This window comes from Astatotilapia calliptera, chromosome 23 (genome assembly GCF_900246225.1).
Source record: "Astatotilapia calliptera chromosome 23, fAstCal1.2, whole genome shotgun sequence".
Lineage (NCBI taxonomy): Eukaryota > Metazoa > Chordata > Actinopteri > Cichliformes > Cichlidae > Astatotilapia > Astatotilapia calliptera.
In genome coordinates, this window is record NC_039323.1 from 30976920 (window position 1) to 31040321 (window position 63402).

Sequence of the window (63402 nt, forward strand, 5' to 3'; positions counted from 1 at the left end):
TTTGTTCAGTATTGAACAGCAGAAATGAGGCTTTCTTTTTGGAAGTAAGTAAAAGAAAAAAAAAACAGCGGCCGACAGCGCTGTAAGAACGGTAGACTTGTGCATAACAAGCAAGCAAAAATGTTCTTGAAGTACAGAGAGAGAGAGAGTGAGAGCTGTGCATGAAGTGTGATTTTTTTCGTGGTGGCAGCAAAACAATCAGAGGGAATTCATGACGATGTTTATGTGAAGTGTAGTTTGGATCTTCTTTTGCTGCTGGTTTACTCAATATTGTTTGGAGAGAGATAAAACCTGCAGCTTCAGAATCAGCGCAAAAAGGGCGTAAACACAAAGCGCGGACCCGCCGAAACATCAGAATTAGCGAGCTGTCGGCTTTCGGCTCGTGTCCGTGCAGTCAGGTGAGAAAGTCACATCTCACTGATTCTGATGCGTCGGCGGGTCCGCGCTTTGTGTTTACATCTTTGTGCTCTCATTTACTGTTTTAGCTGTTTGGTGGTGGTTGAAATTTTGGGAGGTTTAACCTGAGATTCTGGCGTTTTGGCCAAAATAAATTTATATTAAAAAAAATCGATTCAGGATTTTAATGAATCGATATCACGTTATCCAAGCGAGAATCGTTTTAATCGATAAATCAATAATCAAAACCCACCCCTAGTTTTAAGTCACCAAGCACAATGCAAAGTGTTGGATGCAGTAGTGTAATGCACACTGCCACTGGACTCACAGTCCATCTGGTAATCCAATGGATGAGTCTGGGCTTGGTAATCACCAGGAGGACGGTATTTGTATGCCTGCATTGTGCCAAATGTAAAGTTTGTTGAAGGGGGGACTATGGTGTGGGAATGTTTTTCAGAAGTTGAGCTCAGCCCCTTAATTCCAGTAAAAAGGACTCATAATACTTCAGCATACAAAGACAATTTGGACAATTTTATGCTCTAAACTTTGTGGGAACAGTTTGGGGATGGCCCCTTCCTGATCCAACATGACTGCGCACCAGTGTACAAAGCAAGGTCCAAAAATGGTAAATGGCCTGTACTTATATAGCGCTTTACTAGTCCCTAAGGACCCCAAAGCGCTTTACACTATACACAATCATCCACCCATTCACACACACTGGTGATGGCAAGCTACATTGTAGCCACAGCCACCCTGGGGCGCACTGACAGAGGCGAGGCTGCCGGACACTGGCGCCACCGGGCCCTCTGACCACCACCAGTAGGTAACGGGTGAAGTGTCTTGCTCAAGGACACAACGACCGAGACTGTCCGAGCCGGGGCTCGAACCGGCAGCCTTCCGATTACAAGGCGAACGCCTAACTCTTGAGCCACGATCACCCTAGCCATAAAGACATGGATGACGAATTTGGAGTGGAAGAACTTGACTGGCCTACACAGAGCCGTGATGTCTACCTGACAGAACGCCTTGGAGATGAATTAGAGCAGAATCTGTGAGCCAGGCCTTCTCATCCAACTTCAGTGTCTGACTTCAGAAGTGCGCTTCAGGAAGAGTGGTCAAAAATTCTTATAAACACACTGCTAAACCTCATGGAAAGCCTTCCCAGAAAAGTTGAAGCTGTTATAGATACAGCAAGTGGGCCTATGGATTAAGATTAGAATCTCACTCAAGTGGGAAGGCAGATGAGCGAATACCTTTGGCAATATAGTGTATAGTACGAGCATTCAGTGTCCCTCAGTCAGATCCCGAACTCTGCACTCCCTTTCAAAAAACTAAGATGGTAACAGCAAAACCCACTTACAAACTAACTGGTCATCACACACACACACACGAGTGGTATTTTTTCCGATCTTAAGCAAAAAAAAAAAAAGAAGAAGAAGAGGGATTTTTAAAAAAAGAGATGAGTTTGTTTAGATTTCTTTGAAATTCTGTAACTTGCCAAAGTAAACACTGTTTTCTCACATTTTATAGTAAATGGGGAAAAAACATGTTACTTATATTCATAAAAATATTCATACTTTAGTACAAAAATATCAATTACCTTATAATTTATTACTTTATTATTAGAAAACCATGGCACCGTTTTCTTTATAAGTTTTATTTTAGTTGAGATTAATTAGGCATTTTATTCCTTCTAAGGGAGAATTTGTATTCCAACAAAAGATCATATTAGCATAAAAATTCTAATGAGGTTCAGGCTGATTATGGAAGTTAACAGTCTATCTAGCTGGTTTGTGTGTCTGTGCCAAGTTAACTGTGCCTTTGAGCTGAGTCAGTGACTGTCTGGGCCATGAGCCCGAAAACTGTGGCAGTCAACAGCTCACTACTTTACAGCCAATTTACAGGATCATTGTTCAAGACTGCAGGGTGCATGAATTCACTCATCACACATTCCAGGCACACATCCACTGGAAACTGTCCAGATCTTCAGGCATGTTTATGCTTCTTTTTCCATATTGCATCCTTGCCAGTACCTGTTCTTTGTTATATTAACCATTAGGAAGGGATAATTAATGTTTGGCCAAATCTACTCTGTGTGCTCCTACCAGTGTGTCATTGAATTCTTGTCACAACATTTGCAGGTTCTCAATCCTTTACCAAGAATGAACATAAAAAAGAAAAAAGGAAAAGATGTGTGCTGCAGTCTTTGGTTGAGGTGTGAATTGGAATAAGTCATTATCTACAGAAAACACCTTCCCCAAGATGCAGCAAGAAGGGGCTTCAAACGGATACTTTATTGTCACAATCCAGACACAAAATAGGAGAGAGGCGTGCAGGGAAAATCTCCGGGAGGCCGGTTATGACAAGCTGCTTAGGTAACTGCATTAGACAACCAAACATCAAAGCCTTAAATTTTCAAGGAGCCCTGAGATGGCAAGTAATGTACAAATGGATGATTTCTCCATGAGTAAACACACACTGAATAGAACCATGTGGCACAGTGAGGAGAAAAAAACTGCATGCAAGAGAGCATTTGGCAGATTGAACCACTTGGTTCAATATGACGGGAGGTGATGAGATTAATAAAAGAAGAATAGATTTCCAAGACAAACCTGGTGTTATAACACTGCTTGATTGTAACATTAGTCGCCATTTCTAAGAAAATTGTTAAATATTGTGAACCTGTGGTGAAGCATAAAACTAACAAGAACGATTTGCCATATCAGACACGTATGGGGAAAAATGAGCCTGTGGAAAAGTTCTCAAGATGTATGTGTGTGATGTTTCCATGATGAATGGCTAACCTTGTTTCCTAAACGCTGCTCCTGTGCAGCAGCTTCATCACTATGCAGCTCTATCTTCATACATCTAACTCCGAGCCTGATTTATTGGAGGGTAGGGCACAGTCGCCAGACCTTGCATCAAACACCGAGGCGTTTTGTGCACAAGTACAAATGCTTACATAGACTGCACCAGGAAAGATATATTTGTAAGATGGATGAGGGCTGCGCATTTGAATTTCAAAACATTCAAACGGTTGTTTCATGGAATTACAAATCTCCACAGAATGCAGCAGTTGTGCTTTAAATGAATTTGATTTCACACAAACGATGATTGATTAGTTCAATCTTAGTATGCCATGCCAAAGACTGACCTTTCCTTACCTGTTAAATATTCATGCTGTCTTGTTGTCCCTTCAGGATAAACCCGCATCAATAAGATATTTAGTGCAGTATTAATGGAAGGGAGATTTTCAACATTATTCATGAGTCTTTAAAAATGGCTATGATCCACAGTTAAGATGTGTATTACAGCCATCTGGTTAAGATCCAGAATCCCAGAAAGCACTAGTCACCCACGCATAAAGCTAAGTGTGTCCTATCCTGTGGCCGACTGTTTAAAATGCACCATGCATGCAAGGATTTCTTCTAAGGATAACCACAGCCCTAATGTACAATCTAAGAAGATTGTTCTGTAAGCTTTACAAGAGCATATTTGATAAAAAAGAGATGAAACCATTTCAGACAAAGCTTAACGTGAGCCCTAGAATGGGTGCAAGAGGTGCAAGACCAGAGGCCGGGTTATTCTCTTATCTTTGTGGCCAAAGCTCTTTGGCAAAGCAGCCCTCCTGGCATTTAAAACACATGTCTGCGATAACATCATTGGTTCTTTTCTCCCTCCCTCTGGTCTCCAGAGAGAATCTCTGAGCATCTCTAAATGTCACGTTAAGTGCTTCTCTTGTCCTGCACTGACACGAAAACGAGGTGCTCTCTGAATACAAAGAAGGCCCATACTGGATGGCTGCCATAGCTCAAAGGGAGCGACAGTTATCTGCTTTCCTCTTTCCTGCTCTCTCCTTCATTTGTTCAAACTGTCAGAAGTAACATTTAGTCTCTAATAGGGCTACCCAACGGACGACTGAGTCTTCCACTTTTGGTCCTAACTAAATTTGAGTGCTAGATTTCTTTCGTATAGCAAAAGTCATGGCTGCTCGGAAGAGCAGGATTAAAATTCTAGTCAGTGTAACTCAAATTAAAGCAGTCCTCGCCATCATACAGATATATCTAAAAACAGCATGAGCACAAGCTGTCTACTAATCGCTCTGTAACTTAATACTAAGAGGAAGATATAATTAGATTCCCCAGGGAAGATATCAAGAGGACAATGTTGAGGAAGCGATGACTCTTTAACTGCTAATGTTATAACACGATGTTATTTTAGCTGTCTGAAGCTGCACCTGAGCAACTTTGAGACAGAAACACAATGTCTCCCATTTACCTTCTTGTTAATAGCAGCTTTCATTTTGCTGCTTTTCTCATCATTCGTGACTCACAATGGCAAACCTGAGGACAAGGTGGAAAAACACACCTTGAAAATCAGCAATCAAAAGTGTGTTGTCCTCAAAAAGACTTGCACAGCTGTTCTTTTTGAAGCGTGTATTCAGCAAGTATGCAGAGAACTCTCATTTTCCACATTTGTATATTGCATCCTTATCCTCATATACATTTCTGTATAATAAAGTGTATTAAAGTGTATTAAAAACAAAAAACTGAAACATCACATGTAGAAATATGTGATCTTTGAATAAATCACTAGTTGACCTAAATTAAGGCTATCTTTTCAGACGGTCCTACCTGTTTAAAGTTTCACAGGTGGCAATACAAATCAGAGCAAAAAATCAAGGGAAGGCCACAAAAAATAAATAAAAATATTAGCTCAGTTGAAGATTACTGCTACCTCCATAATTCTTAAATGGAAGAAGTTTGAAATAACAAGATGTAGCTCTACCTGAGCTCCACAGCAGAGCGACTACAGAGACAGATATACGAGGCACAAAAGACATAATTGTCCACTTGGAGTTTTTGAAAAATGACCTATAAAATTGTGAGAAACAAGATTCTGTGGTCTGGCTAAACCCAGGTTGATTCAGTCCTCTGAATGACTTCTGGAGGAAAGCGTCCACCACCTGTTGCCTGTGAAATAATGAAATAATAATGATGAAGCATGATGGTGGCATGCTATAGGGATACTTCTGGTCAGGGTAAAGTTGAGTCAGGTCCAGTTAGTTCATTTACATACTGCATTTAAACACAATAGGCTAATGGAAATGAAAAACATAAGGCCTCAAATACGTAGCCTAGCTCAATTTAAATGTCTTGCTAATGTGATAATTCAGTTTTTGATTAAACTGCTAAAATTTGATTAAAAAAACAGAAAAAGTATATTTCTGTTTATTTTATAGCTGATTTTTAGTTGCACCCCTAATCCAGTGATTAAAAAAAGGCAACCTTTTAAATAGATAGGGAGAAATATGGATTTAAACTGTTTTAGATATAACAAGACAAGACTACAGAATGGGTCTGGTTCTTTCTGAATCCACTGATGCTAAAAGTGTAAGGTTTATTACCCAACAAGCAGAGTAAAAACAGCTACCTGAGTACCATTCTGATCATGTCCATCCCTTTATGACCACAGTGTACCATTGTCCAGCTCCCTAACAAAATATTACAAAGCTCAGATTATCTCAGACTGGTTTCTTGAACATGCACTCAAATTGCCTCAAAATCTGAAGCACCTGCATGATGCTATCATGTCAAAAGGTATGCTTCCAGCATGCTGCTGAATCTATGCCACAGAGAATTGAAGCAAACCTGGGATTAGCATTTGACCAATACCGTAAAGTAATCGGGGAGTGTAACGCACCTGTCTAAACAGCACTGAACAGAATTCAATTGATATAAACTTTAAAAGGTGCCTGTGTTTAAATTTGTTTTCTTTTTGGACAGAGCCAGACTTGTTCTTTCCTGGCTTTAACCCTCTCAGGCTCAAATTAAGTTTTGTTGCTAATGCACAAAAGAATACCTTCAGTGGTACTTCTGAGTAAAAAAAAACTCATAAAATATGTATGTGGGGTAATCAGGTTGTTAGCTTATACTTGTTGCAAATCTGCAACGCCTGCCTTGAGAGGGTTAAGCTTGTGGTGCTAGGTGTCAAGAAACTAGCATTTGTTTCCTGAAACATGAATTAATTAGCAGAGACATTCACTTTAAAAAAAAAGCCAGTTTATAGAAATTACTAAGCAAAAAAAAACACATTTTCTTCTTTAACCATCTCTTAAGCAATGCGTTTCACTAAGGGAAGACAGAAGAAGCAACCAACAGTTACAACGAGCAAAACTCATAAAGCACATTAGCACGATGAGGGAGACAACAATCTGGTGGGGAGTAGGTGCTAAAGCTGGTCCTTCAATACTGTGGCTGATGAGTATGTGACAACGGAAGCCCAGGAACACAGAGCCACTCAAACCTTCTACTTCAAGGGGAAGAAGAAGAAGCAGTGGTGTGTGTTCAGAGCAGTTAATTAGGAGACACATTGAAGGAATCTGTCATTTCAGTCAACCTCACCATAAGCTTTCAAGATTGCAGCCATGTGGGGGGAAAGTTTAAAACTAAACATTTATAAATATGTATTCTTGCAATGATGAAAAGGAAATGTGCCCAGCTCGGTAATGCTGCAGGCTCAAGCAGTGTATACTGTGTTACAATAAATTCTGAGTTTTGTTGCACAATCATGAGCACATTCATCATACATTACACTCTCCATATATATTCAATCTCCATTACCTGTGCTCCCTTCTAAAGATTCCCTGCTGCTGTGGCTGATTTGCCCTATAGAGTCCAGGCCTCCTCGCTCAGTGGGAGGATAAGAAAAAAAAGCAGTGCAAACCTCGTCATTTGTCTGCTATATATAATTCTTTAGTGCTGGGGTCATAAAAGACCCCAGCAACATTCATAGGGGACAATAAAAGGAAACGGTGGGATGCTTCTCTCTCTCTCCTCCCCATGGCACTCTTTCATCTCCCCTTCCTACAAGGCTGATTCACCACTGGTGACCCCTGCGGCTGCCTCGTTGAAAATAGACAACAAAGTGTCTGAGATGAAAACTGGTGGGCAGTTGCAGGCTAGATTGCCACTCAGCTTCAAGTTGCCTGGGCAGTGGCAAGATCTCTCTCCCTGAGCTTAGCTGACACATCCATTTGTCTAGCTTGCACTGTATAAGGGAGCAGGCTGGTACTTTCATGCACCCACAGCTGTGAGTATAAAACACAAGACAATGTTTAAGCTGCAAAATGCATCTATCCTGTAGAGTCACATTTAATCGATTAGGCAGTTTAAACTGTAAACTTGTTTTAAATCTGTAATCTAACTATGCATCATAATACAGGTCTGGTTAAGGGTGGAGTTGAGGTTAGGGTTGGACAAATATGGAAGGGAAAGCAGAATCTATTTATCTGACAAATTATCAGCCCTGCTGGTGGAAAATAACATTCAAGATGTTTGTGCTTCACCCTTGGTGAGTGAAAACCTGAGTGTTTTATTAGCAGTAATTAGGCGGTATGTGGCTGCTAACCACCTAGCTAGCATTAGCTGGTAACTTAGCCACCTGTTGTTCAATTATGTTCACTTCTGGCTCCAAGAAACAAAGCAAAAAGGGTCAAAACTTAAATGTTGACAGTTAAAAATTGAAAACCACTGCAAGCTAGCTCTGCCCATGGTTCCAGCCCTTGGGCTATGCATAGCCAGTTGCTTGTTTTACATTGTCTGAAAAGGAAAAAAGCTCCTCTGCACCTTTTCATGAAAATGAATGGCATTGCATTCAGTATTGGCAGGACCGTGCTGCTCTATAGCGCAGGCCAAAAAAGAACTACCGTAACAGTGTTTTTCCATTGATTGTTCTGCAGATTTCATTCAAACGAGTTCTCCTCTGGTATGTATTGCCTCCTGGATACAGTCACATGCATATGTTTCACTAGAGACCACATGTGTGTCAGTTATGTTACCAAACCTATCATCATTATGATCATTTAAATGTAATCAATACATAGTGTGGCACTACTGAGACTATTCTCCACTAAAAACCAGTATTCTTATTGCACTTGGCTGTTGCTGAGACCCATGTTTGTATCTTTACAAACCAGAAATGGTCTGCTGAATTAATAAAGAACCCCAAACATCTTAGTTTGTGGTATTTCACTTGAAAAGTGCTTTATTTAGGAATTTACTTCCTATGGGGATGATAGTTACTTGAACAAATAAAGATCTTGAAGTGAGACACAGGGTAACATCAAAAGGCCAGACAATAAGCCAATAATCCAGAGCTCACAGAAGCAATACTGTACATTAGTTTTAGCTTTGGGGCTATAGAGAAATTCCTATTTTTCAGGGGTAAATTCAGTTTTCTTAGACTGTAGCTCAGGAGGTAGCATAGGTTGTGAAGTAGTCAGCCTCAACCATCAAGGAAGGTCCCAGAACCATCCCATCACATCTGGTAGAGACTGACTATAAATAGGGCCATCAATTTCCCTCCAATTGCCCAGCCAGTACCACTCACTCAACTGAGGGATCTAAAACTCTACACAGATTATCTAAAAACACAAAACCTCTACACACTTCTAACATGCACATTTACACAACTAAATGGCAGTACTAACGAAAGGAAGGATATTAAACAAATCCCTTTAAACCTTAACACAAACAAAAGGAAGCATCTCTCTGGAAAAAGAAACCCCTCCACTTGGTTTGACCTGCTGATGTCATATGTGACATCATCAGGACTTTAAAATGAGGAAATGCCAGGCAGGCATCTAACACACAGGACACATCACTAATAGAAACAGAATAATGTGTACAATGTGCAAAAAAAAAAAAGAAAAGGTAAACACATATGGGACAAATGGAGAGCATTGCAACTGCTCCTCCACTTTGTCACATAGGTAAGCTACTAATTGGAAGGTTGGTTTGATCCCTGGTTGCTCCAGTCTGCATGCCAAATATGCTTGGATATTGGGCAAGCATAGAAAACAAGTGCTTGTATGAATGGCTGAATGAAGCAAATAGTATTGCGCTTTGAGTGCTCAGAGGAGTAGAAAAGGCTATATAAAAACCAGTCCATTTACCATATACTGTCCCTGCCTCCTGTAGACTCATCTGCTGCAGTTTGATTGACTAAAAGGCACGTGACTATTAATGTTTGACAAGTACTTTTCTCAACTCAGGTCAGGTTTTTATTTCTCCTAATTTCTGCTTTATTCAATGAAAATATAAACTTGTGTATTATTTGTTTTCTCAGTCACAGTAGATAATATTTTTGCTTTAGCTTCTTAATGTAAAATCTGTCGTGTTTGTTTGGTGTAATAGGTCTTTAAAATTATACCATGAGCAGTTAGATGGGTTTCCTATAAATTTTTCTTTGTTTGTGCCACCAGGCTGGAATCCGTGGTTGAAATTTGGTTTCATAATTTGGACACCTTTCCGGCTCAAAATCTCTGCAACTGCCTGCCGGTGATCTGTCTGATATGACAGCCTATGACGGCTGGGACAGCTTCAGCTACTGTGTATTAGCTAAAGCACGTTAATGTGACCTCACGTTAATACAGAGTGAGTATCTGTTTTAGACTCCCTGGCTCTGCTGTCCTGTCTGTACTTTTTATTTTTGAATATAATTGCCAGGTTTAATGATCAGTGAAGACCTCAAATGGAGACTCATAAGCAGACAAGGACTGAATAAGAATAGACCTTTTATTGAAGGTGTAACTGAAACCCGAAAGCAAAATAGCAAAGTCCATGAATAAACATAGGAAACTCTAGGGATAATTCCAGGAGCTCAGAAACAACAGTATGATGCAACAAAGACCTGAAACAAAACGAGGGTATAAATACACACAAGGTGATAAGGGCAGAGCGGAAACGCCTTGGAAACTACACGCAGCTAAACTAAATCTGAGACTGAGACATGGGGAAGGAAACTCAAAACACAAGAACACATGTCTATCAAAATACCAAACGAACTAAGTAAACAGGAGGCAGAGTCAACAGAAAGAATGATACCAAAAACACAAAAATGCTGGGTCAAAAAACCAAGACTGTCACAATATGAGCATAATACTCAAACTTTAGGCATGTTCTTTGTGTATGTAGCACGTATGTAAACAGACGATATGACACTTCCTGGCATCTCATGGATAACCCTTTTAACACACCTTTTGCTTTGTTTAGTGCAGAAACCTGTGACCCAAGAGCCACATGAGGCCTTGACCTTGGTAATTTGGGTGAACATCCGTTTGGTGATCATTGTCAGTGTTGGGGAGTAATGGAATACATGTACCGCCGTTACGTATTTAAAATACAAAATATGAGTAACTGTATTCTGTTACAGTTACCATTTAAAAAGGTGGTACTCAGAATATAGTTACTTTGCTGAAATGAAGGGATTACACGGCGGTATTTTCCTGTTTCATATGTTCAGGTATGCCCTCTCTATTTTTGGTTTCCACTTTCCACTAGTTTTCGGCTACGAGCCCGACACGAACCCGACATATTAGCCAGAGGTCCCTTTACTACGGTTCGGAGCCGCGGACCTGTTTTATATACGTCTGAATCAGTTTTCTATACGAGATCGCTGCAAAAAGTGCAGCCTTACCTAATGTCCACCCTACTGTTACTCATTTATATTAAGATTTAAAAATCTAGTTGCTATTGGTATGGCGAGTAACCTTCAGTAAAAGTAATAATTCACACAGCAATAGTACATTCGTGTAGTTGTAAAAAGCATGATAATATAATAGGTAATCAAAAGTATTCAGAATACGTTACTCTCATTGAGTAACTTAATGGAATACGTTACAAAATACATTTTGGGGCATGCGTTCTGTAATCTGTAGTGGAATACATTTTAAAAGTAACCTTCCCAACACTGATCATTGTGTGTAAATTTCACTCAAATCTGACCAATACCCCAGGATGAGGTGTCACAGCTGGGTCTGTCTGTGAACCAGTATCTGTAATTGTGGTTCAAGATATATTATTTGATTTGTTGTTTTTCATAGTTTGGGTTCTCTTTATTATTTTCTGCTTGTGTTGTATTTATCGTTCCTAGTCTTTCGTTTTCTGTCACTGTGCCTTTCCTGTGCTCCTAGCAACCATGATACTAACAGCTGGAAACGTGTCATACAGCTTTGTTTAACAGAAATGAAGGAGAAAATCGTTTGTTCATTTCTTTGTTTGTTTCTACATGAGCTTTGATCATTCTCTGTAAGATTAAGGTCAGCTATTGAACGGTGTATATTTTAAAGTAAAGGCTTTAAAACCAAGTTAGTACAAACGTCACTAATGTCACATACACTAACAGTAATGTTTTAATGTTCTTCGTTATTAAACATTTGCACATAAATAAGTGACATAATATTCAGTATGTCAACAATGGACCATTCAAAATGGTCCATTGTTGTTTTGTTTGTTTGTTTACATGTCTTAAAGCTATTGTACTGTGAGAGCTTTTATGTTTTTTTTTTGTTTTTTTTAAAAAACGGTAATTTCATTCATTTGCTCAGTGGGGGACTGTAGCTCAGGAGGTAGAGCAGGTCATCCACTAATCAGAAGGCTGCTGGTTTACTAGAGCATGAATGTTAGACAGAAAGCACTTAAACAGAGAAAAAAGTGGTTGAATGACATTTTGTATGAAGCACTTTGAATTGCTAAGGTAGAGAAGAAAAGCGCTATATAAGAACTGCCTATTTACTGTTGCAAACAGGTAGAACACAAAGCTCTCTCTTTCAAAGTAGGCCTAAACATGTTAATAGATGTTGTCTTTCTCCACTTTTCACTCATTTTGTTATGTTGGGTTTTTCATGGTATAGCTCATCAATTTGATCCCTCTGTAGTTGAGCTCACTGGCACATCACTCTTGTTCTTGGAAATCAGAGCCAGTACACTTCCCGATTCTTCAGGCATCCTCTTACTCGCAAAGATTACGTTTAAAAAAAAAAAAGAAAGTCCACCACCATCTCTTCTAGACATTCCCATACTTCTACAAGTATGTCATCCTTATCATAGCTGCCCTCACATCATTCTTACTAATCCTTTGCACTTCCGGCTTCAATAACTGTCCTCAATCCATTCTCCTCTTCCTCATTTTCTACATTCATCAGCTCCTCAGAATACTCCTTCCATCTTCTCAACACACTCTTCACTTGTTAGTGCATTTCCATCACTATTCTTAATCACCTTAACCTGTTGCACATCCATTCCAGCTCAATGTCTCTGCCCAGCCAGTCGATCCTTTTCTCCTTCCTTAGTGTCCAGCCTTTCATATGGCTCACTCCCTTTCTTTTGTCTTTCCCACCTCTCTCTTTGCCGTATTGTTAGCCTCCCAGTACTCCTGTCTACATTCTTCCTCTCCTTGACTATTCAGCTTTTTCTTTGCTAACCTCGTCCTTTGAGTACTTTCCTGTTCAAGAATAAAAGTCTAAGTATTTAGACAGTTTCTCTGTCTTTCTGATTTATGAATTCCATACAATCACACCTGGATACAGACAGAAAAACACACAGAAGGTGCCCTTTTATCGTCCAATTATTCTGAATATCAAGATGCTTATCTGAGAGCAGAGATAAAGTAAGCATAAGTGCATGCAGTGTTTCGGTATGCAGAGTGGTCTAAATCCATCTGGTCCTCTGCAGCGGAAGATAAGAATCTCCTTCATGAATAAAGATGTTTGGGCATCCTCTCCTTTCTGTGTTCAATGTGCACTTGTTACAGGAACCATTATTTATAGTCCCACTAAGGCCTGCAGTGGTGAAAGTGAGTCTCATGGGGGAATTGGAAGTGGAGCCATTGCTACCTATAGTAGGAAAGATATACCACCTCACCCCCACAGAACTTCATGCAGGAAATGAACTCATAAATCAAGCAGTAAATTGAGTGTAGGGCTGTGCTTACTCATCTCAAGAGGTCTGCTCCTCTTCCTCCACACACCCCTGCTCCTTTTTTACTGCATGACTAATGCAACACCACAACTTCTCTGCCCCTGCATGTGTGTCTCTCTCTCACACACACTCTGATAAACTCTCATCAAAAAGTGTGGATTTTATTTTCAAGTAAACATTGTAACTCTGGCCTGGAGGCTACAGTGAGTGTAGGAGCATCTGAAATGGTGAGGGGGGAAACAGAAAAGTGAGATTAGCAGGGATTTGGGTCCACGAGCAAGCATCAGCGTCTTGTCCTACACTCTCAGAAATAGGGGTACCAAAGTGTACCAAAAAGGGTACAAATGCTTGTCGCTGGGGGTGTTCCTTTTTGAAGGACATTTCTGTACCCTTTAGGCTTGGTACATTTTTGTACCTTATGAAATTGTACCATCTGAAGTACAATCATGTACTTTCCTAAGACATAAATGTACCTTGAAACTATAGTACAGAAATGTTCCCTTGAAAAGGGTACAATAGGGTACCTATGAGGGTACCCCCCCAGCGACAACCTATTTCGTACCTAAAGAGACAAAAATGTACCCCCAATAGTCCAAAATATTTGGTTATTTAACCATTTATTTTCGATAATACAATCACATCAAAGCATTTAAACAACCACAGAAATACATCCTTGATTACATTCGTATATTGCCATAGGACATGTCAAGAAAAATACATTCATTTAAAAAAAAAAAAAAAAGAAAAAGTAAACAATCACATAAAGACATTAAACACCTGAACACAATGGAAAATGTGCTTGCAATCACGTCACACAGAATACCTCAAGGACACAAACAGCCTATCATCAACTAAATACGTGTCTAGAGCTTGAAAGTCTAATTCATTTCCTGGATTGAACAGGATCCAGTCATTGTCAACTGCCACTTGGTAAGCATGGAAATGACATTCATAAGTGCAAGGAAGTAACAGTTTCCCACACAATACCCAACAAGTATCAACATTCAAAATATACTTGATTTTAAGGAATATAGGTATGGCTTTAGTGTGTACATGGCCAACTACAAAAACATCCTCAAGTTCATATTTGACACTGCTGACAGATATAGCAGACACACACTGAAGCACTTTATCCTGAAAATGCACATCTGTAAAACTTTTGTTCATTTCCAGAGCATTCTGTAAGTTACCTGGCAGAGATGAAAATGGCACACTGACACTTGTGCTGAGTGAATGTTCAAAGTCAACAAGCAACTTATCTGAAGAAAACTCCCAGCACTGTTTCATTTGATGACGATTGTTAAGAGTTGCAGTGATATTTACAAAGTTTTTGCATTTACTCGCTAGATTTTTGAAATATTGATGCTTGCTTTCATATCCCATACACCACAAAGGGCGAAGAGGACCATGCATCAAAATCAGCCTTGGGTAGTGAATAAGGTAGTGACACTTGGGTGGGGGCATATTTAATAGAGTTGGTTAAGTACCCTGGTGACACTTACTGGCAGGGGTTTGTCTCCCTGGTCTCCTATGTTGACAATGCAGTTCTGAAGAAAGACAAGTGTTTTCTTGAAGTATGCAGGGTAGGTCATGTTGAACACGAAGAAGGTGGAGAATGCTGAGATGTAGGCCTCATCCAGCGAGCGGCACGAGCAAACATCCACTCCTTCAACTGTTACAACACAGCGACACTGTCTTAAGAGGGCAGTTGTCCAACTCTTATCCTTCATTCGAATGGTTGGGTATGGACTCGTGGGAGTATTCTGCAGAAGAGGAAGAAAAACATTAGTATACAGTATGTTTAAGCAATATGTGCCAAGTGGATTTTCAACAGATTCCTCAAATTACCTTCTTTATTTGCTGCAAAACAAAACTGTCTATTCTGATAACCTGTAAACATGGCCCCTACTCCAAACAAAAAGCTTCTTGACCAATGACTGTTGTGGTAGTGTTTGATAAGCTGCTAAAGTTTGACATAATATTCAAGGGCAAAAGCAATCACCCCTGATAGTGACAGTACCTGTGAAGAAGAATTTCCCTAAGGGGACAATAAAGGTCTATCTATCTATATAAACACCAGACAAAACCCAAGAGCACAGCAGCACTGTGGATTAACAGCAGTGTTTCCCCTACATTAGCTTAGCTGTGATGCTGAACCGCAGCTGAATTCAGCTCCATGCCAACAAAACACCGAGAATGAAACTTGTGGCCAAAGGCTATGCATCATGCATTTACCTCTCCAAGGATGATGAAATCTTCTATCTTCTCCTTGAAGATGGATGGCAAGAGAAGTGCCCCCTTGAAGTCAATTCCTAGGTCATACAGATGCAAATGCACTTCATTAGATTTTGATAGCATGCAAATTCCCATTAACATGCTCTTCACATGACACTATGGTACATCAATTATCTTTGGAAGAGAGAGCAAATGAATTGTCACAAAATTTACTATTTGTATGAGGTCAAATTAGCACCTGTAATGTCTTCAGCCAGTGCATTCTCTCTTGCCTCCATGTAGACCTTCTTCAGTGGCAAATCCTTGGTCATTTGAAGAACAGCAGTGAAGTTTTTGCTAAAGCGACGACAGATGTTGTCTTGGCAGGGATGCATTAAATCAACCTCATCACACAACTGGAAATGAAAAGAGCAGAATAGACAAAAGAATGACATTTTACATTGAGGATTTAAACTTTTGACATGTTTAAAGACACAGACTGGAGATAAAGGTAAAGTGCTTTAACCCTTGAACAAAAAATTCTAAAGCTAATAAACAGATTGATTAATCAGTTAGTACAGAAAATAATAATAATCAGATTTAGAGACAAAAAAAATCATTAGCTGTTTCCCCAATCATCTTAACAATTCTTGGGTTGCAGACAGTGTCCCTGCACAGAGCTTACAGCTCTCATATTCGAAAATCCCAAATCCCACTAAGTAGGTGAAATGGTACAAATGTGTACTTTCCATTGTTTAAAATCCCTTTGAGCGGGAAACAAGTTAGATGCGACAAATTTTGCTTAGAAAACATTTTTGTTAATAGCTATATTTACATACTAGCATGTTTTGAGAAATTATTGATTTTTTTACATTGTTGTACACGGTTACTGACTATTTATTGATAAAACACTGGAATACGGCGGGCAGACAGACGTTGAACATTCCACCAACAGTCTAAATAGTCCACATTTGTACCTTTCTTTGTTTAAAACTTAGCTAACTGCTAGCATTCACCCATGTTAAAGCTAGCTCTTCGGACTTTTGCTAACTCTACTGTAAAATTACACGTTGTAATTTTTATAAAAACACAAAATCACACCCGACTTACCTCTAAACCTTTGCGCCTCGTCGTCTGACACATCAACGCCTTCTTCCATCAACTTTTTAAGGAGCTCCTCCATCGATAACCCCCTGAGAGTCATTTTCTGTGCCAACGCTAGTCAGCGCGGAGGCGGAGCACTCATCGCTGCTGGCTTTTCAGCCTTTGGGATTAATGCGCGTTGCGAACTTGATACATGGAAATACAACATTGTGGTATTAATGCGCAGTTGTTTAGAAACAGTTATGCTGTCTTGGCGAACTATATTTGTAACTTACAAAATGTAGTCACCGTAACATAAAAATCTGCTTGACATTTTAACTTCCAAAGAACCTCGGTTTAACTTGATGTTGCAAATTCCATAAAAACCTCACAATTAATGAACAATTCTAGGATGTAGTAAAAGCAAAAAAGTAAATGGCCAAACATAACAGTAAAATGATTTCACGTTTTTGAAAGATTTAAAACATTAAAAAATTATAACTGGAACTTAATAAAATGGAAATGGACCAGTTTTTTTTTAACATCATTTGGTTGTGCCTGCATGTCATTGTGTGTTTTTTAAAAAAAATATAATTTAACATAACTTACACAAAGGTAGGTTACAGATATTCTTTGCATCATAGGATAATTTACGTACAGAGGAGAGGACCAACAGATTTGATTATAACATGTAGCTTTTATGAGCACACTCACATCTCATATGAATTTTACAATTAACCAGGCCCATCCAGATTTTCCCATGCTGACCCATTACCACGTTCTGCCACTGTCACTGCAGTACAGGTCAAAATGGTACAGATTTGTACTTTATTTCAAATTGTACCTTTAAAGGGGCATTTCTGGACTTTTAAAGACCAGTATTGTACTTTTAAGGGAACATTTTAAAAAAATGTACCTATAGGTACAAAAATGTTCTTCTCTCGTACCTCTATTTCTGAGAGTGTACAGCTGAACTCCGACACCTCATTGTGATGCTACTGGTGAGAGCTTGCTGTCTTTACCCGGGCAAAGCCTGCAAGGAGACTCTCTCCTGCTTGCCTCAGGCTATCCTGACAGTCACAGGCCCTGTCCGGAGGAATTAAAATCTCTATTTATCAGGACTCGACTGAAGCTGTCCGGGGACTGACTGGGGAAATGGCACACAGCACACAGGCAGCCTATTCCAACAGTGGGACTCAGATGGAGAGTTCAACATGCTGCGATGTGTCCGTGAAGATTGCTTCTTGACAGCACACTCATTACAACTTCATACTTTGTTTCACTCTTTAAGTAAACTGTGCCACTGCCAGCACCAACCTGAATATGAAGCATTCTTTAATCTTATGTCTAAAAGAAACATAGAAAGAATGACTGGCGTTTTTCCCTTGAACACAAACAGTGCGACCTGCATGTGCAAGGACGTGCGTGTGTGCGGGTCCGACCTGCTGAGTTGTTCTTCCTTATTAATGCTCAGACTGTGTCGCCTCTTCTAGCTGCTCTCCATCACAGCAGCAGTGGGCAACATTTACTCTGACAAAGAGGGAAGGAGGGAGGAACCTCCACAGCTGCTCCACAATAGAGTCAAAGCGCCTGCATAAGCACAGATCAGTTCTCTACTGACCTCTGCTGGCGAGACGATGCGGTAAATAGTGTGACCCCTATAATCGAAATGGACTGAAAGATGTTAGAGGTTCAGTTTATTAAAGAATAAGTTTCGATAATACTCTTTAAAATTCCATATAGCTAGAGAATTTTTTATTCGGCATCAATTTTTTATTCAGCATCTCTGCTCTCCCCCATAATACAGCAGGTAGAAACAATAAAAAGTACAGATTCTACCAAACATCACAATATTACAACCCAAATCCAAAAAGCTGGTCTGCTGTGTAAAAATCTAAATAAAAACAGGATTCAGTTATTTTGCAAACACAGTACAACACAGAAAAAAGGTGTTTAAACTGAGAAAATGTAGCATTTAAAAAAGAAGAGAAAGAAGGCCATACTGAATTTGATGGAAGCAACATGTCTCAAATAAAAGTTGCGACACAGACATGTTTACCACTAAGGTCTTCCCTGAAAAACCATGTTGTTTGGATAGGAGTCTATTTCAATAATGGCTGTGTGGCAGGCAAAGTGTGGACCCAAATACAGGAGTCGTGAGACAAGACTTAAACTTAGCTTAAAAGCAGCTTTAATGCCGAAGAGTCTCCTTATTCCTTATACCTTATATATACCTATAACCCTATAACACAAAAACACGAGTAAAGAATGAGGCAGGAATTAACTAACCAAAGAAGGAACAGAGCTGCAGGGAACACATTTTTGAGGATGACTCAGACAATAAATACACTGCAGACAATGAGGGTAAAATAAAACAGGTGGGAAACAGTAGAAACAAATCAGGGATAACGAGTCAGAGAAGGTCAAACTGAACATAATGCAAAAACAAAATAACATTTAGACTAACACAGAGACATTTAAACTTGGCACAGACAAAAAGGTCAACAAACATGAAGACATGATTGACTGAGGAGACGTGGCACAGAAAGACCAGACAGATGATGACTGGGAACTAACAAAACTATACATAACAAATGCTATGCAAATGAAAGGTGTGTGTGTGTGGGGGGGGGGGGGATTATCAAACCAATAACACAAATCTATAAATGTTTAGAACATAAATCCCTTAAAAACAAAGACAAATCATTAACTCACAAAACCAAAAGACTTTGAGTCAAAGACCCAGGGGCCGTGTTATATGTTGCTGTATAACCCATCAGCTGTAAATACCTCACATGTGATGGAGAAATAACAACATTAACGCATCTACGAAGTCTAGTTGAAAAACAACGATCACGAGAAGTTCAAATCCGCTTGAACGTGTGTTTTTATTTTTGTTCCTTCGTCTTCTATGGAACTGAAAAGAAAGGACGAAATAATGTAATAAAGACGCAAACAAAAAAGGCAAAAGGAAACAACCACAAGGTGGAGTCTTTCTGCAAGCCTGGCATGCTGTAGGTTAGAGGATCGGAAAGTTTTCAAAATCTTCACATGCATCTATACATGGTGCTTTTGCGTCCCTGTAGATATGCAGGTGTCTCACAATTTCTTCTAATGTGCTCTCTTTTTGTGTTTTTAAATGTGTTTAAAGTTATTTCCTTCCGCTGAAGTGGGAAGATTCTACACCCCTATTCAGCCCCAAATTGAACAGCTGCTCCCTTCCCCCACTTCTTACTGCGAGATGCGTCAAACTCACGCCGGATAACACCGGAAATAATGTGTTTACTTCGCCAAAGTACAGGTTCGTAGTAATTCTTGGAAAGCTTTGGTATCGAAGCTGGAAATAGACTTTTCAGAGTGACAGATGTGTTTCTACTCGGATCAGTGAATTGGAGTTTCCGCAGTAAAATAAGACATGAACCTGAATTGAATATCGCTAAAAATTAAAAATGTAATTCATAAAAATAAAAGAAAATGACGGCTCAGTCAGAAAAAAAAGCTGAGGTTAAACATATAGCATATGGCTAATGTTTGGGAACATTGTACTACTGCGTTTCTGTAAAATGAAATAAAAAGGTTTAAATTTAGCTTAAACTTTTCTGCATTGGCATTTTATTTTAAAGGCAAACGAGGAAGTGTCGTATTTATTACGTCTGTCTTGACCGTTGTCTTTTCGGAGCAGGCATTTAGGAATGTGGAGACCAGCAGCTACGTCACCCTCAAATCGCCTGGGATCTCGTCGAAAATAAACTTTTTTAAAGGCCACGAATTAAAATCACAATCTTCCAGGTAAGTTATTTTTCATGTGGTAGTCCAATGTCAAACTTAAGATTAAATATTCACAGGTGTTAGTGACGTGTAATAAGGTTTAATATTGACTTAAGAAAAATGTCCGTTACCCAGACAGGCAGGAATGAAGAGATTTCAAAGAGTTGTTCTTTTTTTTTTTTAGCTAGCGGCTATTCTGGTCTCTCTTTTTTTCTAAACCGTAACTTGAAGTATTAAGAAGGACAAGCTCAAGCATGCCTGCTGTTGTTTGACTTGAGATCAAGCAGGGGAATAAAACAAAAGCCTGCCCGAACTTGAAATGACTGTTTAGAGACGTGATGCCGACAGATTAACGGTATTTGCTGTTAGCATGGAAAACGTTTTCCTGAACCTCCCTCGTGCTCCTCCGCAGGTACGTTAGTTCGCCTTTTATTCTGTTTCACACCGTTTAGATGGAGGTGAGTGAGGAGACTTTGTTGTACAGAATAAGCTGATATGTACTGCAGGTTACAGCGCACTGTGAACTGTGTGGACACGTTTTGTTGGTCGCTGTTTAGATAACGTTTCTCCCCAGGGACGCTCGCCGCTGTCTCCAAGGTAACGGGGCGGACGCCTAATCTTGCTTGTCGCTTTGTGCTGCTTTAGCAACGGGGGCGGAACCGGAGAGGAGTGACGGCTCTTTGATCTGTTTCTTCGAGTAAAGGCAAAACCAGTCGAAGATGGTAAGGGCGATTGGCTGTGTGAGGACAGCAGCAGCAACATAGGTAGAAGGAGGCTGAGCAGGAAGTGGTGGAATCTGTGTTCTGCTGTTACCTCGCTGAAGCAGATGCTTCTTGATGTATGTCTTTCTTTCTCTCTCCTAGTGATTGTATTTGATGCTAATGTGACTCCATCCCTTTCTCTCCTCTTTTTTTCAGCCATTTCACGAGGGAGTCTACTACCCGTACACCAGTGACACCCAGGGGACCCACTCGTCAGCTGGGATCCCCTCTCTTCTGAATTCTCCTCTCAGCCAGAACATTGTAAACGGCCACACAGCATCATCTGCACCAGGCATGACTCCGTCCAGCACCACCTCCGCCTTTCTCCCTTTCAAGTTCCGCCCACGCAGAGAAAGCGTGGACTGGCGGCGGATCAATGCAGTGGATGTAGACTTAGTAGTGAGCCAGCTGGATGTGGATGCCCTTCAGGAGCACATCAGCATGGTGACCTTCTGCAGCTTGGAGGGGGAGCGATGCCAGCGGTGCCAGACCCCCGTGGACCCAGCTCTGCTGAAGCTCTTGCGCCTTGCTCAGCTCACGGTGGAGTGGCTCCTCCACTGCCAGGACTTTCTCTCCCTCAATCTGCGTGCGGCGGAGGAGAGGCTGTCGGCCACCGCCAGGGAGCGTGAGCAGCTGCTGGTTCAGCAGAAGAAGCAGGAGGAGAAGGTGAAGGCGCTGACTGCAGAGCTCAAGCAGCGAAAGAAGGTTATTCGCACCCAGCAGTCGCTGCTCGCCCCACGAATCATCAGCAGCCACAAGGTACCGTTGACAGGCTAAACGCTTTCTCTTTGAGGGCTATTGGAGCTGTTTGAATTTAATATATGTGTGGCAGCAGACATCCACCCCCACCCTCTTTTTTCCTCTCCGAAGGCCCAAGTCTGTCATTGTTCCTGAAACCTATTCACATCTTTGGCTTTGTGCATTTCACAACAGGGTTTCACGGGAGAAATGGAAAGCTTTTAGCATGGCCCAAGGAAATTCGCAGCTCTGAAAGCAGTTGTTATGTCCTAACCACAGTCAAGTTCTAATAATCTTTGTTTTCATGCAGGAAAAATCAGATTTAAAGCTGCTGAGCAGATGGTGTCAATTAGTGGCAATTAGTGTATTTTTTTTTAATCTTAAAAGGAAAGCAAACCCATCTGCCATCTCATCGCATGTCTGTGAATGCTGTCCCTGTAGGTTATTTATCACACAAATAAAAAAAAGCTTCCTGTCCTCTTCAGGTGAACAACTAGCTCTGACCTGGCTAGGCTGTTCCCAAGGCAACAGATATAGTGTGTCATGAGAGCATGTGGTTGCTAGGTGTGCGCTAGAAGCTCAGCTAACAGAGCTGGTTCAATTATTGATAGCGAGGCCATGTGCATGTGTCCTTTGAGGACCTTTGCTACTTTGGTGCCATATTTCTACAACATGAACCCACACTGCTGTCTTTGAAGACTAATTTAATTTGACTCCTAATTTTTCAGAGTTACTCCTAACCAGTAATTTGAATGAGTTTTTGCTAACATATGTTTTGACAACATATCTGTAGCAATATTTAGTCCCAGGAACAATCAGAGGCAGTGTTAAATGTAGCGTGTGTGTGAGCTGGTGTGTGGCGATGTCTGCCGCAGGGAAACATGATCATCACTCATGCTATGTGTCTGTTTGGAAACATGAGCCTAAACTCAGGATGCTTCTGTTTGGAGCATGTTTATGTTGCTGGGCTCTGTCTGAATCAAACACATGCTGCATTCATGAACACACAGACAGGTGGTTTGCTCCACTACATTTGTGAAATCTTAGGAATTAGTATCAGTTTGTAAGATCGGTTATCACAGATTCCTCAGTTGCAATTTATGCAAAATGAAACACCTCACATAAAGATGGATATTTTTAAAAATTTTAAGGGTACTGATAATATTCTTACTGATACAGTTCTTTAACTGCTACCTTATTTTGTTACTATTGTAACTTCTTTAAGGAGAAAAAAACAAAAAGTTATAAACTAGCATTTCTTTATTTTATTGTGCAATTACTTGATAAAATAAAGCTGATTCATAAAGCTCTTCCTTAGTAAGAGAAGGTGTAAGTGATTGCTGTTCCTCTGCCAGCAAGGAGGCTGTGGAGAGGGTGTCTGTTCAATGTGCTCTCTCTCCTCCAGAGTCCTAAGTAAGTCCAGTCTCCTGCCAACATCAGCCACTTGGTGTTTTTGTCTGTCAGGCTGATATGTACTGCAGAATAAGTTTTTTGACTGAGCAGATTAGTCCGCAGATAATTGACGTTACAATACACCAACTATATATGCAGCTTGACTACAAAGCTGTCAGGTCTCCAGCTGTTGGTGCCTGTAAGCGTGTGTTATGCAGTCTTAATACACTGCAGCATAAAAGAGAGCACTGTCCACCACAGTGTGGTAAAATAATAGTAGCATTGGTGTGTTTATGATGAGATATTAAAGATTTTTTATTATAAATTTTGAGTTATTACGTAGTGATTTATTTCTGCAGCCAATTTGATTAATGCATTTTTGTGTTCTTTCTTGCTTTTAGTGCCTGCATTGTGAGAAATCGTTCCTCAATGCCTCCTTTCTGCAGAATCACATGCAGCGGAGGCACCCTGATGAGTACGAGAGCAGTAAGTGAAGTTAGGATTGATCTGAAGAACGACATGGAGGAAAAATATGAAGCATGTTGATAACATGCTTACATGCAGTTACAGTGGCTTGCAAAAGTATTCGGCCCCCTTGGACTGTTCCACATTTTGTCACATCATACATGATTCCAAACATTTTTTACAAATAAATAACTGCAAAGTGGGGTGTGCATAATTATTCACCCCCCTGAGTCAATACTTTGTAGAACCACCTTTTGCTGCAATGACAGCTGCCAGTCTTTTAGGGTATGTCTCTACCAGCTTTGCACATCTAGAGACTGAAATCTTTGCCCATTCTTCTTTGCAAAACATCTCCAGCTCAGTCAGATTAGATGGACAGCGTTTGTAAACAGCAGTTTTCAGATCTTGGCCAGATTCTCGATTGGATTTAGATCTGGACTTTGATAAGATAAGATAACCTTTATTAGTCCCACACGTGGGAAATTTGTTTTGTCACAGCAGGAAGTGGACAGTGCAAAAGTTATGAGGCAAAAATTAGAATACAATAAGAATAAATACAGTACACAACTGTACAGAATAGAATAAAATAAAATACTATATACAGTAGAATAAAATAAAATAAATATACAATAAGATAAAAATAGAATACAAATACAAATAATATATACAACTGAGTAAAAATACAACGATGACAGAAAGGATTATTGCACTTAGTATTATTGCATATGTATGGATGTGTGTGCTTGATCAGTTAAAGTCTTTATTATGGAGTCTGACAGCAGTGGGGAGGAAAGACCTGCGAAATCTCTCCGTCCCACACCGTGGGTGCCGCAGTCTCCCACTGAAGGAGCTGCTCAGTGCTGTCACAGTCTGCTGCATGGGGTGGGAGATGTTGTCCATCAGGGATGACAGCTTAGCCGCCATTCTCCTGTCACTCACCACCTCCACTGGGTCCAGAGGGCATCCTAGAACAGAGCTAGCCCTTCGGATCACCCTGTTCAGTCTCTTCCTGTCCCCAGCAGACCACACCATAAAAGATAGCAGAAGCCACAACAGAGTCATAGAAGGTCTTCAGGAGTGGGCCCTCCACTCCAAACGACCTGAGTCTCCGCAGCAGGTACAGCCTGCTCTGCCCTTTCCTGTAGAGGGCGTCTGAGTTATGAGTCCAGTCCAGTCTATTGTTCAGATGAACACCAAGGTACCTGTAGCTGTCCACAGCCTCAATGTCCATACCTTGGATGTTCAGTGGTTGCAGTGGAGAATGCTTGTGCCTGCGGAAGTCTACCACCAGTTCCTTGGTTTTACTGGCGTTGATCTGGAGGTAGTTCAGCTGGCACCAGTCCACAAAGTCTTGGGTCAGACCTCTGTACTCCTTGTCGTCCCCATCAGTGATGAGGCCGACTATTGCAGAGTCATCAGAGAACTTCTGCAGGAAGCACTGGGTGGAATTGTGGGAGAAGTCAGCAGTGTAGATGGTGAAGAGGAACGGAGCCAGAACCGTTCCCTGTGGGGCCCCCGTACTGCAGACGACCCTGTCCGACACACAGCCCTGAGTCCTCCTGACTGGGCCATTCTAACACATGGATATATTTTGTTTTGAACCGTTCCATTGTTGGCCTGGCTTTATGTTTAGGGTCGTTGTCCTGCTGGAAGGTGAACCTCCGCCCCAGTCTCAAGTCTTTTGCAGACTCCAAGAGGTTTTCTTCCAAGACTGCCCTATATTTGGCTCCATCCATCTTCCCATCAACTCTGACCAGCTTCCCTGTCCCTGCTGAAGAGAAGCGGAGCATGATGCTGCCACCACCATATGTGACAGTGGGGATGGTGTGTTCAGAGTGATGTGCAGTGTTAGTTTTCCGCCACACATAGCGTTTTGCATTTTGGTCTCATCTGACCAGAGCACCTTCTTCCACATGTTTGCTGTGTCCCCCACATGGCTTGTGTCAAACTGCAAACAGGACTTTTTAATGGTTTTCTGTTAACAGTGGCTTTCTTCTTGCCACTCTTCCATAAAGGCCATCTTTGTGCAGTGCACGACTAATAGTTGTCCTATGGACAGATTCCCCCACCTGAGCTGTAGATCTCTGCAGCTCGTCCAGAGTCACCATGGGCCTCTTGGCTGCATTTCTGATCAGCCTTGTTCGGCCTGTGAGTTTAGGTGGACGGCCTTTTCTTGGTAGGTTTACAGTTGTGCCATACTCCTTCCATTTCTGAATGATCGCTTGAACAGTGCTCCGTGGGATGTTCAAGGCTTGGGAAATCTTTTTGTAGCCTAAGCCTGCTTTAAATTTCTCAATAACTTTATCCCTGACCTGTCTGGTGTGTTCTTTGGACTTCAAGGTGTTGTTGCTCCCAATATTCTCTTAGACAACCTCTGAGGCCGTCACAGAGCAGCTGTATTTGTACTGACATTAGATTACACACAGGTGCACTCTGTTTAGTCATTAGCACTCATCAGGCAATGTCTATGGGCAACTGACTGCACTCAGACCAAAGGGGGCTGAATAATTACGCACACCCCACTTTGCAGTTATTTATTTGTAAAAAAATTTTGGAATCATGTATGATTTTCGTTCCACTTCTCACGTGTACACCACTTTGTATTGGTCTTTCAAGTGGAATTCCAATAACATTGATTCATGTTTGTGGAAGTAATGTGACAAAATGTGGGAAAGTTCAAGGGGGCCGAATACTTTTACAAGCCACTGGATGTCACTGTCACTTGTCTTTTCAGAGCTGAACTCCCACAGTGAGCAGAAATCTGAGATTAATAGTCTCAAACTGGAGATCAGCAGTCTGAAGGAACAGATTGTTCAGCAACAGCAGGTGTTAGAAGCCAAAATAGCTCAGGTAGGATCACAAAGCAACATCTGAACTTTAATCAGAAAACATTAATCAAATAAAACTGAAAGCTGTGATTTGTAAATTATCTTTGGCCTGGGTTACAATAAAATAATACAATATTTACTATTTGGAAAACTCTTAATAAAAAGAAGAAAAAGGTTCTTCTTACAGGTGTAAGATGTGCAATGTTGTTATGCCAAAAGGGTTCTCAGCTTTGTGAGATACTCATGGAAAAAAGTGTCTTGAAGCCTTTACATGATGTTTTAAGATCTCAGTGTACTTTTTAGCATCAATGGTGCCTTGGCTAAAGTGAAGGTAACACTTTTCTGGGGCACTGACACAATCTTACAGCATGATGGAGCTTGACTTCAATTCAATTCAATTTTATTTATATAGCGCCAAATCACAACAACAGTCGACTCAAGGTGCTTTAGATTGTACACTATATCCTATAATAATAGATAATAGACTTTTGGATTAGCTTGTAGCACTGTGGCCCTCCTGTGGTCCAGAAAAGCACATGACATCCTTTTTCTTCCTAATCAACAACAACAACTGAAATGATGACACTACTGATCCCAATACCCCTGTTACACTGTATTACTGCATTGCCAGAAAATAAATTCAAGTCAGAATCACTTTAGAAATAGCTCTTTTTTTAAAACGGCAATTTTCCATACTGTCTATATTCCTAGCTTATCCACTAATCTCACTTTGTAACACTGTCATCACAAAATGCTGCTATTTTATTGTAAGATATGGATCACAGTGCGAAAGCTTTTTTTTGAGAGCTTCGTGGTCACTAATGAAGCTCATGTTAACGGTTGTGATTCTAGGAAAAAGAACAACAATCGATGCACAAAGACCTGTTGAGAGAATTGGACCGTTTTAAGGCCGAGGAGATGGCGCGCATGGACAGAAAGATAGAAGACAGCAGGGACGGCATGCGCAGAGAGATGGAATTTCTTTACAACCGAAATATTCAGGCTCTCAATGTATGAAATCAGTATTTTTTTGTATACCACTGATTTGATCTTCAGGGTGTCTTAATCATTCCTATAATCTTTCTTATCTGTTTCCATTCATAGGAAGTAAATCAGAATCAGACAGCCAAGCATGAAAGGTCAGCCAGCCCTGTGCACTCACAGCCAGAGAGAGATGTGGACATGTACAAAGAGATCCAAGCCATCCAAAAGCTGGAACACCAGCTGAAGAAACAGGTCAGTCCTGAGATTGTTGCAAACCCCAAAGCGATTTTATTTTTAATGCCACTTAAATTGCCAAAAATGACTCTTATAGGATAAGAAGTGGGAATCCAGACTGCAAGAAATGAAGGTTCAACACGAGTCTGAAAAGAATCAGGTATGCTTTAATGTTCATCCTGATTAAAGCATATGCAGTATTAAACAAGCTTCTTTTGAAATGAACCAGCCGGAAAATTCATCCTCTTCCCGTTGTCTTCCAGCTGCTGAATGAGCTGAGCAAAATGCAGTCGTCTTTATCAGAGTACCAGGAGCAAAGCCAGAGGCAGCAGCAGGAGATGAGGAAGAGGCTGCAGGAAAAGGAGCAAACCATCAAGGCTCAGAGGGAGCAGGTTAGCTCACACAATCACAGTGGCACAGTAATCGCCTCACTGCACAATTATATTGTATCGAGGAAGTAAGGCGCGGGTCCGGTGCTTGTTAAGGATATCCTGTATTTGCTACATGGGCTTGTATTGACATGAGATAGTGTACATTTGGCTGGAAGCTACTTGTGCTTTTCCTGGAGTAGTTCAGTTTTTAGATTATAAACCAAGAAATCCTTGAAGATACTGGATCATGTGATCTAGTAAGTGACATTTGTTTTCTTCCCCAGATAAAGACCATTTCCTCAAATCCACCTACAAAAGTAGCTGAAGTACCAGGTATGGATTCCTTTTAATAATACCACAGTCACAGCTGTAGGTGGCATTCTCCTGTAGCTTGTGTGTGCTTGCATTAGCGATGTGCAACCACTCCACTGCCTTTCTACATCACATCTGTTTTTGCTGGAACAGCCACCTGTGTTTGAAGCATAGAATTGTCTATTCAGTAATAGATGCCTGTATTTAGAGTGGTGCTAGGGTTCTAAGCTGTGCGCGTGCGTAATCGCGCACGGCTGGCACAGTCTCTGTGCACAGAAAATCTGCATTGCGCACAAAAAACAAAACAAAAATCTGACCTGAATTGAAATTAAAATAAATACGTTAACAATTCATTCTGTTTTGCAGTGTGAGTCAGTCAGTGACTGGCTGCTCCAGCCAATAATGCGATTCACATTCGTATATACGCAGCTAATCAACGTTGTTGACAGGCTATGGCAGCGTCCTTATGTGCCGACACCGGTGTTTTAGCTAGCAAAGCGGCGTGGCTGATGTGGAGTGAAGCCACGTTAATGACAACGTGTACAACCACTGGAGATGTGAGCAGGACAGATGGAACAATTGATGGAAAAAGTGTGGACTTTATACCAGTTTTTAAATTGTGTTGATAGGCCACGTAAAACCAGAGTTATGATAAAAATATCTGCAATGTTTGGGTTTTTTTCCTGAATACTATCGTTGTTTATATTTACTGCGGGAAGAAACGGTAAAAACTGTGTTTTATAAGGAAAGCGCTCTCCGCCTGTGAGCAAAAGCAAAACCAAAAAAAAAACCCCTCACCCTTTCCTATTGGTGGAAAAATGTACCATGTCAACCAATCAAAAAATGATATGGCAACATGGCATTTAGTTGTTTAGGAAGGGGGAAGTTTTAGGAGTGACGGCGGTGTTTTGAGATGTGACAAAATGTGGGAAAGTTCAAGGGGACCAAATACTTTTGTAAGCCACTGTCAAGTCAAGTCAAGTCAAGTCAACTTTATTTGTCAATTCTGCCACATGTACAGGACATACACAGAATAGAAATTGCGTTACTCTCAAACCCTAGTGATTAGAAAAATGCAATAAAATAATTAAAAAGTAAAAATTTAAATAAATACAATACAATTTTACGTATAACAAAAAAAAAAGCTATGCAATGTATATGCACTGTATACTGTAATTTGCAGACAAACAGTTACAGGACTCTCTCCCAGACCATAGACTCATAATACAAGTCAGAGCTTTATAAAAATAAAAAAAAGAAAGAAAGTTGTGTTTTCAAAATTGGAGTTCAAGTTATTTTTACTTCCAATAGTGTTAACATACTACACAGGTCATGAACAAGATTTTTTTAAATTTTCATTGTAAGTGGGCTAAAGCAGTTAATTAAAAGTAGTCTAACATAAATGTAAATGCTGTAATTTGATTATTTTAATAAACCATGTAACTTGGATGGATTCGATGCTGGCGTGACCACAGTGCACACGTCTGTTGTTGCTCACAGTGGTCCAAGGGACCGCTCAGGGAGCTTGTGTGTTTTCTCAGACACATGAAAAATTAGGGAACATTGGTGCTAGGCCTTTATATAGGTTTACAGTAAGTCACCTTTTGGTCAGCAGTATGTAGATTATAAATCATTTTACTGGCATCACAAAAAAAATAAGTAAATAAACCAGCAATAAATTAAACTACACGTCCAAAATAATAAATAATCAACTCTTATGCTGTGTTAGAAAAAACAGACAAAGGGCTATAAGGAGTCATTGTGTCCTAATATGCCAACTGTGCTGCTCTTACAGAAATGATGACACTTTTCTGTGGTTTGTTTGCATTCATTTTCTGTCAGACAATTTCAATTTGGATTTATTCTTCCAGACATTGTGGCACAAGTTAATCTGTCTGTGGTAAAAACGCATCAGCCTTGAGTAACACTCAATCATCACTTCATCTTGTCAGTTGTACAGAGGACCTGTCCAGCACAGAACTACCATGAGCAGAAATGAAGCGGTCTTTAAAATCAAACTTTCATATATATTACTCTGAAACACCAAAAGCTAAAGTAGTTATTTATGCATCTCATCTGCATGATGGTATCTGGAAAAGTTTGTATCACATATGAAATTACATTGATATAGTGGAAGCAGTGGTATAACTCTGAGCATATAGTCTATATATAGTTTATACTGTAATGCTATAACAAGGAAATAACATTTCTGATCTTAATGCCACACTTTTCATCTTTGTTTCTGTTTTTCAGTCACTGTCAGTCCTCCGGCTTTGGAACCTAAACAAAGAAGAATTGTAGTCGGTAAGTTAATAGAAGCGTGCCACCAGAAGCAACATTTGTCACTCCCAGTGAGGCTGTGCATGTGCTTTTGTGCACAAAAGATTTAGCGTTTTGTGTTGTTTTTCTACTGCTCATACTCAGTATTCATTTTATCTGACCTTCTGACTTACCTGGACCTCATGCTGTCCAATTAGAGGAGCCAGTCTCTGTTCTTAAGCTGGATCCTATTCAGGAGGTGTCAGAAGAGGAGAAAGGTAAAATACACTAAAGACATTAAAACCAGCAGATCCAGCTGATTGCATGCTGCTGCTGCATGGATAAATCAGTCTCCTCTGAGTGACCGTTTTCAATGAGTGCATTTGGACTAAGATCATCTTATTCTGTACTGACACAAAGGACGTTAAGATGACCTTAGTACACTAAAGCATTTTGGAAAGCCAACTCTTGGCCTGTGTATATTCTGTGATGCTGTCATCATCATGTCCATTCATCATCTTGTTGCCTTGTTGTTGACAAATAAACTTAGAGACATTCTCCTCCTCTGCAGTCACATCTACCCAACTCCACCTGTGGTTTGGAGCTTCCTGTGAAAACTGCCAAATGCATGCTCATTGTATTCTTTTATTTCCCGTTTGCTGTCTGTAATTGGACCATGAATGTCCTGAACAGCTCGACTGACTGACTGAGATGTCCTTTACAGACTCGAGCAGCCAGTCAGACAGAAAGGTGGTGGAGAAGACGCCTGAGCCGGCTCCAGAGAAGAAGCCAAGGGTGAACACAAGCGTTTTGAAAAGGAACTCCAACATAAAGAGAGAGATACAAGCAGAGCTTGAACAGGCTCTGATCAAGAAGCTGGAGAACTTGGGGGTCAAGCCTGTATGTTGCATATTCCTAATGAGCAATACAAGGAAGAATATGTACCCTTATGCTAATCTGTAATGCTAATGTTATTCCCTCTACCTCTTTTAAAAGGATCAGAGCGGTCTAAAGAACATGGAGCTCACTGCGATTCTGTCCAAGCTGGATTCAAAGCGGGAGAGTGTTGCAAAGTCGATGTCTGGCTACTGGAACCACCGGGAAGAGATAAAGAGCATTGTGGAGCAGAAGCTGGGTGCTCAAAGCACCAGCAATCCTGCTGCATACTCTCAGCCTAGATCCAGACACCCTGTTCAAGGTGCTTTCCAGTTCTTAATCATCCAAAAGCCTCTTAGTGCATGAGATCATCTTCTTAACCAACAAGAAATAATACACTGTGCTTTTGTCAATTATATTGCTGTTTGAGCTACTGTTAGATTTGCTGCTCCTTTTACAATCAGAATTTTTCATCGCATGTGGGTAAAGTTGAATTTTATTTTATTTGACAATGACTGCATGTGCTTTCCATAAGGTAGGTGTAATCTGTTATAGCTTGTTTGCTGCCACATAAGCTGATTTAAGTTCTGACACACTGTCAGTGACTGAGCTGCTAATTGTGTTTACTTGACTCGTTTTTCTCTTCATTCAGTGTTGCAGATCCGCCCTCGCTCCAGCAGCCTGCCCTCCAGAGCCAGCCAGGGGGCGTCTGCTTCTGCAATCAGACAGCCTAAGACCCCTCAGCCAGCACCAAGGACCAAGGCCACCGCCCAATTCAAGACCTCTACACCCAACTCCAAGACAGCCTTAAAGAGCTTTGCTACCAAGTATGACAACAAGTTAATTTATCAGTCTTTGTAAAAGAATAGTTTGTCCATAAATGTCCACTCAGTATTTACATGGTTTAATCATAGCTGTGATAAATGTTCTAAAGTCATCTTTGATGAGCCATTGAAAAAAAAAACTCACACAGTTTTGAACCATTTAAATATAGCACGCTGTTACTTATATCACCGGTCTGTTCATCATCAGTTCAGTGGAGCACAGTTAAGGTTCAAAACTTTTGCCATTTACTGAAAAAAATCAAAGTGATGTATATTTAAGTATGTCTCAGTGCTTGGTTGTGAACATGGTTATAGGCATAAATGAACCCGTGCTAAAGCAAGGCTGCAGGGAATTTTATATTTTTAATATTTGTTTAGAATACGACTATATGTAGTGAGCTTTGCTGAGTTCTGCTTCTCTTTTCTGTTTGCATTCGCACCTCCAGTAGGAATGTTAACGTGATAAAATAGCAGATGGTTACCATAGCAGCAAGACATCCGCAACAAAAAGGTAGAGGTCGCCATAATCAGAGTTGTGTGTTTGTGTGTGTCATGGTTTTCATGGTAACAGTGTGCTGTTAAGCCCCAGTGCCTGCAGCCAGCTAATGGGTAGGTTGGACTTTAGTATAGAGTGCTATCCGTTCGCTGTAAGGCTAGTATGCTATGCTAGCACACATGAAGCAGCTGGGCTGGGTCAGTACAGGCTGTGACACACAGGTGCTGAGGTCTTTTGTAACCTTACTTCAGTATTTTCTGTCTCCTTTTCTTCTCTGTGTAGAATCATAATAATAGTTTAGTATCACGACCAACACTTTGGAAAATACAAATGTTCTATTTCAGTTCCATTTGGTTGTTTCTGGAAATTCCCATTTTTTTCTTTTTTTTTCTTTCTTGATTTTTTTTGTAATAACATTTTTGAAACGATTGGGCACAAAACAGGTGTTGTACTGTCAGGATGTGGCAGGTAAACCTGTATCAGACTCAGTGCTGGATACACATGCAAACAGTGAAAGTGTGTAGGATGTTCACTTTATTCGGATGGGGTGGGGCTTGTATATCACAGCTGATGTGGTCTGATCATCCAACACCCCCAGCAAGGAACACATCTCTGACCGGGGTATTTTTTGTAAGGAAAGTGCTTCCAAGTGCAGTGTGACACATCAACAATTTTGTAATCATTTTCCAGGAAATTGCAAAGTCTGAAATACCGTTAAGAACATTGTCAGCCTCCTGCTGACTTGTCATAGACTGCTTAAGTTGTATCATTTTGAACATCAACTAGGAACTACGGCTTTTTTCAGGGGTCTCAAACTTGCGGCCCATATTTTGACATGAATAAATATGAAGCAGTCTGGCCCTTGAAGTAAACTTTTATTTTGTTAAATACGAACAAAATGGTAGCTGAAGTGCTGCCACGTGTCCGGCCAGAAAGAGAGGAGTAGTGTGTTTATTTGGCAGTTCCGTGAAAGGCTTCAGTTAGTTGCGAGTGAGAGAAATAAATTGCGATCAGGTTTGCAGTTTTGACCTGTTATACAATGCTTGAAACAAAACACTGTGTTTTCTTGTTTGATGTCCGGGGGGGGGGTGTCCTACTTGAACACTAAAGTGGCCCTCCAATGAAGTGACAGTGCCAGCATTGGCCCACAGCTCATTTAAGTTTAAGACCCCTGGCTTTATTATCAATGAAGTTCTTACACTTAAAAAGTTAACACTTTGACTTCTCGGTTATTTGAAACAGAAACTAAATGCAACATTGTTCTGATCACTGTCAACTTAGTTGTGTGCAGCAAAAACTGTTATTTGTGTCATTCTTAAGGACTCCTCCCTTCAGTTCAGAGGATGAATCTGAGGATGATGTCACAGAAGAGGATGAGGAACAGCCCCTAAAACACCAGCAGGGGAAATCACCACAACCCAGATTTAACCAAGCAACCCAAATCCAAACTAGAGATGACAAAGCCAGTCCTGTCCAGGACAGGCAGGCTATTTTCAGGCAGTCGCCTATCTCCAACATTCAGTACTCCAAAGTGGGTGGTGTAACCAAGACTGCGGTCACAAAACTAAAGAGCGATGAAGAGGAAGATGATTGGTCAGAAGTCAGCGAGCAGCAGGAGACTGACCTCCAGAATTACAAAGACCAGAACGGCAATGTGGAGAAGAAAAACTACGGGAAAGGTTAGTTAGGTTTGATGTTTTGAAGGATCTGTGTAAAATGACGTTATACAGCATACATGTTCACCCTTAGTGCTGTGGTTATAGCCATTCCTCAACTCCCTGTGAATGGTACTATCTGGATTTTGATCAGTGGTTGTTGATCAAAGACCATTCACAGGATGTGGTTTATGCTATCATAGTTTGCTTGTTATGTAAGATTCCAAGGAATTGTTACAATGCCTTAAAGTGTAAATTGTGTGTTATGTCTTTTTTACAGAAAACAAAATCAGTGACCTGGCGAGAAAAATGGAGAAGCAGTTTGCTGAGAGAGCAGTCAAGAAACCACCAGGTGGCGTTAGCGTCTTACCAGAGAGGGCGGATGAGGTTCAGGAACTCAGTGTAAGATGATGTGATCTCAGTGGATTGCTTTGATTTGATACTGCATAAATAAAAATGTAAGCTGTCATCGCAAAATTAAAAATGATCCATAATGCTGAAACACTAATATACTTGCTGGCAGTACACAGATCTAGAGGAGAGCAGCGAGTGGATGGTCTCCTCCTTAGAGGACCGACGGGATATGTCAAAACCAGCCCAGGATTCAGGACCAATGAGGAAAAGCCTGGAATCACGAAGCACTAGTGTCTGGGGAACCCCCACAGAGAAGGGTCTTAAATCAGGTCAGTGCCACTTTAATGCAGATGAATGTTTTACTGCCTCTCGTGGTCTTCATAGGAGGACATGTTGACATTTGGAGTATGAAGCTTCTGTCTCATGCTGTCTGTGTGTTGTCGTGTGGCTCTCAGGTCTAACTGAAGCTGGAACAGGAAGCACGCTAAAGAGCAGCCTGTGCTCCCTGAGTGACATCAGTGACTCTGAGGACATCAGCTGATCACACAAAGAAACCTCAGCCACCTCCTCTGGCAACTACAATCAATCATAAAAAGCCATATTATAAAAGCTGTAAATAGAGGAAAGCAATATTTCACAAAGGTAGCTAGGATTCAGAGGTTGGCATAGAAAAGGTGGCCATCTAATCAATACCATAGACCTCGAAACTCTCTTCTTGCCTTAGTCTTTTTTACTGTTTATCTTTTAATAGATTGTCTTCTGTTTTTCTTATTTCGTTTTTTACTCATATACAATCCAAACTTTAAATGAGATACTGATTTTGGTACTGTATGTAGAGTGGGTACGATTTTGTATATCCCATTTTATAATGTATGTGACTTTGTAAATAAAATATTTATACAAGCAATCATAGATTTTTCTTATGAAATGATTTCAAGCAAGTAGTTTTTTGCCCAAATTTTGCTTTAATGGAAGTATTCTTAATGTCAATAAACACAATGAAATATGTCCAATGAAGGAAATAAAACAATGAGCTGTACAATAGGAAGTCTTAACATGTCACAGGAAACAATCTTTTGAGATGCCTATTCTGTGGATTTTGAACATAAAACTTCATGTGACAACATTTCAGCATTAATTCAACTGCTAAATATACAGAATATGCAAAATATGAGATATCTGCAAACCAGTTTCAATGCAGTCTTGTCTAAAACAGCCTAATAATTAACTGACATCGTTATGTTACAGTCTATATTTTTAATTCAATAAGATAAAAACTAGAATATACTTTAAATGCTTGAAATCGTTAAAAATGGCAGGATTTGTGGAAAATTTTGGGTCAATTTTTGCTGTAATTTTGGGGGTAAACAATATTATTTAGCTATAATAATATTATTTCATTTATTTTATATAGCACCAGTTCACAGTCTTCAAGGCAAGCTATCTGAGCCTGGCGTCAGATGAAAGTTAAAGTAGACCCAATATGCCTTTCCTTATATTCAGGCAAAGATTTACTTTCAAGAAATGTGAAAATTAGAGAGAGAACATGCAAAACTGCATTAAAAGACTCCAAGAATTAAACACGTAAGGAGCATAAAACAAACTCAGTAGATTCCCTTGAAACTGATCTTATGAGATAAACTGAGTTCTTGTCATACACACTGAAAGTTTACGTTTCAGCTTTTTGTAATGATCTTGTTCTTTTTTTCAACAACATTTTGAGGTTATCTGCTGATCTGTAGGATTGCAACATCTACCAAGTATACAGAAAACATTGTCTTTTTATTCGTTTATTTAATCTTGAGCACCATCTTCTGGCATCTCAGCAGAAGTACAGGCTCAGTACTACAGTAAGGACTTTTTAAGAAATATGAGAAATTGATCACTGTGTGTGGCACTCGTTCTCAATGGAGAGCATTACCGATTAAATTCACTTTCGTTGATTTCCAATTAAAGTATGTCATTTTTATTTATAAAATGCTTTGTATTTAGCGAGTGATGAGTAAAGTGCTTATCATTAAGGACAGAAGAAAAATACAAAAATAAATAAATGAATAATAAGAAATAATTCAAAACGGATTTTAAGAAGTGACTTAAAAATAGACAATGGCAGCAAATTCCACAACTTAGGCGCTGTCACAGCAAAAGCTCTCTGAGCTTACGCTGTGTCCTGGCACATCTAAGAGCAGATGATTGGCTTACCTGAGCGACCAGGAGGGAGAGTGCAAATGGTACAATGTAATGTACAATGTGCAACGTAGGTACAGAATACTTTGTACCTACATTGTTTTCTACAGATTGGAAATAATTTTTTAAAATCTCTTTATTAAAATAAGATTTTTGTGTATGTTTCATGTGTATCGGGTGATCAATCAATGCAAAAGAAAAACAGAAGTAACAAAGGCAAGATATCTGAAGACGTGTAGAGGTGACAAAATAATTGTGTAGTGGATATAGTGATGCTCTTTCTCTCTTTTTTTCATAAGCATGCATTATATGCCTGCTTTAACAACACATACAGTCAAAAAGTAATGTCATGAATGAAAGTGTCAGAAAAAAGCAGAAGCTTTCTCATTTAAGCAAAAACTGGGGATAAAATAAACATTTAAAAAACTACTAAAGCTACTAAAGTTAGTTATTAACTGTCTTGTGGAGAGTTAGTAGCAAAATTGATCCCACCTTTATCATGATCAGCTCAAGCTGGAAGATGCTCTCCTGATTGCAGATTCATACAGCAACAGCCAGAACCTGTAGAGCCGTATGGTCAAATTCACAAACTAGCCCTGCAGCAGATCACTGACGTGCTGTCTGAGCCTCCTGTCTGGAGTGGCGACAGCTGAGGGTTCCATCTTTTTCCTCTAAAAGTACAAGCTCTAGTCGGAATGTTGGAACAGCTTGGGAAAGAGGGGAGACTAGAACTGGAGTGTGGGTTGCATGTCACCAGACTGCTGTCCAAACTGCCATTCTTCAAGTACAGTTTAAGTGGTTCATCAATCCTCTTCAGTCACCAATGCCGACCTTACCAGATTTTGCAGAGTGGCTCGAGTACAAAGTCTGTATTCAAGATCATGATGTGTATTTCCATCATCCTCAACAATGTGTCCATCAAGGGAAGGATGCAAAGCTGATACCAAGCAGAGAGCAGCAACAGCAACTACCACCATGTTATTGGGCTATGGCCCTCCTGCTAAGAAATCAGAGACATTAGAATGGTGTTGGGATGGTCAGTTTTTCTTCTCAATAGCCTCCACCACAGACCCTGGGAAACAGTTCTGGGTCAGTGGTTTCAGAGAGAATTCACTGCCACTGAACTCTCCAAACACTCACATCCAGTTGATGCTCTGAAGACCTATCGTGACCTGCAAGGTATTCCCCGTCAACCATTGTTGCTGAATGGCTCTGAACCCATCTCCTGACTCTAGTAGAGTCTGTACATCTGGGTCGGCAAGGAGGGCCAGCTGCACTCATGACACGACTCAGTTTGACTCTGCAGGGTCCAGCCAAAGTTCTACATCAGGCCTCCACTCCTCAGTGTCTATTAATGAGCACGCTGACTCCCTGTGCTAAACTTCTCAGTAATGTGGGCAAACTCTGGCAGATGAATGTTCTCCTGTGCCAGAATGAAAGGACTATTCTTAGGTGTTCAACCTATGTGTTCAAAACAGGATACTATGACTGTCAAGATGCTAGAGGAGAAGACTATCTGAATGGTAGTGGATGGCACTGGTACAGCACACGTGAGTCAAAGTCTTGTGTGCAAGCTTCACAAACAACAGATGTGTGCATATGTGTGTATATACATATATATATATATATATGTGTGTGTGCGTGTGTGCATGTGTGTACACAAGTCAGTAGATGAATATTATTCAAAAAAACAGCTTTTATGTATAATATATACAATGCGGAGTACCTCCTGCCTGACGGAGCAGATGATTAGCTTAACTGACGGAAGTAGAGAGCATCCAGTGAGGATGCTCTCAATGGCACAGTGGTAGAAGGTCCTGAGGATTAACAATCAAATGACCCCCTATGAGCAAGCACTTTGGCGACAGTGGGAAGGAAAAACTCCCTTTTAACAGGAAGAAACCTCCGGCAGAGGTTCAGGGAGGGGCGGAGCCATCTGCTGCGACTGGTTGGAGTGAGAGAAGGAAGACAGGATAAAGACATGCTGTGGAAGAGAGACAGAGATTAATAGCAGGTACGATTCAATGCAGAGAAGTCTATTAACACATAGTGAGTGAGAAAGGTGACTGGAAAGGAAAAACTCAATGCATCATGGGAATCTCCCGGCAGCCTACGTCTATTGCAGCATAACTAAGGGAGGATCCAGGGTCACCTGGTCCAGCCCTAACTATATGCTTTACCAAAAAGGAAAGTTTTAAGAAAGTTCCACATAAGAGGGGCCTGAAAACTGAAGGCTCTGCCTCCCATTCTACTTTTAAATACTCTAGGAACAACAAGTAGGCCTGCAGAGCGAGAGCGAAGTGCTCTAATAGGGTGATATGGTACTACAAGGTCATTAAGATAAGATGGGGCCTGATTATTTAAGACCTTGTATGTGAGGAGCAGGATTTTGAATTCAATTCTGGATTTAACAGGAAGCCAATGAAGGGAAGCCAAAACAGGAGAAATATGCTCTCTCTTTCTGGTCCCTGCCAGTAGTCTTGCTGCAGCATTTTGGATTAGCTGAAGGCTTTTCAGGGAGTTTTTAGGAATTTCTGATAATAATGAATTACAGTAGTCCAGCCTGGAAGTAATAAATGCATGAACTAGTTTTTCAGCGTCACTCTGAGACAGGATATTTCTAATTTTAGAGAATTTGCGCAAGATATTTTCTTTGTCAAAAATGACTCCAAGCTTCCTCACAGTATTACTGGAGGCCAAGGTAATGCCATCCAGAGTAGGAATCTGGTTAGATACCATATTTCTAAGATTTTCAGGGCCGAGTACAATAACCTCAGTTTTATCTGAAGCAGAAAGTTAGCGGCCATCCAGGTCTTTATGTCTTTAAGACATTCCTGCAGTTTAACTAATTGGTGTGTGTTATCTGGCTTCATGGACAGATAGAGCTGGGTGTCATCTGCATAGCAGTGAAAATGTATGCTACGTCTTCTAATGATACTGCCTAAGGGAAGCATTTATAATGTAAACAGAATTGGTCCTAGCACTGAACCCTGTGGAACACCATAGTTGACCTTTGACCTTGCATTTTTGACTCATGCAAAAATTGGAGTCTATTAGATAGATATGATACAAACCACTGCAGTGCAGTACCTGTAATACCTACAGCATGTTCTAATCGCTCTAATAGGATATTATGGTCAACAGTATCGAATGCTGCACTGAGGTCTAGCAGGACAAGCACAGAGATGAGTCCACTGTCAGAGCCCATAAGAAGATCATTTGTAACCTTCACTAAAGCTGTTTCTGTGCTGTGCTGAGCTCTGAAACCTGACTGAAACTCTTCAAATAAACCATTGCTCTGCAGATGATCTGTTAGCTGTTTGACAATTACTCTTTCAAGGATTTTTGATATGAAAGGAAGGTTGGAGATTGGCCTGTAATTAGCTAAGACAGCTGGGTCTAGAGATGGCTTTTTGAGTAAAGGTTTAACTACAGCCAGCTTGAAGGCCTGTGGTACATAGCCAATCATTAGAGATAGGTTGATCATATTTATGATTGAAGCATTAATTAATGGCAGGACTTCTTTGAGCAGTTTTGTAGAAATGGGGTCTAAAAGACACGTTGATTATTTGGAGGAAGTAATTAGTAATTAATTAAGTAATAATTTCTCTAATGATTAAAATTTTATTTGTGAAGAAGTTCATGAAATCATTACTAGTTAATGTTAAAGGGATGGTTGGCTCAACAGTACTCTGACTTTTTGTCAGCCTGGCTACAGTGCTGAAGAGAAACCTGGGGTTGCTCTTATTTTCTTCAATCAGTGATGAATAGTAAGATGTTCTAGCTTTACAGAGGGCTTTCTTATAATATACCTTTCCTTATATTGTAAGGTAAATACCCTACAATAGTATACAGAAATCCCAACATCCCCTATGACCAAGCACTTTGGCAACAGTGGAAAGAAAAAACTCCCTTTCTGCTGGAGGTAGAAACCTCCGGCAGATTCTCACAACCCTCCGGCAAAACCAGGCTCAGGGAGGGGCTCAAATTATTTTTCCACAACACAAACCAGGCATGAACATGAAGAACTCAAAAAGAAGTTTTAAAATGCTTATCAACAACTTGATCAAAATTACAAAAATGATCAGTTTGTATGGTAAATAAGAGTAACAGGTTGGACATGTTATGCTTTAACACATCAGTTAGCCATTCTGAAATATCAAGAAAAAGATGAAGATGAATTGGTCCCCTCATTGAGTCCCCAATGAGGGGACCCATTCAGAAGGATTTACATAAGAGTCACTGGTGGCACAGGCAATTCAGGGACACAACTTTATTGCAGAGATTTTAAGCATTAAAAAACTTGCAAACAGAAAAATTGGTGCAGAATATTATAAGTAAGGAAATGCACCAGTAAAACATTAAAGGCCAATTGTTAAACATTTTATAACTTATATTAGCAACTGAACTTGTACAAAGAGGATTGGAGACATGGAATTTTGAGGAGGTTGGCCAATTTTTATACAAAATACACCTCGTCCACCTTGTGGACTCAAATGTAATTTACAACACCAACCAGTAAGAGCAATTTCTCCTTTATGCTACAGCTTCATATTGTATGGGTAATCATACGTTTCCTGTTCTCTTCACTCTTGGTTCCCTCTGGCTCAGACGAAGCTGTCTCTCCCCAAGGTTTGATCTGTCTTATTTGTTGCTCTGGTTGTTCGGCCATCCATGCCTTTGTTATACAGTGGGGGTACTAATGTCACTCTGGAGGATGGGGGCGGCATCATGTATGTACGTCTGGTACGGGCAGTGGTGTAGGAAACTGGTCTCTGTGGCCTTTGGGTGGAACTAATGCTAGAAAAACAGGAGACACAAGGTGAGGTAATCCAAGCTGTTATCGGTTGCTAGTTGTGGCCTGCTATACAGGCAGCCACGAATAGAGAAAGGTTACCACTTTACAACCTTTAAGGACTTATTTATTTTACTCACCATGATGGTAGGATTTCTTTCCCAGACAAATAGGCCAGCACTGCCCCTGCACAAATAAGAAGAAGGGATCCTCCCCAGCCAACAAAAATTGCCGCTCCAAGTTCAAACCTGAAGTGAATGCAGATGTGTTTCATTGCATGGATTTTTAAAGTTAATATCTATTTTTAAAAATCAGCTACTATAATATGAATACCACTTGAAAATTACTCACTTCTGTGACCTGAAATTTGGATTCTTAAATTCAGTTATGACTCTGTTAGCCCACCACGAGTAGGTGATCATGCCGCAGCCGCCTACCAGAAAAGAGGCTGTATTTTAAAACCTCTTTTTGGCTATTTTGAAAACTGATCAACCAACATATATGTATTGAAGGATTGTTTACCTGAAGCCAGGTAGGTGATAGCACCAGAAAATGTCACCCTTGAATTGACAATCTCTGTCCCACCTATTTTAGTACATTTCATCCCTATGAGTGTGAGGACGCCACCGAAGAAGCCTGTAATGACAGCACAGACCGCCAGTGCTCTGCAGGCGTGCAAGAACACTGAAAGAAAACAAATACAGTTTATGTTAACATAACAGTTGTGCATTTTATTAAGATAACCTAAAGAAATTTGTATGATTTCTCTGCTTCAAATTGTATCTTCAACATAGAAAAACATAGCAATGAGCTAAAGGAACAGCTGAGTAGAAATTAAAAAGAGAGACTGTAAAGTTTTGAAGATCTCAGCGTATCCTACCAGGCAGGGCCAGCATGGAGGGGTAGTATTTGCAGTCAGACACCCCCGTGGTGTCTGAGATGCAGTCCATCCACAGGTTGGAGTAGTAGTTGGAGGTGGTCAGCACTACGGTGCCCACCTCTGAGAAAGTCCAGTACTCTGTGGGAAGAGTTGAAGAGACCAGAATCCAGCCACATAAGCAGGACACGAAGCAGCCAATCTCCACGTACATCACCACCGTCCTGTATTTCATGGTGAATTCTGGTCTTCGACCAAAATTCGTAACAGTTGAAAAAGTAAGGTCTCACTGCAGGAAATGTGAATGGGCCTCCTCCTTTGTGTCATTGCTGATGTGTAAGTGTCAGACTAGCAGTGTGGATGCTTTGAGCTCATCTTATCTTTTAGATAGTTTTGTCCAGTAAGCGCCTTTGATGTTGCCACCAGGAACAGCATTACGCCTGCCATTGGTTTTAACCTTTTCATCATGGTGTGCCTCTACTTTGTTTAGGTTCCCTGCTCAGATGTCAAATGTGTAAAAGTCATGGTTTTCATGACTAAACATTAACTGTTGTTTGTGTGATGTTGTGTGTGTGTGTGTGGTGGGGGGGGGGGGGGGGGGGGGGGATATTTCATAACTTTCAAGTTTCACGGTGATCCCAGATTTCAGAATTGTTAAACGTATTTGTTTTTCATTGTTTCATATCTGTTATTGTGTAATAACAGAAGACAGCATGGTTTCTGGATCATGTTCATATGGGGCTTATTTGCAATGGTAGACCTTTAACCTGTGTTTGTGGATGAAGTTGTTTCTGAGTACATCGCAGTCTTTTGCGACTTAAAATTGGGGAAAATAATAAAAAAATCCTCCAAAATTTATAGAGATAGTTTTCTGCATTTTGGTGAACCATTGCCTAACTTTATGTCTGAGTGTTTCATGTCGTGCTGTTGTAAATAAAACATGCATTTATGCGATTTGCCGTCATTGCATTCTGCATTCAGCCAGAACTGTCTTATCCAAGCTGTCTTGTCATTTCTGTAAATAGTCTTTTGGAATAGATCTCCAAGCTTCGTCAAGGACATTCCAACGCTCTTTGAATGTTGGCTGCCTTTTGTTTCATTCACTGACAAGATCATCCTACATTACTTCAGTAATGTTGAGATGCTTTTGCATGATGTTTCTGAATCTAAGCTTTTCCTTGCTCATAATGTTATGAGTTCCTCAAAACATCTCTCTATCTTCCTCTTTCAGTCTGATGGAGGGAGAGGATCAAGAATTTTCCTCACGCTTTAAATGTTTTTTCCCCCCCATTGATTCTAGTAGTGGTAACAAAGCACAGTAGTTTATATGGTTTACATTTAGGTAAACCAACCTTTTTGGATAGTTAACTACGTGTGGAGTTACACAGTGAATTATACAGCTAGTTAGAGTGAGAATTCACGAGAGGGATTTAAAAACCACATTACCTCAGTTTCGATGGATCTGCTTGTCTATGTAAAAACAACTCGACCACGTTGTTTATGTATAAACAGTAAGCAGCCATGCCTGACACACCTGCATGAGGGAGAGTTGATGACACACGGGGAAAAACACACACAACAAACCAGTAAGTGGGTGTTCCGAGAAGCTTCTGAAATTGTGTCTTTTATCCTGTCTTCCTTCTCTCACCCCAAACGGTCATGGCAGATGGCCCCGCCCCTCCCTGAGCCTGGTTCTGCTGGAGCTTTCTTCTTGTTAAAAGGGAGTTTTTCCTTCCCACTGTTGCCAAAGTGCCTTCTCATTTGGGGATCATCCTATGGGTCTACCTTACAATATGAAGCACCTTGAGACGACTGTTGTTGTGATTTGGCGCTGTATGAATTGAACTGAATTGAATTGAATTGAATTGAATTGAATTGAATTGCAGCTCAGGCTTTGTACATGCAAATAAATGATACTCACAGCCGACCACATGGAAAGTAGATGCTGTTTATCAGATCCCATTTATACTTCTCTGGTCTCCCCCAATGTGTCTGCACTCCAATCCAAAAAATGCAATCACTATGCCAGCCAAACCAATGGAGAAACTGCTCAGCAGAAGCTCCCTGACTCCCTGAAGGTGTGCTGAGACAAAGTCCGGAATGGTCAGGCCCCACCATATCTTAAAGACCTCATTATAACATATTATCCCAAAATAGCACACCAGGGTCAGAGTGCAGGCTTACTTTTCGTTCTTTCTCCTTTGGTCACCTCATTTTCTTCTTTCTTAAAGGGCCATTCCAGCATATTGTGTTTACTCAGGGTACTCATAAGTATTAGATTAAACAAAAGGCTATGACATTTAAAGCAACACACACAGAAATATCAGAAGTTTTATCTTTCACAGGTTTTCAGCTAAATACATGGAAACAAATTAAGTGTTTTTGCCATAGACTGCCTAATAACAAAGTGCCTAAAGATACCATTTAAAATGGGCAAAGTTGGTTGGTCCTGGCTCAGCTTCGGCGCCTAACAAGCTCAACACTGGACCCACTTCAGTTTGCCTACCAGCCTGGCATTGGAGCGGATGATGCCGTCATTCACTTCCTACATCGTTCCCTCGCTCACCTGGAGACCGCTGGAAGCACTGTGAGAATCATGTTCTTTGATTTCTCCAGTACCTTCAACACCATTCTTCCCTCGGTTCTGAAGGACAAGCTGGAGAACTCTGGAGTGGACCATCACCTCACTACCTGGATTTTGGACTACCTCACCGACCGACCACAGTATGTGAGGACTCAGGGCTGTGTGTCGGACAGGGTCGTCTGCAGTACGGGGGCCCCACAGGGAACGGTTCTGGCTCCGTTCCTCTTCACCATCTACACTGCAGACTTCTCCCACAATTCCACCCAGTGCTTCCTGCAGAAGTTCTCTGATGACTCTGCAATAGTCGGCCTCATCACTGATGGGGACGACAAGGAGTACAGAGGACTGACTCAAGACTTTGTGGACTGGTGCCAGCTGAACTACCTCCAGATCAATGCCAGTAAAACCAAGGAACTGGTGGTAGACTTCCGCAGGCACAAGCATTCTCCACTGCAACCACTGAACATCCAGGGTATGGACATTGAGGCTGTGGACAGCTACAGGTACCTTGGTGTTCATCTGAACAACAGACTGGACTGGACTCATAACTCAGACGCCCTCTACAGGAAAGGGCAGAGCAGGCTGTACCTGCTGCGGAGACTCAGGTCGTTTGGGGTGGAGGGCCCACTCCTGAAGACCTTCTATGACTCTGTTGTGGCTTCTGCTATCTTTTATGGTGTGGTCTGCTGGGGCGGCAGCATCTCTGCTGGGGACAGGAAGAGACTGAACAGGGTGATCCGAAGGGCCAGTTCTGTTCTAGGATGCCCTCTGGACCCAGTGGAGGTGGTGAGTGACAGGAGAACGGCGGCTAAGCTGTCATCCCTGATGGACAACATCTCCCACCCCATGCAGCAGACTGTGACAGCACTGAGCAGCTCCTTTAGTGGCAGACTGCGGCACCCACGGTGTGGGACGGAGAGATTTCGCAGGTCTTTCCTCCCCACTGCTGTCAGACTCCACAACAAAGACTTTAACTGAACAAACACACACATCCACACATGTGCAATAATACTAAGTGCAATAATCCTTTCTGGCATCGTTGTATTTTTACTCAGTTGTATATAGCATTCGTATTCTATTTTTATCTTATTGTATATTTTTATTCTATTTTATTCTACTGTATATAGTATATTATTTTATTCTATTCTGTACAGCTGTGTACTGTATTTATTCTTATTGTATTCTAATTTTTGCATCATAACTTTTGCACTGTCCACTTCCTGCTGTGACAAAACAAATTTCCCACGTGTGGGACTAATAAAGGTTATCTTATCTTATCTTATCTTATCTTAAGTTGTTCCTTGTGTGTAGACACAGCACTGTTTCATTTCTTGAGTTTGCTGCCTTTTTTATGCTTGAATGTTTCTCAGGTCAGCATTAAGTGGTTCAACAAACAGATAAGTTTGTTGAACCTTGGACTGATGTGAGAATGAGTGAAAAAGTGAAAGACCGAAAGGTCCAAAGAAAAACTTTGAAAGACCTTCATAAAGCCTGGAGAAGTTTCTCAGAAACACTTTAAAAAAACCAACAAGAAAGTTGTGCTCCTTGGAAGCAAACTAAAAAGAAATGCATAACACTTTAAGATTTTTTTTCTGGAGCCCTCAGTTGATTAAAAACAAGGGAAATTAGGATTAGTAGCTAAAGTGACAAGAACAGCAACTGCAAAGCACTCCACTACATAGCCCTCAAATGAATTTTACCTTTAGTATGTTGTATATATATATATACACACACACACACACACACACACACACGAACACACACACACACACACACACACACAAACACACGAACACACACACACACACACACACACACACGAACACACACACACACACACACACACACACACACACACACACACACACACACACACACACGAACACACACACACACACACACACACACACACGCACACACACACACACACACACACACATATTTATATAGTTTCTTAATAAAACCCACTCTTATTTTTTCATTTACAGATTCATTTACTTCTAACATTACTCAAATAGGCTATTTTTTGTTTGTTTGTTTGTTTGTTTTTATAAATGTTTACCAACTGTTATGTACTCTGAGTTGTTCAACTCAGAAAATATTTATAACATGAAGCTAACATTTTCCAGAGCTTAATTGTTATTGTACTAAAGATTAATTTGAGGGGTCAGGTGGGAGGCACTGACTGATTGGTTTTTTTTGTTTGTTTGTTTTTTCCTGCTTGATTATGGTCATATTATTTCTATCCATTTGACCCCTTTTAACTTTCTATTGTGACTTGTAGGAATAAACTGTGTTTATAACAAACAGAAGATAGCAGCTTTGTATTATGTGGTAAGAAATGTATTATGTTCATTGTGTCAAGGCTATGCTGCAAGGACTGGTTGCCTGTGATCTTTGCTTGGGTTTCTATATAGCAGTTGCAGTGTCTGGATATTCTAACACTAAACACTTTGTTTTCAAGATTTTCCACAAGGTGCGATGCTCAATTGACAGAGATAGAAGTATTGTATTGTACTGAATCTTTATTTTGAACATGTTAAAATAGTATAACAACAACAAAAGAGGGAAAAAGACAAAGCAAACAAAACGAAAACAAAGCAATAATAATTATAACTTACATGTTCAAAAAGGAGAAGGAAGAAGCATCAACTTATTTAATCCCACCACATATCCACTATTTATTAACTAACAGTCTGCACTTTTTATTTTCTGTCCATCAGAAGTCTCTAGCTATAGATGAAATCACATTAATTGTTCTATTTATTTCCTCTAATGTGAAGCAGCCTACCTCCAGTAGGCCATAGCAAGTGTGCAACCCACAAACATCCAGCCTAGTATGCTAAGCAGTAGCCCCAGGATCTGACCCGGTCTCCTCCACATCCCTTTCATTTGGTAAATATATGCAATACACCAGCAATGATAAGAATGCAATTTATACCACATATTAAAATATTGAAGCATCTGACTGCTTGGTCATCACATGCTCTGAAGTTTTTTTTTTTTACCTAATAATTGATATTTGTTCAAATATAAGAGTTTTTGACATATGGTGCAATCTCACTCCCTAAAGTGCCTGACATAGAGGTTTGTGCCCTGCTTCTATGGCTGTTCCTGCCACTCCTCACTTCTGACAGACTTGATAGGCTAGACCTTGAAGAGAGGCCAGACTGTGACCCAGATCTTGATCCTAAATCTGTCTTCAGCTCAAACCTTTCAGACCTTTCTGACTGGGTGGAACGCCCTGACTTGGTCGTGCGTCTGGATCTTGAGGCAATGCTAGATAAATCTGAGCCCTCCGACCTTGATAATAGCTCAGAAATAGAGGACAGTTTGGTCTTGGATGTGATTTCCGACACTGTGGACAGAGATGTGGTGGACTTGTTTTGCAATGGGTCTGGCAATCCCTTGACAACCACCCTAAGGAAGGAGATGCACATTATTGTCAAACATGACAGTTACATGTTCCACTAAGCAAGACATAATAAAAAACAAATTAGTATTAATTGATAGGTCAGCCAAACTGTTGATGTTTTTAATTATTATTTATTATTATTTGCCTTCTTTCAAGTCATACACATTTACTTTCGATTATTCATCCTGGCTCTTCATGGCACTTCTACTACTTTTGGTCATTTAGGCTTCTGCCTCGGAGGTTTTGGCATACCTGCTCATTATTTTAAATGGCATGTCCTTTTTCTGTCTTCATCATTCTTCTGTTTTCAGTGCTCTAAACATTTAGCACAACTCTTCAGGTTTTGGGGGTACCAGCATTGGTAATCGTTAGCGGGAGTAGTCCTTCTGAGTTTCTGATGTTTCCTGTCCTCCACAGGAATGATTCAAGCATGGTTCTTATAAAGTCACGTGGATCCCTGTATTATCTGCCATTTTAGCAGCATCTCCTTGGCCTCTATACAGTAACTCTTTCCATTAACATCTTGGAAAAGTCCTGCATTTAGAATTGGTAATAGCTCTATCTCTACTGTTTCATTTCAAAGATCTTCACTAAATAGGTTGGTAGGTGCTGCTCTATCAGCCTTACAAGCCTTTCTTTCCACCCTCAGTCGTGTAGCGCCAAACACATCAAAGTTGCCTAGGAGGCTTAATGTTGTAAGGTAAGTCCTTATAATTCGAAACAGCTTTCCTTCCACTCATCTCCAAATCATTTGCACATCTTCTGCCTTACTTTTCTAAGTTACCAAGTCTAAATTCAGTCGGCATCGAGCTGGTGGTGGTATAAAAGTCTTACTCTTACTCCCACTCCTAACTCTTTGCCTCATTATGTTCTGTGTGCTCTCTACTGGCCTACAGCAGCACAAGCCTTAATGCAGTGTCTTCTCTCCACTGTTCCTTGCAACTCTCAGCCTTTCGTAGCCTTTTTTTCTCTCTGTGGGCCATCAGCGGCCCCGAGCATTATTGTCGGCTCTTCTCTCCTGTGCTGCAACTTTCAGCCTTTGTAGCCTTTCTATTCTGTCAATTATCAGAAGCCCTGTGCCAACGCTGCTCTTACCGCTTGCATTTTCAGTCTTTGCAGGTTCTCTGTTCTGTCAGCTATCTGCAGCCCAGGGCCTTAACCCAAGCTCAACCTCTCTGGCCTTTGATATCCCTCAGTTTTCCCTTCCAATCAAATGGCAAACATAGCCTGCCATTGGAGGGCCACTGCCAGGCCCAGAACTCATGCTGGTATTTTGGGTGGTCTGTTGTTGTTGCTCTTCTCTGTGCTTATGCTTCCTATGCCTTGCCATGCCATGCATTACTCCTTACATGCATAGGTTTCCTTTCCCATGGGCCAGAACTCTGCTGCAGTAAGATCTTTTTTTCTTTTGGGATCTTGCTCTATCCCCTTTCACAGCTGGGGTTCTGTTCTGCCAAGACGGACCATTGTAGTCTAATCATGCAATACCCCTATCTAATTTCTGTTCATTAATAAATTACGTTCATTCTTTCAAATAATTTCTCTTTATTGAAATAAGCTTCTGCATAAGTTCTTTAAGGACAATCTATGGTCTCTCATCTGTCTGCTCCCAGGTTCTGCTGGCTAAATTAAAGCTTTATCACTCCAACTTTATCATGTTGTCAAGGTGTTTGTCATCACTGGTCTAGTCCAGTAACACTCTCCTGGCTTTCTCCAAGCCAATCAGCACTCATGCTGTGTAGTTTAAATCTCATTCTCATTCTCCCTTTCTGTTCCGCTAAGACGAGCCATTGTAGACAAACCGCCAAATTTGTCATTTGTCGTGTTCATTCTTTCAAATGATCTCTCCTTATTGAACTACCCTTACCAAATACCAGATTTGACAAAGAGGGGCAGGTCTAGGGATGGGTATCGAAACCCGGGTCTTGTTGAGAACCGGTTCCCACTGTTTCAATTCCTTGTAATTGTTTGGCATTTTTGCAAACGATTCCCTTGTCGATTTCAGTCACCCCACATGACCTGGCAGGAAACATGGCGGCTCAAACGCTCAAAAGTTTGGTTATACTTTACGAGAACGGATGACAGCAGGGCAACTTGCAATACTTGCAAAGTAGATATTTCATTTAAGGGAGGAAACACTACAAAGATGCAAAAGCATTTGCTCACAAAACAAGCGATGACCTTAAATGAATGTCGTGTTTTTAATTCCGCTCCGGACTCAACCCAGCAGCAGCGGTAACGTTTGAACGTCCTCTCCCGTTAATGCGGCAGGTAAATAATCAACTAACAGTGCATATTATGTTAGCGCGATCTGCCTTATTACAAAACCTGCCATTACTGTGCGCTGCATTTAGGTGACCATGAGGCTCAGATGCTGGCAGTTCTCGCTGCAGTCTACCGGTAGCGTCTCCTTTCAGGCCAGGATAGACGAATGTCACCAAGCAGTGACTAAGTTTGTGGTAAAAGGCTTGCACCCATTTGCCACAGTATATCCCTCTGATTTTCGGTAAGTGAATGTGTTTAATTGTAGGCAGGGACATTACTGGATATTCTTGTGTATTTACTACAGCATAATTTATGTTATACTTTGTTATTGCTACAGAAGAATATTTATTTTATTATTTTACATTTACAATTTTTTTTCCTGGGGACCCTGTGACACCACATTGAAGAGCCGTAGGCTGTGGATCTCTAAAGATCTCACTGTTGGGTTTGTAAGGCCATGTTACTCTTAAATTTCTATCTTGTTCAAGAGAAGATATAAAACACAGTTCTAAGCTAATCAACCTTAGTGTTCTCCTTATTTTTTTAAAAATTGATAAGAGAATCGATAAAGAATCGAACCGTTAAACAGAATCGAAAATGGAATCAGAATTGTGAAAATCTTATCAATTCCCATCCCTAGACAGGTCTGACTGTGTAACAAGTTGTTTGCCATTAAGTGTGTTGATTCATAACACAAATGATCCTCAATTTTGACAAAGTTGCAAAATAGACATACCGTATATTATTAAGACTTAAAATTAGTGATTGAGCCCATACACTTGGCAGGTAATGTTAACAGAGGTTAGCATGGAAAGCCGTTTTCCCATAGACTTATACAGGACTTCTTTTTGCAACCACCATTTTTACAACCATTTAATGGCCTTCAGATAGAAAGCATTGGCCTCATTTTTCCTACCTGGAAGCTACATTTCTCTTCTATACTGTCCAAGCACTTACTTTTTCTCTCTTCCACAGAGCGGTGTGCACACTGACCATAGATAAAAGGCACCACCAGTGATGTGAAAGGCTGAACCCACCCAGCCAAGAAATATTGGGGTGCCAAGGTTAAACCTGTTGGTTGCAAACCAGAGAGATGCTGAGATCATAATTTTAAAATTTCCGTTTTATTCAATGTCGGTTAAAATTTATTCTGTGTAACTATGGTTACTTACTGGAGTCCAGTGGGACCAGGGTCAATATGTATTGCATAGACATACTGTGCATAGACACCATACCCAGATGTGGACAGCACTCCTGAATGCAAATCAAATTTAAAAAAAATAGAGTCAAAAGTTACACTGGCTGCTATGCATATTGCATATGCAACATATGTTTGTATGCATAAGATATATAATACATTTTGGGGTCAGCTTGAAAGAAAGGCAGATGTGAAATGTAATCTAAGAGTCATAGATGCAAAATTATAAGACATTTTGTCAGTTTTCAACCAATTACTCATTAATTGACCTTTAAGACCTTGGTCGATTTGGGCCATGTTTTAATGGATTGTTTGATGATGACATCCCTACAACGTTTCATCAGAATTCATTCAGAATTGTTCAAGTTATCATATTTACAGACAGAAGGAATCTCATGCATTCTACCAAAATCATAACTGCCTGGCAGAGGTAAAAACTTGAATATTCTGGCAATTATTTCATGGTTCAGTGGTAAACGCTTCAAAAAGGATATTAAGTTACTGTGCTGAATGTCAACAGTAAGTTACCTTTATCCAGCCTTGACACAAATTAACCAGCAAAATCCATGAGCAGACAATGAATAGAACTTAAGTACACAAAGCCATCCCTTTGTGTACTTTTAGAAGCCCTCCCTTCTAAAAGAGTGATAATATGGTATTCACACCCTATGATTTTATAGTAATTAAAGTTAGACATTTACCACTGATGATGTGGCAACATCCACCAATGTAGATCTTCTTGTATTTTGATTGTACTTTTCCTCCAATGTAGGTGCACTCCATACCCAGCAGACTAAGTACAAACCCCAGCATGCCTACAGAAAGAGCCGACATCAACAGGGCTCTCACTATTTGGACATAGTCTAGAGTGACAATAAAGGACAGACAAAGGTTTATATAAACATTCTTGATTTGCAAATGAGAATAAATACAGCTTGAATACTGAATATGTTGACATACCTTCCACAGACCAGAGTACAGGGAAATCCTTACAGTTGGTGACAGCAGTTGAGTCTGTAAAACAAGATCTCCACAGACTAGTCCAGTGCCAGGCTACCTTGATGACAGCCGAACCTCCCATGCCCCCAACGGAGGCAATCTTCCAGCCCTCCATTGCCATAGTGCAGGCCACAAAGATCCAACCCAGTACCGTCATCAGGAACCCCCAGATCTGAACCACTCGAATTTTCATCGTATGGATTGTTGTTGTTTCCTTTCTAGATTTCTGACCCAGAAGCTTTTGTTTATTTAAGCTTGAATCCTTTTTCACCCAACTGCAAACCACCAGTTTGTTGAGTTTCTTTTTTAATTTTTAAGATGGTAGTTGGTGATTCAAGCAGTCCTCGGTCTCCAAACTCAAACAAATGCTCTTCTCAGAGAGAAGTGAATATCGTGTTTAAAAAAGGGGATGTGTGGTGTTGTTATCCAGATATTTCTTTTTGCATGTCTGTGTGGGATAAAGCAGTAATGCAGGTCCTCATGGGCCTGAGATTGCTTACCTTAGCATGTATCTCAAATTACCGGAGACATATCCACTGTTTTCAGACAGCTTAAAAGAAGAAGGACCTATTTATAGCATGAGGCGTTTTCTTTTCTAATTCATAATTAATACTGAGATTTGTTTTTATATCAGGCTTTTTAAGTTCCCTCCATAATATAGCTAAAAAGCATGGAATTTAAAAACGTCACAAAACCTTAAAATAATGAATAGGAAAGGTTACCTAATTAAAAGAGAGATTTTAGAATATTTCTTTACTTCTTCTGCATCTTCCACAACTGCTGGGTCAAACGGTACAATTTAAGGAAGGGTTGCCAGACTAAGGATGTAAAGGTCTAGCTTGATATTTTTTTCAATAATCCGATTGTTCAGTCTGACGTGACTAGCCGTGTCTGGACCTAAACCCCGCTGCAGGTCCATATATCAAACGATCACTATGGCATTACTGAGAGTTGAAAAACTGTCTAAAGTCTTTCATCTTTAATAAAATGATCAGCGTTCTGCTCTACCAGGTGTAACAATTGAGTTTAACATCCAGGCATCCATGAAAACTGAATTTATGACATTTAACGGAGTTAGAAGTTAGCAGGGAGTTAGCTCGCTAGCTTCTATCTAAATACAATATAGCATGTCAAAGGAGCTTGCAAGGAAAGCGTCTGGACTTCTTTAAGTTACTTGAAGACGTTTCACCTCTCATCCGAGAAGCTTCTTCAGTTCTAAGGTCAAATGGTGGAGAGTCCCAGATATAAACCTAGTGGGAGTATCCCCCCACAGAGGGACAAAAGGACCCCCTAATGATCCTCTAATCGCCTGAGCCAAGGTGTGATAAACCTAGTGGGATACTCCCACTAGGTTTATATCTGGGACTCTCCACCATTTGACCTTAGAACTGAAGAAGCTTCTCGGATGAGAGGTGAAACGTCTTCAAGTAACTTAAAGAAGTCCAGACGCTTTCCTTGCAAGCTCCTTTGCCTACGATGACCTGGATGACTGAGAACCTTCACAGACAATATAGCATGTCCTGACTGCGGGGTTTTGGAAACAAATTAAAACGTACAGCTCTGCTATCACTTCCAGCATAAATGAAGACAGAAAACTAAACAGCAGTGACGTTTGTAGGGTTACTGAAGTTGGGCTAGCTGGTATATAATGATGTGCTACGTGACCACTAGCGACACAGCTATGTTAGCATAATATAAACAAGCTAACTTTTTTTTCCACTTGATAAAAGTTAACGTGAGTGTTCTCGGTGGACATGAACAAATGTAATCGCATGGCAGGATGCTGTAAAAGGACCAAACTTCAGCCAGGAGAACAACTGAGATAATCCATCCACAATACAAGGTTAGTCATTCATATACTGCTGCATGGGCTGGGCTGTAGTTACATCCTAAGGTGTTAAAAACTGAGCTTAAATAAATGATTAGCAGTAATAAAAGCCGAGGGAGGTCAACAGTGATCACTGACTGTTTTAGGAGCTTTTTGAGATCAAATAGAAGAAAATACATAACATTAAACATGTTAACAACACAAAAGCCATATTAAACGCAGACTACTTTAGCCCCGGAAGTAGGATTCGTCGCGTCATCACTGAACAACCGGATATGTCATAATTCGGTACCATAGTCGGTGACCAATATACCAAAAGCTACACTCATCCACCCTCACTCTTTCCACACTCTATACTGTGCTATGTGATAGAGGCAGAAATGCTGCAAAATTAAATGTTAGCAAATAACTATTTCAAACTGATCCCCATTTTGATTCACAAAATGGTAACAAAGGTTCCCAGTTTTGTTTGACTCTGGCTATAAACCAAGTACAAATGGATTTGTGTCTAGCAGAATTTTTTTCTTTCTTTTTTGACATGTCATGTTTTAATATTTCTCCATTGCCAGCCATAATGAGACAGTGTGCCTTTAGTACATACCGATGTCTGGCATCTATATTTTATTATAAGTGCTTAACCAGTTACCCTTTCGATTTTTGGTACATATAATCCCGCTTTCCAACCATAGTGTGTTAGACTGAGATGCTATGAGTTACAGCACAAGCTGAGCTCCGGACCTCTTAATTTTCCAGATTTTACTTTCCAATTCTTAACTTCATGCAATTACCTCATAATGGGAACTCTAGAATGATGATGTGCTTCTTAACCAAGTTGTGGATGTGTAGGGGTAATGTAAATGTACAATATTGATGTGCTTTTACAAAGCACATCAGAAAAACATTTCTCATTGTGATTGGATTCCGCCTCATTTCTATAAAGGACATGACAGTTTATGGGATGACGTGCCTTGAGACAACTGTTAATGTGATATGCAACTATATAAATAACATTGAAATGAAACTGAATTGAATTTATGCAACAGACAGGGAGTTATTTTTGCCAATTTGCCTTAAATTCAGATTCATGAAATTCTTCCTCATATATATGGGGAAACCACAGACACATGGCCTGTTGCATATGGAAAAGATATATATATATATATATATATATATATATATATATATATATATATATATATATATATATATATACATATTATAAAGTTTCTATCTGTCTTGTGTGAAACTTGTGTGAAAAACATACAAGAGTGAAAACAGATATATATAAAAAATTATATAAATGAAACTTGTATGTTTTGGATACTTACTAAAACAATATATGAAAGTGGCCACTTTCATGAGTAAATCATATAAGCCTTATATGATTCACTATATGAAGTAGGCCACATCTGATGCAAGTCTTTTATAAGTTTTTTCTATTTCTTTTCCATATGGTATTAATAAAGGAGAATTGATGTAACAGGAATGAAACGCTAAAGAAACTAGGGACTGAATATACTAAAGGAGAAAAATATATAACAACAATATAAACACTAAAAAAAACAAACAAGAATCACTTAGAATCAACCTCAAAAACACACTGAGTCACACAAGCCACAACACTTCCATCCGTCTGTTTTCTTCCACTTACCTAATTCTGGGTTGGTTGGCTGCTGGAGCCTGTGCCAGCTGTTATAGGGAGAGAGGCAGATCCTCCAGTCTATCTCAGGTAGTCCCTACCAATAAGTCAAAAGATTGATAAACTGTCCCTTAAACTGATGCTATTCTGGCCCGCTGATTTTTGAAATAATAAAATCAGACTTTATGTATAAAAATTATAACAAGCAACGTATGAGATCACATTGCTTGATATTTCAACTAAAAGAGTGACCTTTACAAGTCTTCTTGAAATATGTAATAAAGCTGCTTGAAGCATTCTTCTCAATTTTGCCTCCGGCATTTAAGCTGCTAGTTATTAGTAATTTTGCCAGGACCTCACTGTGTGGCGGGCTGCATAATTACAGCATAGCGTCTTTGTGCTGCTCTAATTAGACTTAAATCTGAGGTAATGAGAGTTCCGGGGAGTGATGAATGTTCTTTTAGTTCAGATGAAAGAGCTCTTTTTTTGTTCCAAAGTTCACCCAGCTTATATTAAAGTTATTGTTAGTGTGGTAGAGAAATATACTGATATTTTGGAGGCTGGGCAGCCTTAATATCTTTATGAAAGATGGTTTAAATTAGCTTTAAATTAGATTCCCAGCCATCAACCCTAAAGAGGCCCCTCCCCTTGTAGGTACTTAATAGGCCTAACGCCTGAGCCTGCAACTTTTACAATTCACTAGCCAAACTCTCCCAAATGTCCTCTTTTCTTTATATGGGCTTTCAGACATATACAGAAATATATGTTACTTTGTTTCTTAAAACCTGCAGGATATTTAGACTGTACAGAAAAAATGAAAAAAATAACTTAAAAAAAGAAAAACATACCAAACTGTATTAATTCTGCCAGTCCACTGGTTTATAACCCACATTGTGTGTTTTAGATGCTTCTGACAAATGCTAGTATACTAAAGCAGACATTAACATTAACACTGAGATCACAGCTACCCTATACTGTTTGCTGCTGTTTATTGAAATGGTGCAAAACCAACAATTCAAGTAGAACCTCCCAATATAAACCTATATGCATGTGCTGACCTTCCAAATACTAGATTCCTTCCTATCAGTTTTTTTCTGATATCTGGCATTAACAAGGCATTTTTTTCCCAGAGAACTGCTCCTCACTGTATCTTTTCTCTTTTTCAGACCATTCGCTGTAAATCCTAGAAATGGTTTTGTGGTAAATCCCAGTACACGAGAAATTCTTGAAATACTCAGACTGGCATGTCTAGCACCAACAGCAGACAACAATGCCATGTTCAAAGCCACCTAAAACACAATTTTCCCCCATTCTGATGTTTGAGCATTAGGTTGCTCCCATATGATTGGTTGACTTAACAAGCATATTGTGTACCTAATAAAGTGGATGAAAAGTCTAAACCTTTGAAAGGTAGCACTGTTCCTCAGCTTAGTGTCAAAAAGCTACTGGCATGCTCACAAACTCTTTTTGGTTTTGTGTTGGTTTAAATATGTAAAATTAAATATGTATTTAATTTATATGAAGGATGAAAAAGGAGCAACATTAGAAGATTAGTCTAGAAATGTTTGAAAGAAAGTTGATGTTAGAATTCATTAAGTTTATCATTGGAAGAAATGTATTTTTAAATGAGCTATTCAGTTACTTCTTTTCAAGTTCTGAAGACTACCATAACTTAGATGACTGAATGATTCTCAGTCACAGACATTCAGGATACAACAGTTTCTTTTGAAATGTGTAGTTGTAATGATTTTAGTTTAGACAAAAGCTATTGCAAGCTGTTGATATTTGTCAACTTTTTTTTTTTAAGAATTTCAAGAGAGTTCCAGCTAAAATGTATTTATCATTTTAACACAGGAGACATACAACCACACAAAGCCACCCTTCTGCTGAGCCCTGGACACCTGACTATTTTTTCGCAGATGCAAAGCAGTGGAAAGCACATGACATCTACGCTCTGTCAGCTGGTTCAAGTATCTACCCTCTGGGCCAAGAGGTTTTGCGTAACATAGCCCAGGGTTCCTATATTCCTAGGTGGAGATGGATGGCTGATAAGACGGGAAACCTCCGGTTGGGCGTCCACATCTACATAAGCATCTCCGGGGTCAGATGTGACCTAGTTAGCCTTGGAGGTCAAACTAGTCTTGACTAGGAAAATTAGAAAGGCACTTCTTCCACCTATTATTTGGTTGTAGGGATGGTAAATTATACAAAGATAAAACTACTATAAGTTATGCAGGCTTTTAGGAAAAAGTACGAAAATGCTCATTTTTAACAAGAAGACATTTGTATCGTTGTGAGCTGGAGCAGTTAATTCATTTACTTAATTTATGGATCAGTCATAGTATGCCAATGGTTAGTTATAAAACATTTAAGAAAATGTAAGAAAACAAAAGGTTTCACTATTAATTTTTGACATGTTTTAACAATCCATAAGATGGTGAAAAAGCCAGTTTGTTAAAGGTGATTAAAGACTTTGAATGTCATGTTATGTCAAATTAAATGTCCTACTCTCAATGCTTATGTTTCATAATCGAGTTTATGACAGAAATGAGGCAGCCATATTTAAATCTGAACACTAAATCAAATATGTAAACCATATCCCAGATTAGCTCACTTTTTATCTTCCCACAGATGCAGATTAGTTCATTTTGGAGGATGCTGTCCTTGGTTTTAAATGATGAAATGTTGTTAAATTCTCAAATCAACTCGTGTAACAAGAGTCCAGTTTCACACATATGCATTTCTTCCAAACTGCCTCAATGGCTCCTGTGTTTCCTTGTTTGGCCTCTGGGCTGGCTTACTGGTCTTGTTGCATGTTGTCGGAAAAGATGCAGCTCCACTGTAGGAGTATTCAGCTCTGCAAAAGTCAAAACAGGAAATTTACATAGTAAAGGCTACAAAGCTCTGTTTCAAGCAAAACATTTTTTTTCTTACACCTTTCAACTTTCTTGTTATATTTAAGAAGTTCTACAACCATATTGAGTTTTTCATGCATTTCAAAAGAGTTCAAAGATAACCAAAGGGACTTAATCTATAGGATTTCATCAAACTGGTTAAGATATTTTTTCTCAAAGCTACAAATTCAGCTCCATTATGGAATAAATTATTTTAAAAATTGGTTGATCAGAGAAGTCATTAGGATTCCTCCACTGGGAACCATGAATTTAATGGAAATTTGGAAAATTTTAAACCGATCTTTGAAACCAAGCTTGCCATTCTTAGAAGCCTCTAGGTTGTCTGATTAAAACATGCATAGACAAACTTTCACGTAGTACCAGTAGCACATTTTTTTGGTTTATAATCACTACGATTACAAACTGACTGCCAATCAATACTAGGTGCCATTGCTGCTATTCACCGTATTCATACAGTGAGAACACTCTAATCAGCCTGATTGTTATCAAAAAGTGGGGAAAAAGAACTAGGATGTTTAAAAGAAAAAAGGAACGAAAGAAAAAAAGTCTGTTTTTCTTTGCCCATCTCATGCAACACTTCTCAATAGCTCCCCTCAGTCAAGGTGACTTTAACTTCTAAAAGGTCCTTCTTATGCAACTGTAACAAAGGAAACATTCAGCTGGAGTAGCTAATCAACATAACGTACAATCATACAATTTACTTTGTAGGTTCAGCAATTATGCAGCAAGTTGCTGAGAGATTACTGGATGTTTTTGACTGGATTTGCCTGTCTATTGCAGTTAAAGTAATTACTTAAATTGCCCAATTGAGTTAGTAAATCAATCATGCAGTTTAGAGTGCATCCACATCAGATCCACTATGACCTTGCTGTTCATGTGGAATCACATTGTTCGCATTCTGTATATCTGCAAAACCAAGCCACTTGCCTGATACTGAAGCCTTCAGACAGGCTGAGGCAGAAGATAAGTCCTCCTAAGATGCACAACACAGATCCAGCCCAGCCAATGAAGAGAGCGGCTCCCAGCTCAAACCTGCAGGGAAAAAAGAAAAGAAAATGAAAAAACCAAGATATTTCTGACTGGACTTCCTTTCATCTGATTATGTCTTTGATCCATGTGAAAGGAATCCTTTTACTTCTGGGCAACAAATAGGGGGTCAAAGAAGTCAGCTGTGATCCTGCGAGCATATATGGAGCATGCCGTCATGCAGCAGAGGCCTGTGGAAAGAAATAAGCAGATTACTACATCAAATTAAAAGGAACTAAGGTAATGTTCTTAGCTCAAGAAGAATTCAATCCACACATTATTCTCCATTAAATCCAGACATACATAGAATGGGATGGTTTTTACCACTAAGAATAAAGTGGAAGCCTGACAGGACAGTCAACCGAGCTTTAGTGGTCTTTGAGCCTCCTATTTTTGTGCACTTCATTCCTACCAAGGCAAGAATGGCACCAAAGAAACCCAGACTCACAGCAGCGATCATCAAACCCCGACACACCTGGATGTACGCTTAAAAAATGAAACAGAGAAGAGAGCTATACATTAGTTGTTTCCCTACTTTTTTGTTGCCCATGAATCGTAACAATAAACAGACTTACAAATGTGAAAAAAAAAAGAATTGTTTTGTTCATATTGAACAGTTTGATGTATTCTTGTGTGAGGGAAATTTGAGATAAAGTTGCAAATAAATCACTTGGAATAAATTGGATTTCTGCACTGATTTTCATAATAAAGTTGGTCTACGATTAACACTGCAACTGACCAATCACATTAATGTGATGTCATAACTTTGCAATGCGAGAACCAAAATTATGAATGCCTGTGTAATCTTTTCTTTTGTCATCTTATACAATGTAAAAAAAATCTTAATTACATCTGTTTTGCCTTTTTAAAAAAGATCTCTTCCAGGGTTACACATGGTTTGCAAGTTGTCCACTATTAATAAGAGTCTTGAATGTCCTCTATTTGAAGACAGTTTGTCCTGATTTTAATAGATAAAAAGGAAGGTCTTTTGAAATGCTTTCCAGCTTGGTTCATTTGCTTACTTTTTGCAGAGTGGACTGTGAGGGAGTTAGTTTAAAGGTTACGTCTATACTTAAGACTTGTATCAAGGTTGGAGCACATGCAGAAATAATAATGCTAATAATGGGCATAAATGTTGCATGAGTGTTGCAAATGACTCGTATGTGAAAAGTGTCTCAGATTGTGGCAAAAACTAAAAGATGATCAAAAATAAAATGTAAGTAAAACTAATTATTGCTAGCTTAATGTTTCATCAGGTAGAGAAAAATGCAATCATGATGTTTGATTGATGTGTAAATATCGACTTCTCACTTACAAGTTGACTGCACTTGAAATGTTATCATTTAGTGTTGTGTTAACATCTTGTTCTTGTAGAAATTTAAGAATTGTAGAATTTAAGTTGTAAAGTGTTTTAGTTACTTTGGGCTTTTTAAATGTATAGATGGTAAAAGATTTCTCCAACCCCTAGGAATGAAAACAGCAGTCTAAAGGACACTAAGATGGCCAGAAGTATTGCTTTCTTAACTTTGAAAAACTAATATCAAGTATCAAGTGACCTCTCTGTGACTGTATGGCTTTCTCAGATTGTTTTGATTGGACATATAAGGAGGGCTTAATAAGTAGTAGCTAGTAGCTTTAAATGTAGTGGCCATTTGTGGCCTCAAGGCTGAGGTAGAAAATGAAATATCAAGTTTCAAATACATTCTTTTTTCACAAATGAGGTCATTTATCTAAGAAGTACATCTGTCAGATGTGTGCTCACAGATTTGTGGTTATTTATTTAACTGTGTCTGTTTACTGATGTAAGAAATGTCGTCCCTTGTGACTGCAACACAACATTATATTATGAACTCACCATCCAAAGCCAGCATTGAAGGAAAGTCCTTGCAGTTTGACACACCAGTGGAATCTGTCACACATGTTTTCCACAAGTTGGACCAGAAGGTAGCTGTGGTAATGACCGTACCATCCACAGAAGATACCTTCCAGTAGTCTGTCGGCAGAGTAGATGACACCAAGATCCATCCAGAGATGGTCAGGAAAAAAGCAGTGATTTCTGTAGCCATGTTGCCCATTTTCTCTCTGACTTAAAGGTCTGGATTGGGACAAGTACAAGTTCTGTCTCTCAAAAAGTGGGAGTGTCGGTCTAGGACAGGTGCACCAGTGCTGGCAGTTCTGCAGAATTTAGTTTCTGCTTCTCCTGCTCAGCCTCTGACCAAGCATCACTCAAAGACACACCATTCTCCGATCCACATTCTGTAATTTTATAGGGTATGGGGGCTGGGACTGACACACAAGTCATCACTCCACACGGTATGAAGAGAGGTTGCATGAGGATCTCCAGGAGAAGGAAGTCTTTAATTGGAAGGATCTGAAAAGGCAAGATGAGGAACACAGATAGAAGGGATGATGATGTGTGGTTTCAACAGTATGCCTCGGTTTTTCAACAACATGAACAAATAAGGGTGTAGAACATCAAAGAAACCCATTGGTACAGCTCTTTGGACTTAGAGTTTAAGAAATAAAGTCATAAAATTACAGAGAAAGTACTGGCGGGGGGGGAAAAATCTGTTGAAATGCTGCAAATAAGCAGAAAACAGTTTAAAAACTGTTACTTTTAAGAATTCTATTACTTAATGTAATGCAAACAATGAGAAACATCTTTTCTGTCATGCAATAGGTTATTTTTAGTGACTTACTTTATAGTAATATGATTGGACATGGTTGATATCTTTGTCATTGAAATGAGTGTAAAATTGATTAAAATACAGTTAAAAGTCTTCAATGTACGCCCTGTTTTTTCGGAAGTTACAATTTTCAAAACAACCCAGTGGGCAGAATTAGATACATTGAAAAGTTGGTTATAGCCCCCTAGGCTGTGATTGACATCCCTGTTTAGCAGC

At 39.9% G+C, this 63402-nt stretch overlaps 4 protein-coding genes across 6 annotated transcripts; 1 reads left to right on the forward strand and 3 right to left on the reverse strand.

Annotated features, from left to right (window-relative positions):
• The first annotated feature begins 19659 nt into the window (after positions 1–19659).
• dzip1 (DAZ interacting zinc finger protein 1) lies at positions 19660–35678 on the forward strand. Of its 3 annotated transcripts, XM_026159327.1 has the most exons (20): positions 19660–19755; positions 20137–20243; positions 20868–20944; positions 21140–21742; positions 23515–23599; positions 26313–26428; positions 27259–27417; positions 27511–27642; positions 27722–27784; positions 27888–28016; positions 28280–28328; positions 30561–30611; positions 30785–30844; positions 31291–31466; positions 31563–31764; positions 32095–32269; positions 34083–34441; positions 34698–34819; positions 34941–35100; positions 35227–35678. In XM_026159327.1, the coding sequence occupies exons 3-20, from the start codon at positions 20942–20944 to the stop codon at positions 35310–35312; spliced, it is 2730 nt and encodes a 909-aa protein (XP_026015112.1). In that variant the 5' UTR covers positions 19660–19755; positions 20137–20243; positions 20868–20941; the 3' UTR covers positions 35313–35678. The 3 variants fall into 3 exon arrangements, with proteins under 3 accessions (XP_026015112.1, XP_026015113.1, XP_026015111.1); XM_026159326.1 differs by lacking the exons at positions 19660–19755; positions 20137–20243; positions 20868–20944 and adding an exon at positions 20964–21060; XM_026159328.1 differs by lacking the exons at positions 19660–19755; positions 20137–20243; positions 20868–20944; positions 30785–30844 and adding an exon at positions 20951–21060.
• Positions 35679–41462: 5784 nt separating this feature from the next.
• Positions 41463–42955, reverse strand: LOC113016702 (claudin-10-like). The gene is made up of 5 exons (XM_026159742.1): positions 42634–42955; positions 42276–42437; positions 42105–42186; positions 41894–42001; positions 41463–41758 (listed from the first exon to the last, which is right to left on the reverse strand). The coding sequence occupies exons 1-5, from the start codon at positions 42863–42865 to the stop codon at positions 41566–41568; spliced, it is 777 nt and encodes a 258-aa protein (XP_026015527.1). The 5' UTR covers positions 42866–42955; the 3' UTR covers positions 41463–41565.
• Positions 42956–51847: 8892 nt separating this feature from the next.
• Positions 51848–53325, reverse strand: cldn10e (claudin 10e). Its single transcript, XM_026157572.1, has 4 exons — positions 53053–53325; positions 52794–52955; positions 52067–52148; positions 51848–51965 (listed from the first exon to the last, which is right to left on the reverse strand). The coding sequence occupies exons 1-4, from the start codon at positions 53282–53284 to the stop codon at positions 51848–51850; spliced, it is 594 nt and encodes a 197-aa protein (XP_026013357.1). The 5' UTR covers positions 53285–53325.
• A 5902-nt stretch (positions 53326–59227) lies between these two features.
• On the reverse strand, positions 59228–62848 carry cldn10a (claudin 10a). The gene is made up of 5 exons (XM_026159478.1): positions 62355–62848; positions 60824–60985; positions 60609–60690; positions 60401–60505; positions 59228–59415 (listed from the first exon to the last, which is right to left on the reverse strand). The coding sequence occupies exons 1-5, from the start codon at positions 62572–62574 to the stop codon at positions 59286–59288; spliced, it is 699 nt and encodes a 232-aa protein (XP_026015263.1). The 5' UTR covers positions 62575–62848; the 3' UTR covers positions 59228–59285.
• Positions 62849–63402: the final 554 nt, after the last annotated feature.

Excerpts from the sequence above, each read along its gene's own strand:
- LOC113016702 (XM_026159742.1), bottom strand. The coding sequence starts at position 42,865 with ATGAAATACAGGACGGTGGTGATGTACGTGGAGATTGGCTGCTTCGTG. Across the intron at positions 42,438-42,633 it reads CTCCATGCTGGCCCTGCCTG|TGTTCTTGCACGCCTGCAGA; the intron begins GTAGGATACGCT and ends GTTTTCTTTCAG. Across the intron at positions 42,187-42,275 it reads TATCACCTACCTGGCTTCAG|GCGGCTGCGGCATGATCACC; the intron begins GTAAACAATCCT and ends CTTTTCTGGTAG.
- dzip1 (XM_026159326.1), top strand. Across the intron at positions 31,467-31,562 it reads AGAACTTGGGGGTCAAGCCT|GATCAGAGCGGTCTAAAGAA; the intron begins GTATGTTGCATA and ends CTCTTTTAAAAG. Across the intron at positions 35,101-35,226 it reads AGAGAAGGGTCTTAAATCAG|GTCTAACTGAAGCTGGAACA; the intron begins GTCAGTGCCACT and ends TGTGGCTCTCAG.
- cldn10e (XM_026157572.1), bottom strand. The coding sequence starts at position 53,284 with ATGAAAATTCGAGTGGTTCAGATCTGGGGGTTCCTGATGACGGTACTG. Across the intron at positions 52,149-52,793 it reads ATGTTGCCACATCATCAGTG|GAGTGCTGTCCACATCTGGG; the intron begins GTAAATGTCTAA and ends ATTTGCATTCAG. Across the intron at positions 51,966-52,066 it reads CCTGGTCCCACTGGACTCCA|GTTTAACCTTGGCACCCCAA; the intron begins GTAAGTAACCAT and ends TGCAACCAACAG.
- cldn10a (XM_026159478.1), bottom strand. The coding sequence starts at position 62,574 with ATGGGCAACATGGCTACAGAAATCACTGCTTTTTTCCTGACCATCTCT. Across the intron at positions 60,986-62,354 it reads TTCAATGCTGGCTTTGGATG|CGTACATCCAGGTGTGTCGG; the intron begins GTGAGTTCATAA and ends TCATTTTTTAAG. Across the intron at positions 59,416-60,400 it reads TCTGAAGGCTTCAGTATCAG|AGCTGAATACTCCTACAGTG; the intron begins GCAAGTGGCTTG and ends TGACTTTTGCAG.